This window comes from Dipteris shenzhenensis, chromosome 2 (assembly GCF_047967505.1).
Source record: "Dipteris shenzhenensis isolate YYH24624 ecotype China chromosome 2, Dip_SZ_1.0, whole genome shotgun sequence".
Classification (NCBI taxonomy): domain Eukaryota; kingdom Viridiplantae; phylum Streptophyta; class Polypodiopsida; order Gleicheniales; family Dipteridaceae; genus Dipteris; species Dipteris shenzhenensis.
In genome coordinates, this window is record NC_141597.1 from 49,343,346 (window position 1) to 49,415,434 (window position 72,089).

A 72,089-nucleotide genomic window follows, 5' to 3' on the forward strand; every position below is an offset into this window, starting at 1 on the left:
CTCCTTCTCCAACATAAGCATACATGAAATAATTTCAAATGAAGGCAACATCTCTACTAACCATTTTAGTCACAAACTAATTCTAATCTTTTCCTCATCCATTGAAAGCAATCTTGATTAGCCTTGTAGGCAATGCATCTCTACTAACCATTGTAGTCACAAACTAATCCTAATCTTTTCCTCATCCATTGAGAGCAATCTTGATTAGCCTTTTTGACTTGATGTCTTAATCTGTCTTTCAATCTAACCTGGTAGTTGGGTTGTGTCTCATTTTGAAACTTTGGTGCATCATTCAATTGATTGAACGATCTTAGACAATTTTGGATTGGAATGGATCTCATGAGTTTCATTTATGGTAGATGTTTGACCTATGAGAAATTGGGCCATAACTCTTGCAGCATTGAGATTAAAAATATTCCATGCTAAGCTATGTCTTCTCATCCTTATCTATCTATTGCTTTGCTAATTCCTAAAGCTAATCAAGAGTGAGTGGAGTAGATAAAGACATTGTCAAAGCCATAGGTCTCTCCTCTTTCTATTTTAATCCCCCATAACTTTGTTAACAAAAATATATTCACCATCTTGAATTACTAGTTCCTAAAAATATTGTCATCTAGCTTGCTATTTTAATCTAGAAAGATAATATCATCATGTCGCTTTGCCATGATGAACCAACTATGTGTAAAAGATCGAACCTATATAAGAAATTAGCAAATAACATGTCAAGGTAATGTATGTAAATGCAAGGACCAATGCCAAAATAGTGCTAGTGACTTTATATGGATAGCATGTGAGTGGAAATAAGCACAATTATCTTAAAATCAAGGATTAAACTACCATGCTAGTCACAAAACTATGATGTTACTTGCTGCCAAAGTATTGTTATGAAGTTAGATATGTGAATATGAAAATTGATGATAGATCTAAGTGGATTGACTCCATAGGAATTATATGAGTATTTAAGAAAGGGCTTGATTAGATTTGTGGGGCTCCTTCTCCTCCTAAGATGTGCTCCTCCTAAGACGTGCTAGTTATAGCTAGACTACATAATCATACGAGAAATGCAATTTTTTTTTCCTTTTTTCTTTTTTCCTTTTATGTGTTGGTTTGGAGAGGCTGCAAATGAATCAAGAGGGATTTAGATCACAAAGTTATGTGAATCTACACTATGTGAATGTCAACACTAAAAAATGAAATGACAACTATGTAGAGCATTAGGTGGTAAGCTTTTTCCTTTTTGTAGCTCCTCAAAATTCTTTAAGAATCAAAGCTATGGCAGTTTTGAGAATTGCCAACTATTGTCCAAAAAAATTTTTCAAGAGGTGATGGTGTGGTAAAATCTATGCATATGTTATAGAAAGAGAGTGCCTATGTAGCACAGTGTGCTGATATGGCATTGTGAAGTGGTAGTTGATGACATGGAAATGATGTAGATTTGCTTGTGCTATAAGCATGATGTGACAATTACTAGTAGTGGATTTCTTGATAATGTGATAGTGTTTGTATGGATGATGATGTAGCATGTCATGTGTACTATTGACCACAATCTACAAAGTTGGCTGCACTGGCTATCTATTTAGCTGGTTGTGAGATTGCACTATTTAATTGTTAATGTTGACTATCCATCTATCTATAAGTCATAGTAATTATGTTGGCTAGAGAGCTGGTTATCTCTACCAGTGGATAGCCTACTTGGACTATTTGCTAGTGGGCTATCCCTCTATGTTTGACAAAAAGCAAGTGGACAAAAGTTCCACATACATATAGTAAAGAGACTTAGGGGCTTGGCAATGGGAAGTAGACTATGCCATGGGGTAGCATGACACAAGGATGGTAGTGGGCATGAGACATGGGATGTAGGGGTAAGACAATGGTGCATGGGATATAGCAGAGATGGCAATGCTTGATGATAAGGTGATGTGGGCTTGAGCTATCTATCTAGATTAAGTATGGTTGGCAAAGATCAAGGCATGCATAGTGGCTAAGGACATGCCATCAATAGCATAATGACATAGAGGAGACTAATGGGAAATGAGTGTCGAGGGAGTCAGGTGGCTAGGGATCTTGTGGAATAGTCAGCCAATAGAGGGAATAGGGGCTAGCATAGCATTTTGGGAAACTATGTAGCTAGCTATAGAGGTCAAATAGATGTCTTGATGGGATGATAGAACCACCCTTAAAGGCATTGGAATCTTGTTATACAAATCAATGTGAAGCATGAGGCAATAGGAAATGTGGTTAGGGAAATAGCTCATGGTAATTCACTTGTTAGAAAGGGGATCTGGGTGTAGGGTCATTTGTGGGGAAAAGCTAAGTTAAAGTAATGGCCATCCATAAGTAGGGAGTTTGCTCTCAATAATATAGAAAAGGAAGTTTGCTCTCAATAATACAGACAAGGAATTAGTCTGTCAACGGTTGAGTCTATGGGAAAGGGAAGACAAACAGATGGGAGGCTCCCAACACATTTTCTATAGAGATCTGGGTAGGTAGCAAATCCCTTCTCCCTTACCCACACACAAAGAGGATGCTACTAATAGGATTAGAACCATTATTGTGAGATGATCTAGATCAAACTCCATGTTCTCCTTGTATAGTCAATTGAAACATATGTCTCAAAGGCATTCAAAATGAAATGCACATCTTATGTGGCTCATCTTACACAAAGTTATGTGGCTAGATCTAGAATCCTAAGGATAGGCAAGTCAGATGGGACATGCAAGAGATTCTAGGGGTTAATAAAAGATGTCTTCTACCAATTCGTTATTTTCCCAAGTCTAGCTTGGAAGAAATTCACTTGCTTATGGGAGAGCCACTTAACTAGAGGGCTATCATCCTTGGCAATGCTTGAGAAACTAGGAAATAACTGTGGAAAAAAGTAAGATCATATCAGCTATTGCCCTTGTGGAAAGCCAAAAAATTCCTTTTAATGATGCTACTATCAATCCTACAATATCCTTTCGGCTTTGGTTTAATAGGACTACACAAGATATATAGAAGACACCAATTTTTAGCACATGCAATTAAAACTCGAAGAAAGAGAATGGGAGTTGCTACCATCCCTAATGCCATACCTAGAGTAACAAAGCTATTGCCACTGTCCCTATTGCTATTCCTAGAGCTACTAGTACTATTCCTATGATGTTGTTGTGAAGATAGTGGGAGAGAGGGAACGAGTCTCACTTGCGGCTTTCTCACATGCACAATGGGGGAATACACACAAAGGTGGAGGCTGAAAACAGTTTTGCTCTTCTTAGTTGTGAAAGCCAAAAGAACTCTGGTACAAAGAAATAGAAGAACCCTATATGTGGGTCTCAAACCAAACTCAACTAACTAAGGTGGCATACTAACTGAGCCATGAACTAGTGTAGATAAGGATAGCTGTCATCCAGCTATTATTTGTGGGCGGTGTACCAACCGCATCTCCAGCTAACAAGTCGGTGACATAAATGCACAACAGTCACCCTGGCATATCGCGAGTGGAGCTCGATATCTCAACACTCCCCCTCGAGCACACCAAGCAGGTCTCTAAACTTGCGCAGCTTCTCTGCGCCCAATGCTTTCATGAATATGTCAGCTACCTGATCCTCTGTGCTGACATAAACTAGATCAATAAGACCTAGTAAAACCTTCTCCCACACATAGTGATAATGCACCTCAATCCCAAATCCTGCACACCAAGCAGGTCTCTAAACTTGCGCAGCTTCTCTGCACCCAATGCTTTCATGAATATGTCAGCTACCTGATCCTCTGTGCTGACATAAACTAGATCAATAAGACCTAGTAAAACCTTCTCCCACACATAGTGATAATGCACCTCAATGTGCTTTGTTCTAGCATGAAAGACTGGGTTCTTTGCCAAGTGTATGCTGCTCATGTTGTCACAATAAATGACAACTGGCCCATCTGTAGACTGATGCATATCATAGAGTAGCTTATGCAACCAAGCTACCTCACATGCAGCCATTGCTGCACCCCTGTACTCAACCTCTGTGCTCGACAAGGCAACTGTAGGCTGTTTCTTACTGCTCCAAGTGACTGAAGCACTCCCAAAAGAGAACACATATCCACTGGTAGATCGTCTATCAGAAATGCTACAAGCCCAATCAGCATCAGTGTATCCATGCAACTGTATCTGAACCCCAGCCTCATAAAATAGTCCATACTGCAATGTGGACTTCACATACCTGAGTATGCGTCTAGCCGCATCCAAATGCGGTTTCCTTGGAGCCTGCATAAACTGACTTACCAACCCAATAGCATAGCTCAAATCTGGCCTGGTAATAGTCATGTAAATCAAACTTCCTACTATGCGTCTGTACATAGTAGGGTCTTCCAGAAGCTCACCTGCATCTGTGCTCAGCTTCACATTCTGCTCCAAAGGAACTGAAATAGGCTTACAGCCTATCATCCCATATTTGGACAGCATGTCCAATCCATACTGCCTCTGCAAGAGCTGTATCCCACTTGGTGATCTAATCACCTCATTGCCCAAGAAATAACGTAGCTCTCCCAAATCCTTCATCTCAAACTTCTACCTCAATAGCATTTTCACATGAAGGATATCTTCATCACTATCACCTGTGATGATCAAATCATCAACATAAATGACCAGCAGCATAATCCCTTTCTCTGTTTTTCTCACATAGAGTGAGAAATCTGCCTTGGAAATCTGAAAGCCAATAGTGACAAGATACTGTCCTATCTTGTCAGACCATGCTCTAGGTGCTTGCTTCAAGCCATACAAGGCTTTCTTCCTACAAACAAACTCAGGATGAGTAGCATGAACATAACCTGCTGGCTGCTCCATAAAGACCTCTTCTTGCAAATCACCATGCAAGAAGGCATTCTTTACATCCATCTGATGTAAAGACCATCCCTTTGATGCAGCCATAGCAATGGCTACTCTTACGGTTGCCATCCTTGCAACCGGGCTGAAAGTTTCTTCATAATCAATGCCATATGTCTGTGCATACCCCTTGACAACTAATCTTGCCTTGTATCTATTCACAGAACCATCTGCATTGTGCTTGATCTTATAAACCCATTTACAGCCAATTGCATTCTTGCCTTTAGGCAAAGGCACCAATTCCCATGTAGCATTAGCATCCAAGGCATCCATTTCTTCATCCATGGCTTTCTCCCATTTTTCATTTCCCATGGCTTGCTCAAAAGAAGTGGGTTCTAGTTCTTGTATCACTTTGACCATATAGGCATAGTGAATGGCTGTAAATCCATCATATTTCAGCCTATCCACAGGATACCTAACCCTGGTAGACCTGCGCAAAATAGGCTCACTTCCAGGTGCTCTCAAAACATCCTTGGTCTTCCTTACTCCAGGTGTAACAACAGAAGGAATACCCAACTCATCATCAATGCTCTGTTCTGAGCCACTGGATTCACCATCCACATAAGAGTGACCTGCATTCACATCAAACATGGGCTGATCTACCTTCTCTTTTCCTTTTCGTGATACCTGCGTACCACTATCTGCATTGCTTTGAGGAGATTCTCCTGATCTCAATCTACCTGTCCATGGCAAAGTATGTGAACCACTGCTAGAGGACACTATAGGTCCACTGATATTTTGTGATTGCTGCTGTGAATTCTGTGCAGCAATACCATTTTGTGCATCTACATCAATCATCACATTTACTGGTTTATACCAGCTACTCATCTCATCAAAAACAACATCTCTGCTCACTGTAAACTTACGAGTAGAAGGGTTATAGCATCTATACCCTTTCTGCTGCAAAGAATAACCAATAAAGATGCACTTCTCAGCTTTTGGATCCAACTTGGACCTCAACTCATCTGGCACATGGACATAGGCAATGCAACCAAAAATTTTCAAATGAGAAATATCTGGTTTCCTACCAGTATACATCTCCTCTGGCGTCATGCCATGTATTGCTGCAGTGGGAGTCTTGTTCATTATATAGACTGCTGTAGCAACTGCTTCAGCCCAATAATAATCTGGTAGATCTTTTTCATTTAGCATAGCCCGAGATACCTCTCCAATATGCCTGTTTTTTCTTTCTGCAATTCCATTTTGTTGTGGGGTATGACTGCATGAATATTGCTGCTTTATACCATGCTCCTGCAAGAACCTTGCAAACTCATTTGAGAGGTACTCTCCCCCTCCATCTGATCTTAGGCATTTTATTTGCAGGCCTGTTTCTTTTTCAACCATAGCTTTGAAAGCTTTGAAGTGCCCAAACACTTCACTTTTCTTTTTCATAAAATACACCCACAGTTTTCTGCTGAAGTCATCAATAAATGTGACAAAATAGTGACAGCCTCCAATAGATGCAGCTTTTGTAGTCCACACATCAGAGTGGATTAATTCCAATGGCTTTTTACTCTCTTGAACATGCCTAGGAAAAGGTTTCCTTGCCTGTTTCCCAAATTGACAGGCTTCACAAACCTTGTGCATTTCTACAACCTTGAATTTAGGCAATCCTGCAACAATATTTTGGGCTTGCATTGATTTAAGTCGTTATATATTAACATGACCAATGCGTTTGTGCCAGATATCAATATCTGCAACTACACCGGTCCCATGTGCAAACATTACTGCACTCAATTCAGGCATGTCTGCATCCAATGTAAACATCCTGCCCTTCTTCTTTCCTTTTGCTATCAAGCGACCATTATTTTTCATATCCTCAACAAAGCATCCATGAGGATTAAATCTGACCTGCAAGCCCTGCTCAACCATTTGACCAATAGAAACCAGGTTCTTGGTGATGTTCGTGACATGAAATACATCAGACAAGTATTTCTTTTTCCCATCCTGCATAGACAAAGGAATTTTTCCAATCTGCACAATAGGATGTGCAGTATCATCACCAGTCTCCACAAATCCTGGCTTTTCCATTTTCTTTGCATCTTGCATCCATTCTGCATGACCTATCATGTGGTTTGATGCACCCGAGTCAACATACCACACATCATTTTGTTCTTCTGCACTTGTCACAGAATTGGTCATATGCTGCACCATAAATAGATGCTCATTTCTGTCATCACCCTGCCTGCTAGAAGATGCATAATTGCCTTGCTGCAATTTTCCATTCATAATGTCATTCTGCTTTTTGTGGCAGTCCTTAGCCATATGACCCATTTTGCCACAATAGTAGCATTCAACATTGTTGTTTGCATTTTGGCTTCTCTGCCATCCACCACGGCCTCTTTGGCTCCCCTTGCCTCTAGAGTTACCACGTCCTCCTGCATATGACTGGTTTTCTTGCGTTTGCTGCATATTCTGATTTCTACCACGGCCTGCAGATCGGCCTCCTCTACCTCTGCCTCTACCTCTGCCAGCATTTGAGTAGAAGACAGTTTCTTTTGAAGTTCCTGCTGAAGAAGATGCACCCCCATTTCTCTGCTCTTTAGAAATTAGAAGAGCAATCAACTCCTGAAAATCTAGAAATTTTTCATGGACGGCAATGGATGTCCGGAATTGTGCATAATCCTTTCCTAGACCATTCAAGGTCACAGAAACCAAATCATCATCATCCACTGGCAACCCAATGGAAGCAAGTGCATCTGCAATTTTCTTCACTTTCATGTGGTAGTCATTTATGCTCAAATTTTCTCTCTGCACATTGTGCAACTCCTGTTTGAGTTGCATTTTCCTGGCTTGCGTATTTGTGCTATATATTTTTGCCAAAGTATCCCATGCCTCCTTTGGCGTATTTGCATCTTGAATATGCACAATCATGGAGTCTGAAATATTGATAGACAGCCAGTACATAACTTTCCTGGCTCTCTCATGCCATCCTTTGAATGCCTGCATTTCCTGTTGACTGGGAACATTAGGAAGAACAGGTTCTTCTTCATTTCCTGTAATGAATTCCCAAAGCCTTTTCCCATCAAGAAATTCGTCATTCTAAACTTCCATGCCTGGAAGTTGTTCTTGTCAAGCTTTTTAGTGACAATCTGTGAAAGAGAATCAGATGCCATTATAGAACACTGCAAAATATTCTGTCACTGCAAAAAACATAGCTTTTGCCTCACACGGGCAGAACTGCAAAACTGACGAAAGTGGTATTTCACCACACAGTCACTCCCTAGTGATGATTTTGCATCAACAGGCAATAGGCATGAATCTGCAACTCCCAATATCTCTGCACACAGGCATACGATGCAATTTCTGTGGCACCTTTCCACCGACTAGCTGCGTAGTGGTCGCACAGCAAAAAATAGGGCCTTTTTTTGAGTGCCTGCGAAGAACTTCCGCCTTCAAAACGGGCCCCGAAACGGCCTCAAATCCGAAAAATAAAGTCACTGAGGGCCTAGCCCATCTCCCGCAGCATATACTGTGCTCTCACCACACCGCGAAGGGTGTCTCAATCTGAGACAGTGCACTCTTGCACTTCTGGCTGTGCTACCTGCAGAGATTTGCTCCCAAACTCGAAATAGGAAAGCAACACTGGTCCTCTTACCAGGACACCACGAACTTGGCTTGCTTTCTTGAGCTCCTTACCACGAACAAGGCTCCGATACCATGTGAAGATAGTGGGAGAGAGGGAAGGAGTCTCACTTGCGGCTTTCTCACATGCACAATGGGGGAATACACACAAAGGTGGAGGCTGAAAACAGTTTTCCTCTTCTTAGTTGTGAAAGCCAAAAGAACTCTGGTACAAAGAAATAGAAGAACCCTATATGTGGGTCTCAAACCAAACTCAACTAACTAAGGTGGCATACTAACTGAGCCACGAACTAGTGTAGATAAGGATAGCTGTCATCCAGCTATTATTCATGGGCGGTGTACCAACCGCATCTCCAGCTAACAAGTCGGTGACATAAATGCACAACAGTCACCCTGGCATATCGCGAGTGGTGGAGCTCGATATCTCAACAGTTGTTGCTATCTCTAGAGCTACTGCTACTACTATTGCTATTGCCCCTACTAGTGCTACTATTGACTTGGACATTTTGGAGCATCATACATTGGGTTTTTGGATGTCTAGCAACTCCTTGTTGGCCTATCTACACAAGGGATTTTAGCCACATATTGGAGCCTACTAGATACTATTATTTTCTCCCTATAGAGTCCTTGATCTCTTATTGGCAAGGACTTGTGCACCTATGGTTATTGATGTTAAAGATTCAAATATTTCTTAGCAAGTCTAACTGTAGTCTTGATGATATCAGGTAAAACTTTTTCTTTAGAATATACAAACACCAAAAAACGGACAGCCACCCTTTTTCTTGCCTTATGCTCAAGAGGGAATCCATAAGAACTATCCTATGTATAAAAATGGTGGCCATAAGAGCTACGTTATGGGCTACCCTAGTTCTTGCCTTATGTCCAAAAGAGGGACCATGGGTTGCCTTATTTATTATCTTACATCCAAAAGAGAAGCCAAATGTCTTTTATGTATGTTTGAACGATGTAGAGATTCCATATAATTTAAAGTTATTATAAAAGTAGATAGAGAAGATAGCATGAAAATCATAAGATCATCATTAAATGCAAACAATAATCCAAGGATATGAAGTGATAAGTTTGCATTATCAAGTTTTTGTCAAATATCATCTTTTATCATCAGTTTTTTAACCTTTTAAGCTCTAGCAAGAATGAAGACATTACAAAATTAGTAGGTATAATTGAAAATATTAATGCATTATGAGTCTTTAAGGATCCTTATTTGATTGACTTTTGTGGGCATCAATGTGATGGGGCATACTCCATGCTGCACATTGCAAATTCAGCACAAATATCACCAACTCAGTGAGTAGGGGAAAATGGCTTATTGCTTTAAAATGTAGTGACATAGCTTCATTTGCATGTACAATTACATGTAATAGATCAAGATCTTACCTTCTCCACATATTCAGATATGCATTGATAGCAAAACAAACATCCAGAAGGAACACATAATGCTGATGTCATTCTTGGTTTATCACATAGGGGACAATTTTGACTTCTTTTTGGAAACGTGATGCCTTCTTTTGGAAATGTGATCCCTTCTTTTGAACCCTACAATGTCTCATAGCAAAAACATAGAATAAGTGTGCAAGAATATGATGATGAACATATTTTCCAATCTAAGATAATGCCTTTTGTTTGAATAAGATAGCTATTTGCCCAAGTAAAATTGGTAGCTAGCTCTTTGGGAGTTGTTAACTTATTGTGTTTCAATTAGATCTTATTTTAGTTGTTTTTAAAATTCCATAGCTGCTACTCTTAATTGTTTAAAAACATGAGCAAAGTGTCATGCTAAGATATTGTCTTATAAGAACAGATGTCATGCCATTACGATAAAACAAGGCATTAAACCTTATTTATGAAACATGTATCTCTCACTTGACATGGTGTTTGTGAATGCCACTATTATGTAGACCACACTAGTTCAAGAAATTTCCTTTCCAATCATATGCTATGCTCATCTAATGATAACTATCTATCACAAGAAAGCAATGGATCTAGTTCCTTGCCTATTCCTTATTGGATATTAAATAAGTGAGCTTCCTCTAGCTATTGTTCTTTTTCATTCCAAGCTACTCCACAAACTAAAGGATCCCTCTTCCTTGTATTTTTGTATACAGTAAGAAATTCTATCTTGATTGTTCACTATAAACTTGTTGTTAGATACATTAGGATAATGAATTGGGTATAAAGTTTTTTGAAATCGGGCTAGAATGCTTTGATCTATGGTAGGCTCATTGGAACTAGTAGATTTAACTCGTAGAGAAGCGAATGGTTGAGCATGGATTTTGTGTTGAAGCTCCACATGATGAAGTCTAAATGGCATCCAAGAGAAAATTTGCCAAATATATACAATCTCTCCAAATCCATTGTTGAAATGAAATTCATGTATGATGTTCTAGTGATCATATGAAAATTTGATACGGAGATGCTATAAACTCCATAAGACAATAGATGTAAAAATGCAAAAAATTGTAGAGCTTAAACCATTCGATAAAATCTTAGAAGTAGACTTTAATAAGGTAGAAAGAGTGAACTCAAGACAATGCACTGTAAGTGTTTTGCTAGTTGATGTGTAGTATGTTGTGGTATATTTGACTCAAGTGAGTCTCATCTCTATATGTTCTGGCATATTTGATTGAAGTGAATCTCATGTTTATATGTTGTGGTATATTTGATTGAAGTGAGTCTCATGTCTATATCTTGAAGCCATTACAACCCTTATTATATAGATAATCCAAATCACATTGGAATCATAAGTTCAATTTGGACTTTACTTTAGGCGAGTTCACAATTATGATTGCATAAATACATCTTAAGAGGACGTGATGATGTACCTTAGGTGGAGGTGGTGGAAGAGGTGGCTGGTACCAATAACCATGTAAAGTCCTCCTTTTGATTTTGCATTTTTCTTCATACCACCAATGCCACCATTTTTCAACCTATTGATAGAGCAAGGATCAAAACTTCATTCACCTAAAGCTAAAATATTTTAGCTCTTCTTCCTTATTTTAAAAGTCTCATAAAATTTAATAATTGATACTAAAACTTGCTAAAGTGTTACAAAACTATGAGGTTTTACGAGAAGACCATAAATATTGCAAGATACTAAGTAAATGTCATCATCATAATCATTATCATCTTGAGCTTCCGTATTTTGGATAACTTCATATGCCATGAAAGTGAGTATGTGTGGCTTACTTCTTTGAAAAAAAGGGCAGCGAGATGGCCAACAAGTACATAGTCCAACATGGTATGAATAGTTTGAAGTAATGATCTCTACAAAAGTGCAAATACAAAAAAGTTAGTGCCCTAACTGTAAATAATTTGAAAAGTTTAATTATACATGGGACTCAATATCCATGCTAAGTATATTTATAGTGTTTATGAGGGAGCAAATGAGCTTACTAAATACATGTTGTGAGTGCATATACAATGCATGTAGTGTAGGTGTGTACTAAGTTTTGAAGCCTTGCTTTTCTACCTTAGCACACACCAACAAGCTAACATTTCTTGTGCTTATGCTTCTTGGTCTATGCTAAGTTTTGAAGCCTTCCCTTTCTAACTCCAAGAAGAAGCTAAATTACCCTTTTTCTCACCTTGACCTATAGTTATTGATTCAAAATTTTGCAACTAAAGAAATGAAGAATGAGTCTTCAAGATAAGGTGGATGTTTCTAAGTCATCAAGGATAAGCGACCAAGATAAGGTGGAGGTTACCAATATATTTATCATGAGTGGCTAAAGCTTTTCAGCCTTTGATTATGCAAGTACATGGGATAATATCAAATGGAAGCATTTCGTGACCATCCATTGGGACAAGCCTACAATAGTGTAAGTGCATGCATCCCTATGGCAAAAAACAGATATAATGATATGTTGAAGTTGAAATTGACTCAAGATTTAAAACTCTTCCCCTGTCCATTAAATGATCAGAGACTTGTGACCACATGTGCAAATGGATGCATGCACACATGCCCCTCCCATGCACATGCGTGTGTATGCACATACACTCATGCATGTAAGAAAATAGTACGCAGCGGAAGATAACAACAAAACGCAAGTACACGATGGAAAGCTGGAGAGAATACAAAAATTCTGATATACCAAACTGCTGATACAACTGATGGTTGGCTGTCCACCCGTGCGCTCTACAGACAGAGCTTCGATGGTGATCTAGACAGATGCTGGATGGAGGACTATGAGCGTGAAGAACTGGTGATCTGATGATAGGGGGTGGCCACTTATATAGTGTAAGTGGTTGACGGTCGGCTTTGTAATAGGCAATCGGCCTAATAGACAGTCGGCCTGGAAGACCACCCGACCCTTCAGAAAACATGCCGACGGGCAGATGAAGGATCGCGCATAGGTCATACCGTCGGGCCTGGGGCTACCGGCAGCCCCCGGACCCTGCCGCTGGGGGCTTTGCCCCAGACCCCCACCGGGGGCCTGCACCCCCTGGACCCCCTGCTATCGGGGGGGCTATCGCCCCCCCGAACCCCCCCTTTGTGCAGACGGGTATCTACTCTTGGCTCCTAAGCCGTCTCATAACCATCTGGTCTACTCTAAGACCCCTTCCAGTGTCTAAACTAGGGATCCCTCCCAATATCTGATGCCCATCATGGCTTCTCCTCATATGGGGGCCTTACAACATTGGGTACACAGAATATTGGTGGGTTACATGAGAGGTGGACATTTGAGCTAACTCTAACAATGCATGCATGTGTGTGTGCATGCACGCATGTGCATGGGCACTCTCTCTCTCTCTCTCTCTCTCTCTCTCTCTCTCTCTCTCTCATGCATGCATGCATGCTTGAGAGTGGGAACACTATTATATGAGAAATATATCAATGAGGCAAGATTAAATAGATATTAAAGTTCAAATCAATCAATGACAACAATGATTATAGGATTTCTAAAAGAAAAAGTCGCTAAGGATAGACATGAATATATGAAAATAGATTATTGTTAATGCTTAGTTTCATTAGTGAGGACTATAGTTAACCAAATTATTTCCCTTATAAATATTCTTTATTAGGCTAAGTATTATGTTACAAAGACTTGCGATGTAAATATCCTTGATCTATATCTACCTAATTTATCAATAACACTCAACATATTAACAATACCCATCAAAAGGCCTTTTTTCTAAACATTAATTTGAGCACTTGCAAAAAGATAAATTGATTTAAAGGGCATAATACACAGTGAAACTTGATACATGGACATATATTTCAACCAAAAGTTGAGAATAAAGTTATTGCTAGATAAGGAGCTGCAAACAAGTGATATTTGAGCCCTTTCCTGAGCCCTTTCCTTGGCTTTTCTTCCTCTCTAGCTGCTCATACCTTCAACTCTCCTTTACTCCTTGTCTCTCTTGTTTCATTGTGGAGGACTATAGTTATCCAAATTATTTCCCTAATAAATTTTCTTTATTAGGCTAAGTATTATGTTACATAGACTTGCGATGTAAATATCCTTGATCTATATCTGCCTAATTTGTCAATAACACTCAACATATTAACAATACCCATCAAAAGGCCTTTTTTCTAAACATTAATTTGAGCACTTGCAAAAAGATAAATTGATTTAAAGGGCATAATAAAAAGTGAAACTTGATACATGGACATATATTTCAACCAATAGTTGAGAATAAAGTTATTGCTAGATAAGGAGCTACAAACAAGTGATATTTGAGCCCTTTCCTTGGCTTTTCTTCCTCTCTAGCTGCTCATACCTTCAACTCTCCTTTACTCCTTGTTTCTCTTTTATAAAATTTAAGTACATGAATCCCAATTTAATTTTCCAAGTGCATGATATAATAATAACCCAAGAAATCAACCTAAGCCAAAAAATGAGACCCTATGGTCTAGCTATGGTTTTCTTGCATTTCTCATGTTATTTTACCATAATTTCTATGATCCTTCCACATGCATCCCCTAGAAGCTTTTCTAGGGGGATAATTTGGGCTACTACAAAGAACGAAGCTTTTACAATTAAAAAATTAAAGTCAATCTTTTTTTAGATTGCCTATCTTACATAGGTTGTTGTATGATATATGTATTTTCATCCTTTAAGGCCTTTTTAATTGGTGAATTGGGCTAGATGTAGTGATTAGCCTAGTATCCCTTGAATTTTCATCTTTCTAAAGCTTTGTTAAATAAGCATAGCAAGCTTTTAGCTTGTTTTTCATCAATACTACATGATCGCTCTTTTACTCTCTTATTTGCTTTCATCTTCTCATCTCATCTCATAATTCTTTCAATCTTTATGATTATAAAATACCCCCCCTCCTTACTATTGGAATTTTCCTCTCATGGCATCCTCCACTTTTCACCTATTTAGACTCCTCTTGGTTGAGCCATCTAAGAGATTCCTAGTCAAATTGTACATCGTGTAACTTATATGGGTAGAGTATTGGTGATTAGGAAAACTACAAATAGACCCTTTTGATGTCCATTAATTTTTTTGTAGGTAGCCTTTTTGTTGTATGTGGAGTCTGATCCTATTTTTAGAGCTTGTTTTAAGTCACTTTTTGGACCCAGGCATGCTTATATGTTGGCCCTAGGGTTTGGACAACATACAAGCCTTACCAACACAAGCACAAGAGCGGATGGTGCTTGTGATTGGCGATTAGGTAACGTACTTCATTGACTAAATTTCAACTAGCAAGCATCAACAACAACAACAACAATAGAAAGCGGTGACCCCAAGTTTGAGGAAGTCTAGGCAACTTGAAGCAAAGGGTGGTAGACACATGGCGTGCAAGGGTCTAGTGTTATGAATGTGCTAGCAAAAGAAGTCAGTTTTGTTAGTCTACTTATGAAGAAGCATTGTGATAGGGAGCAAAAGAGATGAGTGACATTGTGGTTCACGATCTCTTTCTCACCTGGCTTACTAGGTAGGAGCTTGATACTACTAAGTGCTTGATACTACTGAGTGTTTAAAACCAAGGTGGCTTGGTTTTAAACAGACTCCTTTGATATATTGTGGCTTTTACTTCAAGCTATTCATAAGTTATCTCTCTATTTGCTAAACTATTAAAAAACTTGATACCCCATCATAATATAGTTTCCCCGTTCAATAGCAACCTTGACCTTTGAGTTATTTTTTTGGCATCTACTTTCATCACACCCAAGCATGCATGTACATAGCTCACTAAGGATTGAAAGAGTGAGCATCTTCATGTGACCACTACATGGGTTGGTTTAACACTTCATGAGCATTGAACACTGAGCATTAGTAAGTTAACCATTGGGAGAGCAAACTAGAGCATTAACATTTGGTGATCCTACTGGGGAAGGGTCAATTGAATTTGTGAGTTGATGTGCTATCAATTAGTGGAATCAATTGAATTGAGTGTAGCAAGCCTAGGATTGGAGTGAACAATCATTGCGAGAGAGAGGTTCATGTTGACGAGTGATGAGTTGAAGCAAATTCTAGGTGTCATGAGCGACTACAAGACATACCTACGAGTAACCACAAATGAGTGGCATGGTCTACTAATGTGCTTGATGACTAGAATGTGGAATAAAGAAAGAATTACATAGCCAATCTTCTATTTCATGTCTTAGCCAATGTTTGATACATAGTTGAAAGAGGATAAAGTATGCGACTAGGCACAAAGAGTTCCTAAGTTAAAGAAATTGGCTACATCTAACCACGAGAACTGGTATGGTCTTGGAGCCAGAATTGGGTTCGCAAAGGAGGTAGGTAGAAGCATCAACAATCCAAAACGAGTGTAGAGCATGAGGAGAGAGACTCAGCCTTGCTATCCCAGAGGTGGAAGTTGATTATTATTCACTATCTCTTCCCCCCCACCACTGATCACTCATGTCTGACTTTCAGCATGTTGGTCTCCATGCCAACCACAAGACAAGGTCCACCAGCCTCTACACAAGTCTAGATGTACTTTGACCATGCCATTGATGCAGTATACAAGAGTCACATATCGCATGAGCTACCAAACTGCCTTGGGGATATGCAAACCCATGCCACCTCATGCATTCTAGTATCAATGGTTTAGGATGCCACACTTAGATCAGAAGGACGAACCACTGGTAATTGACTAAGGCATTCCAAAAGACCAATAGACAAGGGTCCATTATTGCAAATGGAGTCTGAGCACTCATCCATGGAGAGCTTGGACGTAGAACGATTAGCCATTTCCTCTATTGATCCTCAACATGAGCATGAGGATTATGACAATGAAAGAAGAGAATCACTTCTTCGATACTCAATTGCTCTTCCAAAGGGACATCATCAAGAAAGGCATGATCAAGGAAGACTAGCTACCATGGATGGTCAAAGAACCAAAAAATTTTATGAATGGCATGCTTTTGATGGACATAGATGCCACTGAGAACCTAAAGGGGTGAACATAAAGAAAATAAGGCAATTTGCATGATAAGGAGGTGTACCAGCCAATCAACCTTTGGCAGACCTAAGGCATACAACAATTCCTATGGAAAAACTTAGAATCAATCACCAATTCCTATGGATCAACTTAGAACGATCATCAATGACTCGATACACACAAAGGTGGGTATTAAAATGGAGATTTGGAGGCCCTATTCTTCTGAATGGACATCATGTGCACCCAATTTATGGAGCTAACCACGTGGAAGATTCAAGAGAGTGAATAGGGAATTATAAGGCCCTATCAAATATTAAAGTAAAATTCTATAACTTCAAAGGTACTGTTGATGAATACCTATATAGCCATCTTCAAAGTTTCTTGCAGGTGTGTCATATAAATGGTGCCACAATAGATTTAAAAAAATGGACCAGTTTTAATGTACTTTGATAGAAAATGCATAGAGATGGTTCAACCAATTTTCAATTGGGTATTTCCCTAATTGTTGGTAAGCTATGTTTGAAACGTTTCTACATCAATTTAGATAGGAAATAAATGAATAAAATGTTTGCATCAAGATGAGTGAACTAAAACAAAATAAGGGTGAATTTGTCCAAGATTTTCTGCTTCAAATGTGAGCACTTATCAAACCACTTGACTAATGTGCCTAACGACAAGTCTATGAGAGCCTATTTGATTATGGGATGCACCCAAGTGGACTTGTGCAAGTAGAAATAGCAAATTCAACTAAAACATATGACCAAAATAGAAAATTGACTAGCTCTTGCTATGCCAAACGACAAGTCTATGAGAGCTTGGTTGATATATGGGATACACCCAAGTGGACTTACACAAGCCAAAAATAGTAAATTTGACTAAGACATATGAGAGACTAGTTGATTACGGGATGCACCTAGGTGGACTTGCACAAGCTAGAAATAGTAAAAGTGACTAAGGCATATGAGGAATTTGTTGATTGAGTTGTAGTTCTAGAAAAGAGTGAAGGCCTTAAAGGCAAGACAAAGAAGAAAGATGTAGAAAATGACACTAAAGAAACACCACTAGCAAAGAAAGATAAGCTCAAGTCTATGCTAAAAAAGGCACTGAAGGAATTGGGCATTTGAGGGAAGGCAAGTAGTAATGAGAAATAGTACAATAAGTGTTCTTAGGAATGGCCACCTAGAAGAAGATTGCAAAACCAAGTATTGCAACACTTGCACTAAGTTTGGGCATGATGAATCTAATTATTGGTTCAATGGCAAAAGTCACAAAGTATCTACCAACCAAGTGACAATTGATATTGGGACTACAAGTGACCAACCGCCAAGTCCCAAGAAAAATAAGGAGAAAGGTAAAAATAGAAAGGAGAAGAATATATATCCTGTAAAGGTCCAATGGTTTTGTTGTGGAGAGAACCATCTTTGTTCTGACTATCAAACTTGGCCACACATCCAAAGTTCCTTAAAACTAATATGAGACAAAAGGAAGTGGATCCAAAGTGCTAAGCAATCGTAGCCAAGTTACCAAGCACATTGGAAGCCCAAGTGGTCGCTCGACTGAAGGGTCCAGTTGCAACCTCTATAGACAGTGGTGCATCAGATAAAGATGTTAATTGGAAATCCCAAAGGAGGTAGCTACTAAAATTGCCAGGGAATTAAAGGCTAGGGAACTATTAGTTGAAATGCCATCTGAGTAGTTTTAGCCACTTTCAACTAAACCAGGCGAGTCCTCAAAGTCTAAAGAACAAAATGTGGAACAAGAACCGAGCACTTAATCCAATTCTAGTGCAGAGCTAGCCCAAGCATGGGAAATATTCAAGAGAATGAAAATCAGCCTTACATTTGCTAAATTGATGCAAATAGCTTCATATTGCCATGAATATTTTTTGAGTAAATCAAGGAATCTGAAGAGCAATCGAAAGAGGTCGATTGTTTGGTTACTATTCCTATTGCATCGACACACCTATGGTGGCTGAAGAAGTACCAATTAGTACTTTAATAAGGAAAAAACTAGGCTATACCAGGTGATTGTAGATGGTGGTTCAAGGGTGAACATTATTTATGGATATATTACAAAATGGTTGAAGTTTAGGACATTCAAGCCATTTCCTTTCTGAGTGTGAATGGAAAATCAATGACGATTGACCCCAAAGGTATGCTACAGGATGTTGTTATTTTGTAGGAGGAATTTATTAGATAATTAGTTTTATTATAATTTATATGGAGAAGAATGCCTATCCTATCCTATTAGGATGTCCTTGGCTTAAGAGTGCAAATTGACTGCATGATTGGGGATCATAGGAAATGATCATCAAAGCTGATGGCAAAAATATGTGCATTCTAACCAACCCTCAGAGGGTATCGGATAGTTTGTACCCTAAAGATTTGGAAGTTGTAGACCCATTTTCCAAACATGTGGAGTTACACTTGATAGATTTATAGATCCTTGCTATTGGAGAAACTGATATTATTCAAGTGGATACTCATATAGCAAAAGTTGAAGGCCAAGAAAATTGCAAAATAGAAAGATCTATTTTTTGAGGAACTTAACTGAAGATATTGAAGGGAAGACAAAGTGGTAAAGACACAACTTACTATTACATGCATTGGAATTGAATAGTTAGTTCCAAAGCTAGGCATAGAAGACAAGCCTACAACAGTGGTGGTAAGTGCCAATCTCTTTTATGGGAAACTCCAAATTGTCAAAGAAATTTTCACCAGCTAAAAAGATGTTTTTGCCTGGAATTATGCTGATCTTCAAGAAGTTCCACCTAAGTTAGAATTTCTTTGGTATGGGATGCCAACCCAATCTAACAACAAAGATATAGAATGAATCCAAACTATGATAAGCAAGTCAAAGCTGAATTAGATCACATCCCCAAGGGTGTGGATAGAGCCAATATTCATTAGTGGCAAACAACCTTCTAGATGCAATCTAGTGTCTTAACCAAAAGCTTGTGCTTGCACCTCTAGTAATTGCTCCCAAGTCTCATTCACAACATGTTGATAATCACACATGTTCAAGAATGCACCATCTTTGTTGTAACATTTTCCAATTCTAGGAGTAGATGTTCAGGCATGCTAGCTCTCCAAGCCTCTTGTGATTATTCTTGGATGTCAAGAATGCTCATGGTAGAATGGGATGGATCTTTAGGGTAATGTAAATGACTTGGATGTCAAGAATGCTCATGATAGAATGGGATGGATCTTTAGGGTAATGTAAGCGAAAATTGATTTACTTTATGACGTTGATCGACGACTATAGTAGAAGAATATGGATATACTTCTTGAAGACTAAAGATGAGTCTTTTAGTAAGCTCAAAGAATGACATGTAATGGTTGAGAAAGAAACAGGGAGGAAGGTGAAGAAGTTGAGATCAGACAGAGGTGGAGAGTTCACATCAAGTGAATTCAAAAGTTACTGCAAAAGTCACGGGATCAAGAGGTAGAAACCCTTGCCACATACATCACAGCAAAATGGAGTAGTAGAGTGCAAGATGCACATCATCTACAAAATGGGTAGGAGTATGATGAAAGGGAAAGATTTGCCAAAGACTTTCTGGGCTGAAGCATGTAACACGGCAGTTTACATTCTGAATCATAGCTACACGAAGGCTGTGAATAGGATGACTCCACTGCAAGCCTTTTCTAGTAAGAAACCTTCAGCTGCACATTTCAGAGTTTTTGGATGTGACTGTTTTGTGCATGTCCCTGATGCTAACAGGACCAAATGGGAACCAAAGAGCCGGAAATGTATTTTCTTGGGCTACAGTGAAAGAGGCGAAGGGTTACCGTCTCTATAATCCTGTTATCAAGAAGGTAATAGTAAGTTGCGATGTGGTCTTCTTAGAACAACCGCATCAATTGGAGGAGGATGCTTCCTTCCCAGACAACCAGGACTAGGATATCCATCCATTACAATCATCAACAATAGACCAAACTCCCCCAACAGTGCTTGGGAGGACTCAAGATAAATAAGAGGAAGAAGAGCCTGTAGAACCACAATGGCAACGGCCATTCCTGAAGTGGGTAAAGAAGCTTTTGGATAACAAAGAACCTCTAGACATTGAGGAGGAACCATCTGAACACCGCTGGTCGAAGACATTAGAGGAGTAAAGAAGGGTGCAGGAACACTTGGTCAACTATGCTTTGATGATAGAGGTGATTTGTGCTAAAGAACCCAAGTGTCTTGAAGAGGCACAGGGTGATGATAGGTGGATGGAGGCTATGTAGTCAGAGTATGGCTCCATAATGAAGAACAACACTTGGGACCTTGTGGATCGACCACCAAAACACAAGGTAATCAGCACCAAGTGGGTGTACAAGACCAAGTACAAATCCGACAGCATGTTGGAAAAGTACAAGGCTCGGCTCATGGAAAAAGGCTTTGCACAAGTACATGGTTTTAATTATCAGGATAATTTTGCTCCCACATCTTGACTAACCACAATTCGTAGTGTTTTGGCTTTAGCAGCACAGGAAAGCTGGCCCGTGTTTTAGATGGATGTAAATCCACCTTTTTGAATGGAGATCTCAAGGAGGAGGTATACGTCCGAACAACCACTAGGTTTTGTGATCCCTAGTTCAGAAGGTAAAGTCTATAAATTGAACAAGGCACTTTACAGGCAAAAACAAGCCCCATGAGCATGGTGGATTGATGCCTACTTTCTACAAAACAGGTTCACTTGTCATAATAGGGAATCATGAAGAGAAGATCTCGCAGACAAAGCATTTGCTAGGAAGAGAGTTTGAAATGACATACCTTTGACTTATGCATTTCTCTTTGGGGATTGAAGTTTGGCAAGAGCCAAAACAGATCTTCATTTCACAGCTGAAGTATGCTGGAGAGATACTAAAGGCATTTGGCATGGCTGAGTGCAAGACAGTTGGCACTCCTATGGAGGTTGATGTGAAGCTCTCGAATGAGGAATCATCACTATTCGTGGACGAAGCAAAGTATAGAAGGCTTTTGGGCAGCTTGATTTACTTGTGCAACACATGGCCGGATATCAGTTCTACGACTAGTGCACTAAGCACGTTTTCCAATAAGCCCCGAGAGAACCATTGGAGGGCAAGGATGTGGGTGCTGAAATGTGGGGGTTAAAGGTCACTGTGCCTTAACCCCAGTTATGTACAATACTCAAACACATATATAAATGAATGAAAAAGAAGATTAGGGTGGTTCTACACCCACCAAACTTGTGTGGCTCTCTGTCTCTCTCTCTCGCTCTCTCTCCCTCTTCCGTTCTTGCTTCCGTTGAGAGCACTCTCAACTGGTATCAGAGCCCGGGTGATCTAGCTGAGCGTGCGTGAATGCTTGAAGCTCAGCAGCTCTGTGGGAGGAAGGAGAAGCTCTGTGGGAAGCTTTGTGGGTGACTTTACTTGCATCCGAGTGTGCAGAGACCTTGGAGGAACCTTTGGAAAAGTCACTTTGGCTTTGCGAAGTGGTTTTGAGAGCCTGTTAAGAGCTTTCAAAGAAAAAGTCGTTTTTTGAGCTTTTCCCTGTTCCGTTCGATGACAGAGACTCCGTATTGACTTGTAGAGGCAACTATTGCTTGCTTTTGGTGTCCACATTACTTCAGGAGCTTGGAAACACCTTTATTCTTGAATCTGGGATCATTTCAGTGGATTTCTGACTCAGTGTATCAGTTCCTGCGTTTTTTGCCCTGGTGTTGGAACTCAAGTTTAAAGCAACCATTTGCAGATCTGTCAGTTCCGGTGGACTCAGGGGGTCCTAAAACTTCTATGTTGCTCATCATTCGCACTCCGGTGGAGTTTACAGATAGCTCTGTTTCCAAAAACGTTTTTCAGTCCGTGTGTTGGACCCAGTGATTGAGAGCACGGTTTCCAAAACCGCCGTCTGTCCCATTGCATTCCGGACGCCCAAAAACCCCTACCTATCAGTTCTTGTGTGATTCGGTGAAGGATTTTCAGAGTTATAAATCTCTGTGTATTCGATTTCGTCTCTCTGTTATGCATTTTTCATACTAAGGTTTTGAAACCTTAGATTTATGCCACATGGCAGTGGATAAGTGTTGACTCCCATTTCTCATTCATCGGTTGGGATTTTGGAGTTCTGGCAGAAGAGAGATATTTGCAGATTTTCTTGCTGAGTCCGATTATGCAATGGCGCCCATGTTTTGAAGCATCTCAGGTTCTATTTTCAGTAGCGCTCATTACCGTGGGACTATGATTTCTTGAGCATACCTTATGCAGATCACTCTGGTTGCAGTTTGAGCAGTGTGCGCTCATTCGTGGTGTGCATTGGGTTGCAGTGGATGATTTATAGGCCATTTGGATGCATTGCGGTCCTTGTTGGATGCGCTGATAGGCCCAAATTGCCTTGTGGGATGCTATTTTTATGGACGCTTTGCACATGGATGCTATTTTATGCTGAGGGACAGCTTTGACACATTGCAGGTGATGCACTGATAGTGCTATGCTCTCTTGGATGAGACATTATTGATGCATATGCTAGTGGACGGTGTTTATGCTTGAGTCATTTGGCACTTATTGGCATTTTCTTTTGGGCTAGATTTGCTCATATGGATGCATAGTATATGCACATGAGTCCGATGCATCTTTTGATGCTTTGAGCTTTGAGCTTTGGTGATATTTCAGTCTATTGTGGCATACACATTTGGGTGCACCTAGTATTTGGTGTGATTCTCTCTTGCAGGCACTAGCATTTGGGATTTTGTTTCATTTGCATCATGGCATCCTCTTCCACGTCTGAAAAGGAGTTTTTCAGCATTAAAAAGTTTGATGGGACAAACTTTTCTTTGTGGAAAGAACAGATAAGGGATGTGCTTATTCAAAAGAAGCAGATTAAACCCTTGGCAGGGATTGAAGCTAAGCCTGCAAATATGTCTGAGGATGATTGGAATGAGTTGGATGCATTAGCAAAGTCTACTATTAGACTTCATCTTGCAGAGTCAGTTTATTTCACAGTAGTAAATGAGCAGACTACGGAAGATTTGTGGAAGAAACTGTGTGCCACTTATGAGAAGGAAACTGCCTCTAATAAAGTTTACCTCATGAAGAGGTTGTTTGAGCTGCAGATGAAGGAAGGGGTCTCCATTGCTTCTCACTTGAATGAATTCAATATTATTTTCAGCCAGCTTCAGGCTCAGAAAATGAATTTTGATGCGGAGACTAAGGCAATATTTCTCTTATGTTCATTGCCATCCTCATGGGATACCTTCCGTACAGCTGTCAGTAACTCTGCACCTGGTGGAGTACTGAAATTTGATGATGTTGTGGGTAGCTTGTTGGCCGAGGAGATTAGACGGAAGTCTATGGATGGCAATAAGCAGGATGCAGCCTTAAATGTGCAAAGGGGCAGATCACAGTTCAGGGGGAAGTCCCAAGAAAGAGTGAAGTCACGTAGCAAATCCAGGGCACGGAACATTGAGTGTTACCATTGTGGCAAGAAGGGCCATATGAAAAAGGATTGCTACAAGCTGAAAAGAGAGCAAAAGGATAAGAAAAAGAATGCAAATTGGGGTGCAAATCAAAAGGAAGAGAGTCCAAGGGAGGACAAAGGAAAAGTGAAGATCGAGGAGATCAATGCAGTCACACGTGATAGTGACAATGATGTTCTCTTCATGTCTAGTTTATCTGCAGAGTTGCTTACCACTTCAGATGATGCATATTCCCAGGATTGGATTTTGGATTCTGGTGCTTCATTCCATGTTACTCCCCATAGGGAATGGTTCTCCTTCTTATGATAGTGGAAAGACAGGTTGTGTGCATCTTGGAAATGACTATGCATGTGACATAGTGGGAGCAGGTGACATAAAGTTTTCTTTTGCAAATGGGTCTGCATTTGTTTTGAAACATGTGAGACATGTGCCTAAGTTGACCAAGAGTCTTATTTCAGTGGGTTAGCTAGATGATGTTGGTTTTCACACCACTTTTGGCTTTCAAAGTTGGAAAATTCAAAAGGGCTCTATGCTTTTGGCCAGGGGTGCCAAGTGTGGGACTTTATATCCCTTACATGTATCATGGGTATTTGATCATGTTGTTGCAATAAACGAGCAGCCAAGCACTTCTTTGTGGCATTGCAGGTTGGGGCACATGAGCCAGAATGGAATGAAACTCTTATGCCGTTTGGGTTATGTACCGCATTTGAGTTTCTCTGATTTTGAATTTTGTGAGCATTGTCTCTATGGGAAGCAGACTAAATCAGCCCATAAAAGAAGGGGAAAGAAAGAGTTTGAAATGCTTGATTTGGTGCATTCAGACGTATGTGGTCCCATGCCTACACGGTCATTAGGTGGGGCTGAATACTATGTGACATTCATTGATGATGCAACTAGGAAAGTGTGGGCTTATGCTATAGCTCGGAAGAGTGATGTGTTCCAGGTATTTCAGAAATGGCTGGCCTTGGTTGAGAATCAGTCAGGTAGAACGCTTAAATGCCTATGGACTGACAATGGTGGAGAGTATCTCTCTCATGACTTTCAGCATTTCTGTGATACACGTGGGATTAAGAGGGAGCTCACATCCCCTCGTACTCCAGAGCAAAATCCAGTTGCAAAAAAGATGAACCGTACCATTCAAGAAAGGTTGCAATGCATGCTTTCCAATGCAAGTCTTTCTGGTGGTTTTTGGGCTGAGGCAATGAAGACTACAGTGCATGTGATCAATAGATCACCTAGTAAGAGTTTGGATGGTGGTATTCCTAAAGAGGCATGGAGTGGCAAGAAGCCCTCTTACTCTCATTTGCGTATATTTGGGTGTGAGGCATATGCACATGTGCCAAAAGAGCTTCGAAAGAAGCTAGATCCTAAGTCTAGGAAATGCATTTTTCTGGGTTATGGTGAAAGTGGAGAGATGGGCTATCGTCTCTGGGATCCAGAAGCAAAGAAGATCATACGCAGCCATGATGTGGTCTTCAATGAGAAGAAGATGCATAAGGCACCCATGAGGGATGTGGAAATGAGGAGAATCACTTTCCAGGATGTGAATCCACCTGCCTATGTTGATAGACAGCAAGCTGTCCATGCACCAAATGTGCAAGAAATGGTACCACCAAGTACTCCCACAGGTATACAATCAAGGGTAGATGATGGATCATCTATTGGTGGAAATGATGAGCCAAATGTGGCTGATATGCAAGTGGGACAGCAAGCTGAAATGCCATTGAGAAGATCATCTAGAGTGTCTAGACCGCCTGATAGGTTTGTTCCAGGGGTAGACTATGTGATGCTTACTGATTGCGGGGAGCCTTCTTGCTATAGAGAGGCTATGATGCGTGAGGATCAATGCAAGTGGGAGTATGCTATGCAATCAGAGATGAGTTCACTTATGAAGAATAAGACTTGGGACTTGGTTTCTTTGCCACATGGAAAGAAAGCATTGCCATGTAAATGGGTCTACAAAATGAAGGTCACAGGTGATGATGTGCCTAGGTACAAGGCCCGTTTGGTTGCTAAAGGGTTCAAGCAAGAGAAGGGTGTGGACTTTGATGAGATATTCTCTCGGTTGTGAAGATGACCACACTTAGATGCATGCTTGGACTAGTGGCATCAGAGGATATGGAGCTTATGCAAATGGATGTCAAGACAGCTTTCTTGCATGGGGATTTGCATGAGGAAATTTACATGGTGCAGCCGGAAGGCTTTGAAGAAAAGGGCAAAGAGCATTTAGTTTGCAAGCTGAAAAAGAGTCTCTATGGTCTTAAGCAAGCACCTAGAGAATGGTATCAGAAGTTTGATGCTTTCATTCGGTCCCAGGGTTTTAGAAGGAGTGAAATTGATCACTGCCTCTACACTAAAAGGGCTAAGGATAATAGCCTGATAATCTTGGCACTATATGTGGATGATATGCTATTGGCTAGCAAGAATACTTATGAGCTAGATGCATTAAAGGCCAAGTTGCATGAGGCCTTTGATATGAAGGATTTGGGATTTGCAGGTCATATTCTTGGTATGCGCATCACGCATGATCGGAGTAGGAAACTCCTTTGGCTTTCACAAAAAGAGTATGTTACAAAAGTATTACAGCGTTTCAATATGGAGGGGGGGAAGGCAGTGAGTACTCCATTGCCTCCATATGTGAAACTGAGTCATACAGATAGTCCCAAATCAGATGAGGAAAGGGCCATGATGGCCAAGGTTCCTTACGCATCAGCAGTTGGGAGTCTTATGTATGCTATGATAGCTACTAGACCAGACATTGCATTTGCAGCGGGAGTTGTTAGCCGGTATATGGCTAATCCAGGAAAGAGGCATTGGGAGGCAGTTAAGTGCATCATGAGGTACATGAAGGGTACCAAGGAGATGTGCATTTGCTTTGGTAAAGGAGACATGCGTGTACTTGGGTACACAGATTCAGACTATGCAGGGCATGTGGATAGTAGGAGATCCACTTCTGGTTATGTGTTCACCTTTGCAGGTGGTGCAGTGTCATGGATGTCTCGTGGACAGAAGTGCGTGGCTTTGTCTACCACAGAGGCTGAGTATGTTGCAGCCACAGAGGGTTGCAAGGAGGCTATATGGCTTGATCGGCTAGTGGGAGATTTGGGGATTCATACAGGTGTACCGACATTGCATAGTGATTCAATGAGTGCTATTCAGCTAGCACGGAATCCGGTCTTTCATGCAAAGACCAAACACATTGAGGTCAAGTACCATTTCATCAGGGAGGTACTTGAGGACAAGCGCATAGAGCTTGTCAAGGTTCATACAGATGATAACCCTGCAGATATGCTGACGAAGAGTCTACCTAGTCAGCGGTTTGAGTATTGTCGTGTATTGATGGGCATTGGATAGTATGCTCACTGGTTGTTCTCCCTTAAAGGCACATTGTCCTTTAAGTGGGAGGTTGTGGGGGTTAAAGGTCACTGTGCCTTAACCCCAGTTATGTACAATACTCAAACACATATATAAATGAATGAAAAAGAAGATTAGGGTGGTTCTGCACCCACCAAACTTGTGTGGCTCTCTGTCTCTCTCTCTCGCTCTCTCTCCCTCTTCCGTTCTTACTTCCGTTGAGAGCACTCTCATGAAATACATCAAAGGCACACTTGATTATGGCATCACCTATACCAAGGGCAACACCTTGATCAGATTCTATGACTCAGATTGGGCAAGAGATGTGGACAGCAGGAGATCACTGACAGGTCACTGTTTCTCACTTGGATCTGGAGCTGTGTCATGGGTCAGCAAGAAGCAAGCCATAGTTGCTCTTTTTTCTACCGAGGCTGAGTACAAATCAGCATGTTTTGCCTCTTGTGTGGCAATGTGGTTGAGGAGGATTTTAGGGACATGGGTGCAGTGCAAAACAAGCCTATGCAATTATCATGTGACAATCAGAGTTGCATGGCAATTGCAAAGAACCCTATGTTCCATGCTTGCATAAAACACATTGAGATTCAATATCACTTTGTATGTGAGCTCATCATGGATGGAGAGGTCGACTTGGTGTACTGTTCAACTATAGAGAATGCTACGGACATCTTTAGAAGGCTCTTGGAAGAGACTTGCTAGAGAGGCATCTTCATCGACTTGGCATTGGGCCGAAAAAGTAAGTTTACTTGTGGGCAGACATTGAGGGGGGGTGTTAGATATCAATGCTCCACTCTCATGTAACTACGCAGGAACCAACTAACTATACTTGTAAGCCCCCCATATGAGGAGAAGGCATTTGAGTAGCTTGGTTATCCGGTAGGTCCCGGTTTGGATACCAGATGGGGGCCATGTGTGGCCTGATGGCTGGACGGCTTCGGATAGAGTTGGCACATTGCCAACTAGGCTACATGCAAGTGCAAGAAGGCATCCCATGATTGACCGCACTGAGGGTAGATGGAGCATTTCCGAGGCAGCCCACTCTTGGGATGTGGGGCCCGTTTGGAGCCCCAAACAGGCCGAATGGTAACCATAGGTTAGTTGCTCTATTCTGCACCACGGTTCTAATGTGTGGTCGATGGCCTATTTCGAGACTAACCTCCAGTCAGTTGTTTTGTGGGGTCGGGGTCTCCCGATTGGGTCTAACCGAGTACGACTGGTGGCTATATAAGATCAAGCTCGTGAAGCCCATCATCATCACTGGCTACAGTAACCCTGATTCCTTAGCATCCAGCCTCTGTCCTCTACTATTTCCAGCACACCATCGAAGCTTCTCACACAAGAGCGCATGGCTGGGAGGCAGCGCCATCTATTGTATCAATTTTATAGTAATCAAATTTTTGATTCTCCATACTATCTGCTTTTCTCACTTGCATACGAGATCCTGTTATCTATTGAGCACAGACGTTGTATTGTTTTCTTACAATATTATCATCCATGGATTGCTCTAGCTTTGATACTAAAAAGATTATATTGTAGCAAGACCTCATATAGGCACTCAGATGCCTTGCTAACAAGCACTTGCTCATGAGTAAGAGCCTATTGAGGGTCTAGAATCACCCTTCAAAGGAGTTGTTAATGATTAGGATCCTATTGAGGATTTGGAAGCACTATTATATAGTAATATTCCAAACTAGTCCACAATGTAAAGTAATAGAGGGCATATTGAGAGATAGATTGCTTTATCATACACAACTATAAGATTCAAAGGAGGAGATGCTAGAAACTCCATGTATATTGGGTAGTCATAGTGGGACAATGAAGGACCTCACAGTATTCCATGAGACTCCTCAAACTCTCACACTAGAGAATAATATGTCAATTTGGATATTTTATTTCTATTCATATCCTTGGAGGCTGGATAAAAATGATGAACTCCCTTGCTCATATACATAGGGAAATTCTCATGAACTAGGCTTCCTTTAAGAGCAAAAGAAAATTCTTGCAACCACTCCTATATCTATTCTTCAACTGTTATTGAGATAGAGGGTTAGGATGGCAGGCATTAAAAGAGGATTGGGGTATTGTTGACTTGAACCTAGCTATCTTGAGTCACCAAAAGAGTCACACTTCTATTTTAGATGCATCAATCATGAGAATAGGCCATACACACATTAGTAATCATGGTAGTTCTCATAGAGTAGTGCTACCTAAAGAGAGAGAAAATTATTACCATCATCCCCTATTCTTTAAGATAGTGAATGGAAATGCACACTCTGGCTAGAGCCTCGCCTTTAATGGTAATTCTAGAAATTGACTCTTCTTTTGAGGTGATACATAGCTAAAGTATGAAAATGTCAATGTAAGAGCTAGGATATTGAACCAAGCCTAGGTAGCCTCAATTATCACCAAAGAGGCACAAAGGTGGAGATCCTAATTATAAGAGGTAGGTTATTGAACCAAACCTAGCTAGCCTTCATCACTAGCCACTATGGAGACCTTGATTATAAGATGATACCTTGATTATAAGAGGAGACCTTGATATAAATAGAGACCTTAATTATAAGTGGAGACCCTATTTATAATAGGAGACCTTGATTATAAGTGGATACCCTAATTATAATAATATTTCCCATACTAGGATGTACAATGGGATCCTAGAGAGTGGCTTGGCTAAGTAAGCCCCATAGCTTGAGTTGTCATCCTTCACTTCTTGCACTACCTACATTGTAGACTACGATATTTATAAGAAGAATTCCCATTCTAGGATGTACAATGGTACCCCAGAGAGTCATTTGGTTAAATAAGACCCATAGATAGAGTTATCATCCTTCATTTCTTACATTACCTACATTGTAGGCAAATCTATCTATCATGCTCACCTTGGAGACTCTTGTTTGAGAGACTCTACCTATCTTCATGGGTAGATGTCTTTAGCTAGTTTGCTCCCCTTGTAGAATTTTTGTTGAAAGACATGCTTCAATGATATAAATGTCACACTTGACTTAGTTCTATTCATCGGAGCCACAAAAGATGTCCTATTTCTTCTAGTTGGTTGCACATGGGAACTCCACCATCCACCATCAATGGCTACAATAGAAGGGGAGATTAGTACATGCCAGTGCTACGTAAGAAGGACCCATGGCTCTATAAAATATTGCATATGGTGATGCTTGATATCCTAAGAAAAATGCAGCTGCACTTAGGATGATAGCAAAACTATGGAAATCACCAATGGGTTAAGCGTTCATATGGGATATGATTGCTCATTGAGGGCATTCAAGTGGGAGGTTTTGTAGTATATATGGTTAGTGGGAATTAGGATAAAGTAAGTTGTTATGCTTAATGACTAGAAGGAAAACACTCAAATAATGAAACTTGAAATGTCCAAACCTTTATCTTCATGCATTCACAACTCCTTTGTCTAGAAATTTGTGAGGTCAAGTTTATCTGCAAGTCATATAAAAGCCCACAAATAATTATAGTAAGCTATCTATAAACCTTAGCCATCAATAGGCCACAACATTTTGGGCAATCATGTGTTCTTACAAATAAATCTCATGATTTTGTTACCATGATATCCTATATTGAATCAAAAGATCTGTCAAGTCATATACAAAAATCAATTTATCATATCACATTGTTTGATATAATCTCAAGGAATGTACCATTTCTTGAGTAGAAGGATGTGTTATATGTATCTTCATGATGTGTAGGGCTGGTGAAAAGTACTTTGTAGCCTTCAAAAGGTACAAAAATTGGTACATAAAAGCTACACCTACATATAATAAGATCAAATAAAGATTAATGTTTAGTTCTTGCCATGCTTTAAAGGTCAAAGAGAAATTTTAGACACTTCCATGTCATTCATATTGAATGCCACTCACCAAACCCTTTTATCTTCTAAAAATAAGCTTAGAAAATAGAAAGTAGGTAGTAAAAAAACTTACCAAAATGTGAAATTTCAACAAAAGTGAGGGAAGGGAGGCTTTTGCATCAAATATGTTGAGTCTAGGGTACATCCCAAAAAGATCATCCCCTATAATCCTTGTTTCCCATGGCAGCCCTTTTGGAGCCTCTTTTTAGCCTTGCTAACTTCCTACTTCTTGCCCTCTACCCCCATAATATTTTATATTCCCTTTCTCTCTTTTCATATCCTCTCTCCTTACTACCCCCCCCCCTCTCTCTCTCTCTCTCTCTCTCTCTCTATCTCTCTCTCTCTCTCATCAATAGGCAAGTGATGCAAGAAAGGATAGTTAACAAAAAAAACAGTTGGAAAATTGAGGAGACATTCAAAATTGTACAAATAGGAACGCATGTAGTGATCCCATGTAAAATGTAGCTATATATTATGCAAAATCATAATTCACAAAGATTGTAAATGATCTCATTACAAGCCCTATCAAACATTGGAAAAGACTAGAAGAAGTTGGAAAGAAGTCCAACCCTTTTAGAAATAGAAAGTGAGGGCGCCTTGCTTTCATAGACATTAGAGGAAATCAGGGATCTCAAAAGCTCCCTTTATTAGTCACTCACAATTTTTTGGATTAGTCATCTGAGTGAATGCTAAAAGAACTTTAATCAATTAGGTTACTCTAGTCCAATCTCTTGGTGGGTGATCATGTCCCTAAGCCATTCCTTGTGTATTAAGTTTTTCACTTGAGAGCCTTTATAGCCAATGAAAAATGAACAAGGATATATCCTAAGTCTTGGGCTCAAGAAAGTTATAATGATAAAAAGTTATAGTTTGATGATCCAACTACTTGAATAACTCCCCTATTGAAGAGAGTTTTTATAAAGGAACTATAATGAAGAGGGAACTTTTCACTTACTTCACCTAAACATTAGATGTGCTTGAAGTCTAAAAGGAATTATCCAAAGAGGGTATACCTCAAATCCATCAATGGCCTAAGAGAAGAGCCATAAAGTATAGGCATGTTTATAAACCTATGCCTAAATTTGAGCCTTATGAACTTGTCAATTCTCCTTGTGTCGATATCTATGCTACAAGCAGATGCTATCACCAAATAGTTCACATAGTCTAGTTCTTTTAGAGGGGTGAGGCAATCACCCAAAGCTTCAGGTTTTCTTGGATTATTATTTTATGATTTTGATGATTCTTAATAGATTTGTCCCTAAATTATATGCAATAAATGTGATGCATTTTGAACTACACATCTAAGGAGTCTAAGGTATCCCAAAAGTATTCAAATTGAAACCCGCTTAGAGCCTTGAATCCTCATAATTCGTCTAGAATTCTTATCTAGAGAAATTATACATGTTTTTATTGGACCTATATGGACTTAAAGGGTGTGCACATTCACTAGTTGTACATGAGATTGACTAACAACCATGCTATAGGTTGGCTAATCGACTCTAGGAAGTTTTCTATACTCATATTGTCTTGTCAAATATTCTCCTATTTTTCTAGCTACTATAGATCAAGATTATCTATGCTGATTATTGGGAATTGAACAAGTGTACAGTTTTAGAATCTTACCCCTTTCCATTTTTCAATTACAACTTTTATTCCATAGCTGAAAAAGAGCTCTATAGCTTCATGGCCTACTTTGTATGTTACAACTAGATAGAAATGGTGATTGTATGAAAGTAGATAGAAATAATACTTTGTAGGTTACAACTAGAATATAAAAATAGTGGAATATGATAAACTTGTGTGATCTTCAGAAATGACTCATGTGTCATGGGATCCGACCAATATGTTGATGAAATTGTCTCTCTAAATGACACTAAGTGAAGAGTAATGCATGAAATGTCATCCACTAGTGTCACTCTAGTGACTCTTATCTTGTTGCAACAATCATTAATCCATAAGAGAAGAGAAGAGGAGGAAGGAGGAAGAGGAAAGTGGAGGGAAGGGAGAGGGAATGTAAGGGGAAGAGAAAGGGGGAAGGGGACAAGGCATTCATGAGAAGCATGCAAGGGAGACAAGAACACACTTCAAGAAGGAAGAGAGCTTGTATTCCATTGAGAGTAAACAATAAATGAAGACCAAAGTCAAACATTTGGCCTTTATTTATGTCACCTTTTGAACAGAGGGCCAATCCAATACTCTCTTCCTACACTATTAGTCTCCTCCTTTTAGTTTTAGATGTCAAACATTTGGCCTTTATGCATGTCACCTTTTGAATCGAGGGCCAATACAATACTCTCTTCCTACATTATTAGTCTCCTCCTTTTAGTTTTACAATCTTTCTGGGCCTATTTGGATTTTGGGAAATTTTCAACAAAATCCTAATGCTTGAGAATACAAAGGAAGGTACAAGATGTTGTAGTGTCAACCATTGTGGTTAACATGCCCCCCTTCCTATAGGTGATCCACCCAAATCTGAGCCAAAAAGCTAAAAGATTGCATGGCTTGGATTACATCATGCTAGTCCAATAGTCGTTGAGAAATGTGGCAACATTAGATAATACAGTTCCCAAAATTTGGTGCCATGCATGTCCTTGAATGTTCAAATATGATGAGTGTGGAAGTTTTAAACGTGGAGGTACATGCACATCATTTGCTTTAAGAACAAGCCATGGTTGGGATAAAAAAAACCCTGCTCTTTGCATAGATTAAGCTAACAGTTGAGCCTTGTTCAAGTATGCCCCACTACAATATGATTATGAGCTAGGAAAAATGGCTAAAAAATGGATAGATGCCACAATGGAGGGGTCGGGAACCTCTGCATATATCTCATTGAATTCTTCAAGATGGTACATGAGCGCATATGAGGTAGCAACTATCAAGAACTTGAAGCAAGAAAAATTGTATAAAACATTATGGTCACTCGATTGCAATTCCCAAAAGATGCTTCATTTTCATCATCATGGTAGAGACATATATGTGGGATAGATTTGGTGATCACAGCTAGCATTGCAATACATGGTCCAAAATTGGGGCTACTTAAAAAATAGGATCCTCTAAGTGGGCTATAATCCTACATTTGTATCTATGATGGGAAATCTTGCATGATCTAGAGGTTGGTACCTACCTCGGGTTTCATGTGGGTGGGCTGCTCTCCATGGGTGGAAGGTTCTTTCAATGAAAGCGTTAAAGACTACACTTCCATAATATCAAAATGGTGGAGTTTGCCCTTCCATTGGCTGAGGTTTGTAACAAAAGTGCAAAAGGTGTGGTAATGTATTGATTTGTTTTGGTTTATGGTTACCCCCCTAGGTAGGAAAGGTGTCAAGCTCATCCAATGTTAACATGGGTGGTAGGGGCCCCTCAAAGAATATGCCGGTTGTAAGATATTCTAGACGCACTTGGAAGTGATGTCTGTTGGTGGCTAATCTAGATAAGATTTAAGGGATGAAGATTTGGGCAATGATGCTACGAGAGGAGTCAAAAACTTTGAGAGTTGGAGGATTGGTTGATACAAAAATGACCTATTTGGTGCTAGCCTCTACAACACTAAGGTTAATAGAGTAGGCTACATGGTTAGTTTCAAGCCAACTGAAGCCATTGTCAAGGATTGTGAACATAGCACAGCTAGAAACCTATTATACAAGATTATGATGTGGGTGGGATGGTATTAGGCCACGTTATTTTGGATGAAATAGTTTCTTATATGTGCAGCTTCTTGACGAGTGCACATTCCTACAAACAAGCAAGGCCTTTGGCTAAGGAATGTGAGTTGCAAGGCCACGACTACAAGCCAACTAGCTTTGTGAGCTCAAAAAAATCTTCCTCAGTGGAGAGTTTGGATATTTTTTGGGGGATTCAACACCACGCTTCGAAATTCAAGAGAATTGGATGGAGTAAGAGCATCTAGAAGTTGGAATCCTATTAAAAAAGAATGTCTCCATTGAAAAATACCATGGCCATAGTGGGATGTGGATAGTTAGAATGATGTCAAAGAAGAGTGACGATGTACTTTGGTGAGAGGGGGCCAGTGAGATCAAGGTGGTATTTATAGAGGAAATAGTGAGGATACTAATGTGACAGTGGACTGTCTATTCTATTGTGCATGGTCGTAGTGCTTGGTTGGCTAAATCTCAAGACAATCCCAGGAACCTATCAAGTTCCTCTTGCAACATTGTATTCAAAAAAATTGGACTTGTATAAAGTCCAATTCCAAACTCGACTAAATACAAGTCTAAAATTTTTAAATATTATAGTCCCATGGTTTTTTTTCCATATACTTCAAAACAAATATTGCAATATGGACTTTACACACCCACTTATATAGAGTAACCATTGGTAGTTTTTCTAGCAAACTTTGAAAGCCCAAATTTAGTCAAATTACCAAATACTAGATAAGGTTATAAAAATACCTTCTATGATTAACCAAATAATTACACTTTGGTTAATACCACATAGTTTTGAACCAAATTCCTAATTATATCAAGATGACTTGTTCTCTTGGGGAGAAGGTGTACATATACAACTTCTTGGTGTAAAAACACATCATTTAAGAAGCATTTAAGTGCATGCCATTTTCAATTACAATTGGATGCCTGCTTGTTTTGACCAACTTTATGATAAAGGGTGGGGCTTGTCCCCCTATATTCTCACTGGGGAATCCAAGTGGAAGCAAAAAATGCATGTAGAGGAGAGAACTTTTTGTTTTATATATATATATATACACACACACACACACACAATTTGATATCTATTATAAAAATTTCCAAAAAGCAACTCAAAAAATGCAAAATTTTTCAAAGATTCCAATTTTAAAAAATTCCCCAAATTTTAATTCTCAAAAACATTTTCCTGAAAGTTTTTTTTTAATGATTTTTAAAAATCAACATAAGTTTTGCAAATGAAAAAATTTAGTAAAGAGCAAAATTTTGATATATATTATAAATTTATTTCAAAGATAACCAAAATTTTTGAAAACTTCCAAAAGTTTTTTATTTTTTAAAAAGTTTTCCCAAAATTTTGATTTTTTAATTAACATTTCTTAAAAAAGAAATTTCCCCCAATATATATATATATAATGTTTGTTTTGAAAATTAACAAAGTTTTGCAAACTAAACAATTTATCTAAAAAATAACTCTCACATGTGGCATGCCCCACATGTGGGGGGAGAGCGAGGGGAGAGTAGGAGAGGGAGGCAGACAAGGGAGAGGGAAAGTGAGGGAGGGGGGAGTTGGAAGAGAGAGAGAGAGAGAGAGAGAGAGAGAGAGAGAGAGAAGCCCCCCCACCCCCCCAATCATGTGGCATAAGCCAACTGTGCCCCCCCCCCCCCCCCCCCCCCCCCGCAAACATGTGGCTTGAGCCATATGTGCCCCCTTACCCCCAAATATGTGGCTCACACCACATGTCCCCCCCCCCTCCCCCATGTGAACATGTGGCGTGAGTGACATGTGCCCCCCCACTCGCCCCTCCCACAACATGTGGCTTGAGTGAGCCACATGTGCCCCCCCCCGTCCAAACATTTGGCTTGAGCCATATGTGCCCCCCCACTCCCAAACATGTGGTGCGAGCCACATGTGGCCCCCCACCCCACACACACATATGGCTTGAGCCACATGTGCCCTCCCCCCCTCTCCCCCCAAACATGTGGCTTGAGCTTTATGTGCCCCCCTCTCCCCCAAAACATGTGGCTTGAGCCATATGCACCCCTCCCCCCCCAAACATGTTGCTTGATCCATATGTGCCATGCCCCCCCCTTCCCCCCAAACATGTGGCTTGATCCATATGTCCCCGCCCCCACCCCCAAACATGTGGCTTGAGCCACGTGTCCCCCACTAAAAAAAACAAAAACATGTGGCATGAGTCGCACATGTGCCACCCCTGCACCCGCCCAAAAGAAATGTGGCTTGATGATGTAGATTTCAAAAAAAAATCAAAAATTTTCATGCCATTCCCCACTTCCCTAATTTGAAATTTGAAAAAGATTTCCCGCCATCCCTCTTCTTGACATTTCAAAAAATTCCCCTGCCATCTCTCTCCTTGACTCCCCTTCCCTCTCTCCTCAGTCCCCCCTTCCCTCCTCTCTCTCAATTCACCCCTCCCCTCAGCCCCTCCTCTCTCTCATTTCACTCACCTCTCCCCTCCGTTGATAGCAACAGCTCTTGGATTATCATATACATGTTATCTAATTTATTTACTATTCAATTTATAAATAATAACAAATTAATTAGTAAATGATCAAGAAATAATTTGATAAATAATTAAGGAGGTATTTAGAAAGTAAAATTATATAACAACTAGTTTGATGATTAATTAACAATTCATTATATTTTTAAAGAGAAATTAATTAGTAAATATTGTTAATTAGCAAATTAAAAAACAATTAATTAAAAAAGAATTAGAAGATAAAATTGATTGGAAACTATGCTTGTCTCTTTGAGCTTATGTACTTTGTGAATTTTGGTTGTACAGTAGTAATAACCCCTAATTTTTTACCTCCCCTTGTTTCCATCATAACTTTCACTAGAAATTCAAGAATGTAGTCTATGTTTGTTGTCAAAACGATTGGAAAAGGGACAATGAGTTCATTTACGACATCAAATGTGCAAAATACTATACTAAAAAGGAAATTTCCTTCCTCTCACATTCTCTTCCCCATGCACTATACTTCTACTCTTGCTTTGTAGGCCATAGCTCTGTGCACGTGAATATATGTAGTGCTTAAAAAATACCCATTTTTGAGTGTACTAGGTGAATATGATGTAGAGGAGACCTATTTGGAAAAAAAGTCCAAAATAAGAGAAAAAGTCCAATTTGGAATACAGTGTTTTGCCTTTTGTTGTCCATCACTACTTTGACTTGAGGCACATAGTGTGCTTGTTGTAGCTATCGTTGGAAACAGAGGGCAAGTGCATGGCTTGCCACCATTTAGGTATGCATGGCTTTTTAAAAAAATTAAGCTGGCCTTGCTCAATGGTGTGGTGATAAGTACTAAAACTATGATTTTGGTACAACATCATTCTATGGTGTCCACATGAGCCATTTTAGAGGCAAGTTTGGCCCCTACTTGAGCAAGCCACTCTCTAAATCGATGGCGGTGGCTTGGTCAGCTTGGGTTCTCTATGCCAATTTATCACTGACCACTTGTAGAGAGATCCTTTGTGCCCTTTCGACATGCAAGTCTCACACAAGCTAAGTATGCTGGAGTTAGTGAGGATGAGGTTAGTGCAGGTGATAATCTGGGTCTCTTGGCATATTTTGAAGGTATTCAAGGTAGTTTATGTAAATCCCATTAGGAATTCCATGAATTGAAGTAGAGTTGAAAGTGGGTAACTCCGTATAAAAGTTAAATGAGGGGTTAGATTCCATGGATTCAAGATTTTGGAAGAGGTTACTGAGTGATTCCAAAGAATCTAAGGACATATGGGCCATGCTGCCGAGGATTTCGTGAGCTAGGGAGAAGATAAAGCTAGATGCTGGCAAAATCCTAGATTAATTTTGTCATAGTAGTTTTATCCCATTTTGTTAATTCAACATTTTGGACCAAGAGGGCTTGTTTTTATATATTTTGGCATAGTGCAGTGAATTAGCCTACAATACGACATGTTGAATCACCAAATTGGTGTGCTAAATTAGGTCTTATCCCATGTGCATTGAATTATATACATTTTGACGTGTTGAAGTTCACCCTATGCCAACATGCACTGAATTACATACATCCTTGCATGCATTGAATTAGTAATTCAGTGCTACATTGAACTATAGATAATTTAGCATTTTGTTAGACTTGAGTAGTGGTAACATGTTCCACATAGTGCTTGTTAGTGCTTGTTATTGCCATGACACACTATTTAGCTCCACCTACTACTTGTTACTGCTAGTTACTTCTTCTTAGTATGAGTTAATATTGCTTGTATATTTCCATTTACTACTAGTCATTGCTTCTTAGGGCTTGTTGATATTGCTTATTATGGCTTGTTAGTGCTAGTTATGCTTCTTATGCTAGTTGTTATTGCTTTATATTGCTTGTTAGTGCATCTTAGTTTCATTTAGTGCTTGATAGTGCTATTTCTTGTTAGTTCTTGGTAATTCTTCTTAAAGTTAGTGCTTCTTAGTGCCACTTGATATTGCTTATGCCTCTTAGTGATTGTTTGTGCTAGTTAGTGCTTCTTAGTGCTACATATGGAAGGTGCATGCTATCTTACCGCCACCTCCTTAAGGTCCTTGGTGCAGCATTCCAATTCAGGATGGAAAAGGTGGGACCACATGGGATGGCCAATGACAAAGCAGAGGCCATCCTTACAGTAGGCTCTTGTGTTGCTACTGTAATTAAGTTTGATAACTAGACGATCATTTGCTTTGCATTCCTGGGTCACCATTCGTATTGTTTTATGGGCATATTAGTTTGTGATCATCATTTTAACACAGGGCAAGCGAGGACTTGTTGGAAGCCATAGTCATTGGTTGCCTTCACAATATGCTTAGGTCATAATAAGGCTTTCAAAAACAATGTGTCTGACATTGTTGAGTGGTTCGTGCTTTGGTCCTAGGATGGAACCACGTAGAAGAAAAATTATGTGGATGTACCATACTATTTTATAAATCTAGTATTTGTGTGCCCTACATGTGGTCATTTATCCTTATATCAACTTGGTGCCTAGTCGACTTTGTTGAGGTTAAAATTTCAATGAAATAGGATTTGTGGGATTTCTTGGAACAATTGGGGGATGGATGGCAAGGCAATGGGTTTAGTAGTAGGATTCAATATTTCCCTCTTGAGCTCCTACTAAAGAGAGATTATAGTAGTACAACCACTAGTTGTTAAGATTGCCATTCTCTTCCACTAGTTGATTTGTTAGTTTATAGCATAACACCATGACCTGCCTAATATAACCTATTCTTCACTTGTTTTGATAGACATGATAAAGAATTTAGCATCATTTATATGAATATTTATAGATATTATCAGATTAAGATAACCCATAACCTACATAGTCTAACCATTGATAGCCCTAATAATGGTAGGATAAGGTGTAAGGGTACCTTAGAAAGACATTCCCATACCTCTTGTGGAAGGAAATGGTGACTATCCTATGGGTCCACCAATGTGTGAGTTGTGGTGACTGATGGAGTAGAGCCCTACAACTGAACAAGCAAGTTGGCAAGGTCTACCATTAATTCATCAGGAGTGTTATCACCTTCATGTTTTGACTTATAGATTGTTAGGGGTGTCTATTTACAAAGCTTGGAATTTAAAACCTTAGCCTATTCTTGTGCTCATTTATTTCAAAGCACAATCTCCTTCTTGCTCATTCCCTTGATGGATAGCATGTTAAATTACACGACATAGTGGAACAGAAACTGAACAAGAATAGAGAGTACACATCAAACTAGAGACGAACAAAATTTTCCTTCAATACTGATGTAGTATAGATGATGGCTCCATCCACCCGTGCACTCCCACAGTGGAGCTTAGATGGCGATCTAAACAGATACTAGGTGAAGAGCTACTAGCTGGAAGATCTGATCTAATCTGATCTGAACTGATATGATACAATGTACTGGGGAGGTCACCTCTCTATAGCTATGAGGGCGGTAGTCAGATCAACATAGTCGGTGGAGTTGATCAGTCGACCTAGTCGGTGGAGCTGACCAGTCAAGCTAGTTGGTGGAACCGACTAGTCATCCATGGAATATTCAAGGAATATTTCCTATACCGTTTCTTTGGGGGCTCTCGCCCCCAAACCCCCACCATGGGGGCTAGCAGCCCCCCTTGGACCCCCCAGTTGGGGGCCAATTAACCCCCAGGCCCCAACAAGAATAAGCGGCTTCCACACAATCACCTGTCTACCATCAATGATCTCATTTTGATAGACCTCATCTGACATGCAAGTTAGGATCCATCCAGTGTCCCGGGCTCACACATGGCTTCTCCTCATATGGGGGCCTTACAACTTGAGCACTTTGGACCACTGGTGGTTACCAGGAGGGTGGGGCATTGAGCATATCTAACGCCCCCCCTCAATGTCCACCCATAGGTGAACTACCTTCTTGGCCCAATGCCGAGTCTCTGAAGATGACCCTGAAGTTGATCCTTCCTGAGTGCCTTGGTGAAGATATTTGCTCCATTTTGCTATGTTGGATAGTAGACCAATTCCACCATCCCATCCTTGATCAAATCACGCACATAGTGATATTGAATCTCTATATGTTTTGTGCGTGCATGAAATACTAGATTTTTAGCAATGGCCATGCAACTTTGATTGTCACACCTCAGCACAGTTGCCTCATCCTCTTGCACTCCCATGTGCCATAAGATCCTCCTCAACCACACTGCTTCACATGCAGCAAAACATGCTGCCTTGTACTCAGCCTCTGTAGAAGACAATGCCACTGTTGGTTGTCTCTTACTGATCCAAGAGAAGATACCTCAACCTAAAGAGAAACAATATCTAGAGTGGTGCCATGGACCCCCTTCCTAGTGCTTACACGAAGATCCTCATGGCTTCATATGAAAGAACTATCTATGTTAAAGGAGGGTTTACAGGTTGGGGAGACATCACCTGATACATGGGTTGTCCCGATGGGGGGCTCCAAAAATATGACAACCAGACAAAAGTAGGGTTTGTTGAATCCAACTCAACATTGGGCCACAAGGTTGGAGAAGCCTCATAAGTTGCATCAACAATGCCCTAGGAAGTGGCATATTTATATCTAGCAGAGGTCTATATGGAGCAAATGATAGTTATGGAGCCCCTTCTAGGCCTCTTTCCCAATTTGGATATGGTGGAGAATGGGACACCAAAAAATATGGATAGTGTACCCTCCCTTGGCTCATTCTAATCATTCAGTTGTGTCCCTAGATTTTGTGGCCAGCTGATCCTTGACAATCTAGGATCAAAGGCATCATTGTATGAGGGTACTCCCTCAAAGAAGCAGACATGGAGTGTCTATCACTTATTACTAATGTGGATGAAATTGGTGCAGTCCACATGTCTTCTATCATAGATGGTTGTGCTGGGGCCTGCAACTCCACTAGCACTATGTTTTGCTCAGCAAATGGATTTTTTATATCCACTAGTTCAAACAGACCAAACTTCCTAGACGTTGTGGTGGAAGGAGTGGGGATTGGAATAGAACTGGGGTAGAATTAGGGGACAACAAGGCTATGACATCAGGCTCTCACCCATCTCTTTGTTGAAGCTCTTGGAGTTTTTGGAACTTGATGTGTTAGTTTGGGATAGTTCGTGTACTGAATGTGAATATATAACTAAGTTTTTGGATTGGATTGAGGCAATAAATCTGGGCAATAGCTAGACATTATATTATTAGAAGCACAATCTTTTGGTTTAGGATCAGCTACAAGCACCCTGCCATGCCAAACCTTAGGTGCATGTAGGTATGAAAGTATGAATGAGCACCCTAACAGGCACTGGTAGTCAAAGTAAGAGCCAATGGTAGTCAACAAGCTAATATAGTATAGTATTGAATTAGCTATAACCTAGCTACTAAATTAGCAATTTATTGCACTGAATTACTTTAACCCAGCTACTACTGAATTAGCAATTTAGCCCACATTTTAGCCCTTCGAAAAAGGGGAAGCATAGGAAGTCCCTGCCAAGATAAAGCACCACTTAGCACAATGTGCTGAATTTCACCTTAATTCAACATGCTTATGAGCTAAACCTAACTTAGTGTGATGTACACTTGCCTCTTTTTGATGTTGCAATTGGATATTTTCGAAATTTTGATGTTTACACTATGAATATTCTAATCCTAGCAGTTTTTAGAAGCACTTTGACTGCACAAAATCTTCTCAATTTCTACAATGCAACCTTCACTCCCTTTTGACATTTTTGGATACCAGTTTTAGGGTTTTAGGGAATAAACACCCAAGTAAAAATTGGCTAACTAATGGTCAAGATGTTAGTAATAGTTCAAATATTACCCTATCCCTATTGACCAACTAACCCAATGTGAGATTAAATTAGTGCTGATGTAGAATTTGACAACTTTAAGCATTGAAATGTCCCTAACCCTTTGTGGTGCTAGCCCGGCATGCTGAAATACCTCTAACTCTACACAAGTTATAATAACGGGCTATGCGGTACTAACTCGACGTGCTAAAATGACTCTAACATTATGCTAACTTGGCAGAGACTGAGATGGCACATTAAATGTGCCAACTAGTAGTCAGGTCAAAATGTCAAGAGTTAGTTGTGTTAGAGCTACTTTAGTGTAGTGGATTAGCTAATTTAGTGTACATTGAATTGGAATCTATTCTAACATCCCGTTTTTCACATAGCTCATCAACTAGTTTTTTGTGATTTCTAGAGTTTTGTTGAGTTTTGTGCAATGTTTCCTAGCCTAGGGGAATGCTAAACTACTACTCTACCTAGGTAAGCAAAGAAAAAAAAAACCAACTCATTTACAAGCATTCTAGGTGGGTGTTTCCAAGATTTAACACCTTTGTCACCTTAGACTACTTCAAAATTCACACACCATACCATTTTTTGTTGTTTTTTAATAGGTAACACCCAAGCTTTAGTAATCATCTAAACTACCTTTTCCTATGATTTGACAACCAAAAATGCTTGAAAACCACTTCAACTCACTCAAAAAACTTAAACCCTCCTCTTTTCACTCACACCTTTCCTACACTCCAAAACCAATTGCTTTTGTTACTCTAGCATTAGACAATGGGAATATGATGAGAGAGACAAGGCAAGCGAAAGGGTTGTTGAGAGTTGTGGTGCCATGAGCACATGTAGAGCAAAGGTATGATTAAAGGGAAAGCTACCACATGGCATGGAGGAGATATCCCAAATGTGAGCAAGCAAATGGATGTAAGTACCCTCACCTATAAAAGGGAGGTTCATTTGAAGTAATATTAAAAATCAAGCACTTTGCACTATCTCAAGATTCTCTGGCCTTCAATGCATGAACGAACACAGAAACCCTCAGCACCTTACATGCATAAATCTTGTCCCTTTCAAAGGAAACAACAAGAATATTGCACATGTTGACTGTTCCTTTCATGCCTGTGCCCACAGCTGCACTAGGCGTGAATCAAATGTCTCATCGCTGAAGCAGTATGGGCCGCATGGGTCTTGGCACTTCTACATGATCATGCAAGCCATGTGATGTGCGTGGTGATTGTGCAAGCGAGAATGAAGGAGATGGGAATGCATCTACTTGTGTAGATAGATTGTGCATTTATGGTGCAGGCAAAAATACGGGAGATGAAAACTGGTATGCGGATGCGGTAGGAGGCACAAAAGATGTGGTGAAATGTGATCGTGCATGTGGTGGGAGATGTGAAAAAGGAGGAGGAACTACTAGGTATGAAAGATCTTGGAAAAAAGGGATACGGGGTTCGACATGTTATGGTGGATGCACTGGTGCATACGCGTGGCATGGCTGTAGTGCACTCCATCCAAGCCAACATTTAACTCCTAAGCAGCTATGAGCTCCTCAGCCAAACTCTACAAATGCACCTCGGCTGCATATAGCTAGCAAAGCATATCCCTTCAGGCGGCTGAATCTCCAACAATGCCTCCAAATGATGTTGATCTTGAGGGAAGGTGTTGAGAGATCACGATCAACATCATGTGATCATATGTGCATATCACTAACCCAATAGAGTGCTATAAAGGAAAGGGTTAGATGCCTTAGCCCTAACCCTAAATGGGTTTGTATATATTCTATATTTTTAACTAAATCTAGTGTACAGTTAGTCATTTGTGGTGTGCTCTCTAGCTGTGCCCTCTCTTCTCATGTCCACTCTTCTCCTCTCCCCTCTTCATATTTTGTCAGGGTTAATCTAACAAGAGGAGGAGAGGTGTGCAAAAGTATGCAAGGAGAAAACTTGAAGTAAAATCCTAATCATTTAAGGACATAGGCTATTTAGATGAATCGCAATTTGCAAACAAGTAAGGTAGTAATTTGAATCTATGAAAGTAGGTGAGAGAGCCAAGCATGGTGCACACAACAACGAGCTCCAGTGCCTTAAGCCCTTCTCAAAGGCCAGAGAGCCTGGAAGCACTTCACACATCCCACGACTCCACAACTCTTCCATTTGCTACAAATGCTTGAGACAACATCATCGCCTTGCTCTCCCTAGCCTCCAATCTCCTAAGCAAGTTACTCTCAAAGCTTCTGAGCTAGTCGCTAGTCAATAGTTCCTCCTCGAGCAGCCACCATGGGTTTCATATCTAAGATGGGCTTTCTCAACACATAGCCCTTCTGTAGCTCTAAGCTTCAGGACCAGCTCCCTATGAACAATGCGCGTCACAAGGTGATGCCTCTGCTTCATCGACGACTCCACCTCATTGAGCGCAGAGCACCTCTTCAATGAGGGACTTCCAATAGCCGCCTATCAACCACCTTCGCAAGCCACAACTCCACTTCTCCAAATGAGACGATGGCTCTATGATCCTCCATTGTTGTCCGCGTCGTCGGCATTGAGAGAAGCTTCAAATCTTTTCTCTATTTTCTCCCTAAGGTTGGACCTTAGGAAAATGACACGTGGCACATTTGGAACCAAACTTGCCTTAGCTGCCATGTCACCTAACCACAGGGTGTAGCCTAGGCCAAGAAATAGCCATCTGGCACATAGATTTGAGCTCTAGTTAAGTTACAACCATGGTTAGGTTTAAGGTTAGTTATGACACATCATAGTGCCACCTAAGCAACGGTAGCCCTTGCTAAGCACAGTATGGAATTCTGCATGTGAATCCCTGTGCCACATTAGCAAAGGCCTCTTTTTCGCAAAAAACTTCGACAAGCCATGAGCCAAATGGTGACATCAATGGAATGTATTGAGAAAAAAAAACCCTTACCAACCTTGCCTATATTTTGTAAATTAAACCTAACCACCTGAGAGTAGCTATGTAGCACCCAGGGGAGGATTTGATCTTGTAACTCACATCTGACCACCTTGCAGTAGCCAAAGGATCATGGCACCAAGGGGAGGTGTTGAGAGTTGTGGTACCATGAGCACATGTAGAGAAAAGGTATGAGTAAAGGGAAAACTGCCACATGGCATGGAGGAGATATCCCACATGTGAGCAAGCAAATGGATGTAAGTACCCTCACCTATAAAAGGGAGGTTCATTTGAATTAATATTAAAAATCAAGCACTTTGCACTATCTCAAGATTCTCTTTATGAGTCCAAGCTAATCTATCTTGGAACCTAATTGACTTGAGGTACATGTCATGAGCACTCTCTTCATCATGTTTCCACATAGGTTCCATCCACCTTAGAGTGCTCCATAGATCCTGAGGCACACATGTTTTGTCAAGGTTACCTAGAACCTCGCTAGAAATGATGCTAAAAATTTGTGGTGGCTCACATGGTGTGACCAATGAGATAATCCCTCCAAACAATTGTGGGTGAATAGCAATTCATGCAAATGTCATCCGCTAGTGTCACTCGAGCAACTCTCAACATGTTGCAATCGTGAATCCATACAAGACAAGGAGAGGAGGAAGGGGCAAGGGGAAAGTAGAGGGAAGGGAGAGAGAATGCAAGGGGAAGAGAAAGGGGGAAGGGGACATGTAATTTATGAAAGGCATGGAAGGGAAACAAGAACACAGTATCGGAAAGAAGAGAGCTTGTATTCCATTGAGAAAAAACAACAAGTGAAGATTAAGGTCAACCATTTGTCATTTCACCTTTTGAAGGGAGGGAGAACCCTCTCTTCCTACACTATGTCTCCTCCTAGTTTTTACAATCTTCTTGCATTATCTAGGTGCAAGGCAAATTTATGCATGTCACCTTTTGAAGGGAGGGACAACCCTATACTCTCTTCCTACCCTATGTCTTATCCTAGTTTTAACAATCCTATTGTGCTTGTCTAGCTACAACAAAAATCTAACAAAATCCTAATGTTTGAGAATACAAAGGAAGGTACAAGATATGGCAGTGTCAACCAATTTGGCTAGCACAACTTGAACTTTTAAGTTTGCATTTTATGACTTTTGGTCTACTAAATACACTTGTTATGCATCAAAGGCTCTTGGATGATTGATTTAGTAACTTGTTATCAAAAGATCTTAAAATTTTCATGGATGATTTGGATGGGGGGGATACTAGTCCCTATTTTTTTATGAATATGTGAACTATGGTATTTGGAAATGGTTGGTCTTACTCATTCGGTTTGAATCCTTAGAAATGAATGTTCCAGGTACCCTATATAACACTAGTTAGTCACATGTTTAATTATCAAGGGATACGATGGAACAAAGAAAGTTTTGTATATATGAGAGCATGTAGATCCTACCAAATGTGCCTCTATTGCATAGTTTTTTGGGAGGAGTAGGGTACTATGATCTATGATTTATAGAGGAGTAGGGTACTCTCTATGATTTAAAAAATAGTATGCTATTCAAACAATACTTTTCAAAAGTTTCTACAAAAATGATGCTCTATATACATGGGCTCAAGGATACAATGGGAATTTGATAAGGGATTTAATGAACTAAAATAAATATTTGGTTTGTAATGGACAATCTTCTGTTTGGAGTTTTTTTGGGAGGAGTAGGGTACTATCTATGATTTATAAAATAGTATGCTATTCAAACACTCCTTTTAAAAAGTGTCTTAAAAAATGATGCTCTATATACATGGGCTCAAGAATACAGTGGGAATTGGATAAGGTATTTAATGAGCTAAAGTAGATACTTGGTTATAATGAAGTAACACCATTCTCTATGTGGACAATCAAGAAGTATTTGAAATCATATTCAATTAGTGGTACGTCAACATCCCTCTAGTTGTAGTCACCTTTGTTCCAAGTACCAAACCCCTCATGCCTTTCTAGTTTCTCAACACCTCTCTAGTCCTAGTCTCCTTCATTATAAGCACCACACCTTCCATGCTATCCCTTCCCCATGCCATAGTCAAGGATCCTATGCACAATGTAGTTTTAGCCACCTTCATTACAAGTACCAAACCTCATGTCATGCATTAGTAAAGGCTCATATGTACAACATCATTCTCACCAATAGACTTCAAGCCCATGGCTTCTAGGCCTCCATATCTAGGCTATGGTCATCATCTCATCAATTGTCCCGATCCAAGTCATTTCATTTATAGTGGCTACAAATTATCTTTTTATTATGCCATATAATAGCTCTTTTGAAAGAAAGATTTCCTCCTTAAGTCTTGTGACCTATAGTACCTTCTTCAACCATTGTCTAAGATCTAAAACCATGAGAATTTAGCTCTAGTTAAGGTCAAATAACTAAGCTCATGAATCTTACAAGCATGCAAGAAGCTAGCATGATCACCTAATGTCATGACATCAAGATTATGCATCCCATAGACCTTCAAAATCCTCTAATACTCAAGTCCTATTGCCTTGTGTTGTGCTCAATAGAGCTCATAGACTATGCACGTTGTGACCCTATGGTAGACAAGGCAAAGAAAGAATGCCACATGGTGCCTTTGCCTTAGCCCTATCCTAGCTCACCACTAGGAAAACACCTTAAACCACCATGTGGCCAGATAAGATAAGTGGTCAAATAAGGACACATGCTAGACTACTTGGTTATAACGAACTAACACCATTCTCTATGTGGACAATCAAGAAGTATTTGAAATCATATTCAATTAGTGGTACGTCAACATCCCCCTAGTTGTATTCACCTTTGTTCCAAGTACCAAACCTCTCATGCCTTTCTAGTTTCTCAACACCTCTCTAGTCCTAGTCTCCTTCATTATAAGCACCACACCTTATTTGATATCCCTTCCCCATGCCATAGTCAAGGATCCTATGCATAATGTAGTTCTAGCCACCTTCATTACAAGTACCAAACCTCACATGTCATGCATTAGTAAAGGCTCATATGTACAACATCATTCTCACCACTAGACTTCAAGCCCATGGCTTCTAGGCCTCCATATCTAGGCTATGCTCATCATCTCATCAATTGTCCCGATCCAAGTCATTTCATTTATAGTGACTACAAATTATCTTTTTATTATCCCATATAATAGCTCTTTTGAAAGAAAGATTTTCTCCTTAAGTGTTGTGACCTATAGTACCTTCTTCAACCATTGTCTAAGATCTAAAACCATGAGAATTTAGCTCTAGTTAAGGTCAAATAACTAAGCTCATGAACCTTACAAGCATGCAAGAAGCTAGCATGATCACCTAGTGTCATGACATCAAGATTATGCATCCCATAGAGCTTCAAAATCCTCTAATACTCAAGTCCTATTGCCTTGTGTTGTGCTCAATAGAGCTCATAGACTATGCACATTGTGACCCTATGGTAGACAAGGCAAAGAAAGAATACCACATGGTGCCTTTGCCTTAGCCCTATCCTAGTTCACCACTAGGAAAACACCTTAAACCACCATGTGGCCAGATAAGATAAGTGGTCAAATAAGGACACATGCTAGACTATAGACTTGGTTATAACAAACTAACACCATTCTCTATGTGGACAATCAAGAAGTATTTGAAATCATATTCAATTAGTGGTATGTCAACATCCCTCTAGTTGTAGTCACCTTTGTTCCAAGTACCAAACCTCTCATGCCTTTCTAGTTTCTCAACACCTCTCTAGTCCTAGTCTCCTTCATTACAAGCACCACACCTTACATGCTATCCCTTCCCCATGCCATAGTCAAGGATCCTATGCAGAGTCCATCTGATGCAAATTTGTATATCTACAGAGAAGGAGGCAGGTGTATGGTCAAGGTCCTTTATGTGGGTAGTTCTAGCCACCTTCATTACAAGTACCAAACCTCACATGTCATGCATTAGTAAAGGCGCATATGTATAACATCATTCTCACCAATAGACTTCAAGCCCATGGCTTCTAGGCCTCCATATCTAGGCTATGCTCATCATCTCATTAATTGTCCCGATCCAAGTCATTTCATTTATAGTGGCTACAAATTATGTTTTTATTATCCCATATAATAGTCTTTTGAAAGAAAGATTTCCTCCTTAAGTGTTGTGACCTATAGTACCTATACCTTCTTCAACCATTATCTAAAACCATGAGAATTTAGCTCTAGTTAAGGTCAAATAACTAAGCTCATGAACCTTTCAAGCATGCAAGAAGCTAGCACGATCACCTAGTGTCATGACATCAAGATTATACATCCCATAGAGCTTCAAAATCCTCCAATACTCAAGTCCTATTACCTTGTGTTGTGCTCAATAGAGCTCATAGACTATGCACGTTGTGACCCTATGGTAGACAAGGCAAAGAAAGAATGCCACATGGTGCCTTTGCCTTAGCCCTATCCTAGTTCACCACTAGGAAAACACCTTAAACCACCATGTGGCTAGATAAGATAAATGGTCAAATAAGGACACATGCTAGACTACAATCCATGCAATTACTCAACACATAGTAGATAATGGATTGTCCAAAAATTGACATATGGGAATGCTATCCACGTGGCATCTGTCATACAATGGGCATTTAGTCTAATAAGCTCACAAAGGACACATCTATGTTAGATGTGGCTTAAATTTTCTAAGCGTCTGACCAAACTCAAAGGACCAAATGCAACAAAACCTAAACTGCCATGTGTGAGCTCGAGACACTGGATGGATCCTGACTTGCATGTTAGATGAGGTCTATCAATGAGACCGTTGATGGTAGAAAGGTGATTGTGTGGGAGCTCCTTATTCTTGTTGGGGCCTGGGGGCCAGCGGTCCCCCTGGTGGGGTTTCAGGGGCGAGAGGCCTTGAAGCAACAGTATAGGAAATATTCCTTGAATATTCCATGGACGACTAGTCGGTTCCATCGACTAGGTTGATTGGTCAGCTTCACCGACTAGGTTGACTGGTCGGTTCCACCGACTATGTTGATCTGACTATTGCCCTCATAGCTATAAAGAGGCGACCTCCCCAGTCCATTATACCAGATCAGATCTTCCAGCTAGTAGCTCTTCACTTAGTATCTGTCTAGATCGCCATCTAAGCTCCACTGTGGGAGCACACGGGTGGAAGGAGCCAACATTTGTACTACATCAGTATTGAAGGAAAATTTTGGTCATCTCTAGTTTGCTGTTACTCTCTATTCTTTGTTCAATTTCTATTCCGCTGCGTCGTGTGATTTAACATGGTATCAAAGCCCAAGTGGCTCTAAGGATCGAAGAATAGAAGAGAGGCGAGGGCTTGAATAGCATAGGGAGTGATGGCAATTGGAAGCGGCTCACTAGGAAGCAGCTCGAGTTCAGCAGCTACTGCTGCACCAACAATTCAGGCATTGATGATTCGCCCACCAGCCTTCACTGAAGGCAAGCTAGATGGTACGAACTACACTCTGTGGAAGTTTAAAATTACTGCTATTCTAGATTCATATGATCTTTTGGAGATAGTACTGGGGACCCAGAACCACAAAGAACCCCCGACCTAGCAAATCCGAGAAGTACGATACCTCCTAATGCCGACCTTCTACAAGCTTGGAAATGCAGGAATGTAGATGCTCTATGTGCCCTGGTTACAAGTACTACTGATAGTGTTTTGACCTTGATTCAGCATACATCTAAGGCAACTGTGGCATGGAACATATTGAAGAGTCAGTATGAGATGCGGAATCAGACAAGGATCCACAACCTGGAGAATCAGCTCGCAACAGCAACTGAGAAGTTTAATGAAGGAGAGACAGCGGAGGCATTCATAACCCAAATCAAAAACCTGTGTGAGTAGATGGTTGGTGCTAGGATACAAAAGACTAGTGAAGAGCTAGCTCGGCGGTGTCTTCAAATATGTCCACCAAGGTCTGATGGACTGGTAACAACACTTAACACCTAGGTTGATTGGTCAGCTTCACCGACTAGGTTGACTGGTTGGTTCCACTGACTACGTTGATCCAACTACTGTCCTCATAGCTATAAAGAGGTGACCTCCCTAGTCTATTGTACCAGATCAGATCTTCCAGCTAGTAGCTCTTCACTTAGTAGCTCTTCACCTAGTATCTGTCTAGATCGCCATCTAAGCTTCAATGTGGGAGCACACAGGTGGACAGAGCCATCATCTGTACTACATCAGTATTGAAGGAAGATTTTGTTCATCTCTAGTTTGCTATGTACTCTCTATTCTTTATTCAGTTTCTGTTCTGCTATGCCATGTAACTTAACAACTCATTCATTATCCATGATCTCCATGTTACAAATTAGGTTACCCATTTGTTGATAGTTGTAAAAAATAATATCATGTCTCATCCAGCCAAAATTTATGGAAAACATAATTTTTCTAGATATTTTGCTTATTCCTTTCTCTTTCAAAGACTTGGATATTTTACTTGCTCCTTGTGGCTATTAATTTGGTTCCATTAATTCAACAACAATTCTGTTTCATTCTCACGAGAGAATAATATATGAATTAGAAGAGGAAGAGGATAGGACATAAATGTGCAATCTATCAAGTATATTTGTTTTTAATTTTTCTTGGTAACGAGGTTAGGACCTCAAGGACAAGAAATTAAATCATCAACATCAACATCAAGCAAGAGAATAATTATGACCAAACTCTTCCAAACGTACAAAGTTATGAGTTTAGTCATCAAGAATGGGGGATAAACTTTAGTAAATATTTTCATCAAGAATGGGGGATACGTTAGTAAATATTTTCATTACTAGATATGAATTGATGGGTATAGTAGAAGATAACTTATGGATAAAAGTACAAGTATCAAGAAAAAGTAATACTAAAATAATGAGCTCCTCTGGACATACCTTGTGTCATAGTGTTGATCCATGGATATAGTTGTAAAACCCTGTGCCTGGCTTTCTCAATGAATCGTTCTTTGGTATGTTGCTTTTCTAACGCTAGGCTCTGCAATCCATTGGTGATTTCTCTATGATAAGCTTTGTATGCTTGTTGGAGTTTTAAGTTCACATAGGGTAGTACAACCTGCAATGCTGAGGTTAGCATAGTAGCTCCATAAGCTAAAGGGAACAAGAAAGTACAAATGCTAATGGGACTCCTTATGGTTTATACATGTAGTAAAAGAGAGAGCTTCCTAATATAAATTTAACATGTGAAAGAGTAAACTAAGCCATTTACGTCTTTCTAAGGAGGGAGGGCTATATAACTTGTAAATGAATCACCGTGACATTGATAGTATTTTACCATAGCCATAACTTTCCAATTGGTGCAATTTTATTCGTTACTTGAGGCACATGCTTTTTATTATTATTACTATTATTTGCGTAGTTAATGAAATATGACTTCTTCAATGTTTTTCACATTCACATGTTGATTGTTCTTCATCATCCATGTCCCTTCATGAGCTTCACCTTGGGTTGCTTCAAGTCTTAACATGTCAAATGAATCTGTTTTTGTAGAGTTCACATCAACAGGCAGTCCATGAAAGGCACGCACCAGAAATACTAAGGAGAGTCTTCTCTGATTTCTGGTTAAGAGTGGCTGGCCTCTACCACCTAAGGATTTGTCCACCGGTCGCCTTCTCAGACCATGCAACCTTTCAGCAAACGACGCATCTGCATAAATGCATCAAGATTCAACAACCCGTTCAATGGTTTAATCAATTGTTCCACCGTTTTGGGCAATTTAATGCATGTGAGGACAGTGGCTTACCGTTGGTTTCGAGACTTCGGCCTTCTACCAACAGCATGAGCAGAGCAAAGACTTCGTCACCATTCTCCTTTAATAAATGTAGACCTGGACATCTCTTCGCCAGTACCTACAGGCAATGCATAAAATTACCTCCGCCTGTGCTTTTCATCGTCCCTATGTCGTTAATTCAGCATCTCGTTTTCAAAATGACGTTAATGCAAAGCTGATACTCAATTGTGATACGTATTAGAATGGTCCGCAGCATTTTCACCATTTCAAAACAAAAATACGTTACAGGAAGACGACAACCGTGGACACTTTCTGATGGGAAAGAAAGTACAACAACTCAAGAAGCTTTCCACTACAGCTCGGATAAGGGTACTGTACCTCCAAAGTCCATCGCAAGGTAAGGGGTACTTGCTGCACTGCCTTCATTTCTCCTAGTGACGCCATGTCTCATGAGATCAATCTGCAGATCTCTAGAGGGAAGCCAAATCTCTGCTCTTCGATGATCCTAACTTCTCTAAGAGAGGCCCATGTGTTTCTAATTCCTACACGTATATGTAAACGTCGAAAATAAATCTTCAGCCTTCAAGCAATACTTCTTACAAATCAGTTCTGCTAATGGCCAGAGCAAACAGATCGAAGAAGCGTCTTGGGCAAAGGAGTGAAGGCAATCGAAAGTGGGCTGGTGTAAGGCGATGGCGTAATGATGGGTGATAGCCATGGTTGTAAGCAAAACGGCAATGGCATCGCGTTGAGGGGTGGGCATCCAAGATGCTGCGTTAGGGACACCTTTTGTCGTGAACTTACTCCAAGAAAAATTTGTGATGTGGAAAATACTCCACACTATGATCCCTTACAGGGAAAAGCTTAGACGGAGTGCTTCCACATCATTCTTCGGCATTATCGGGCATTTGTCAAAAGTCGTTCCCATGCATGAACTGCAATGTTCCAATTGGCCAGGAAAACTTGCATAACGTGCATGGACATTGGCTACAGCGAGTGGGCCTTAATAACAAGTAGCAATTACGCCCAACTTGCCCTGAGTGAGAATGGGTTGGCAATTAAACCCAGCTAGCATTTACGCCCAACTAGCCTCGAGCAAGAATGGGCTCTAAGTTAGTGGAGACTTTTGAAGCTACTTTAGGAAAATTCCACCTATTTTTTCTTTCTTATAAAAAGGTTTCTTTGAGAAAGAGCTAATTCAAGAGGCAAATTAGGCCTAAGGCTTTGCCCTGTATTATTTTCTTTATGGTTTTGCTATAAATCAATGTGGGCATTGCCCATTGCTCCTGCCTTTACTTTGTTAACGGAACCCTTGAACTCTATTGCTTTGTGCAAAACAAAGCTTCCCTCCTTTGCTTGCTTTGTACCTTCCTTATGCTCCTTGGATGAGCTCGATCTTAGATTTCCTCACATAAGTAAAACGAGTCTATGAAAATTTACTTCAGCCCCGTATCTCATATTAAAAGCATGACCATGCTTACCATTGTAGAGGCTTCAACCTTGAGCCTATGAGAGACCTACTATATCTGTTTTTGTAGTATTTGTATCTATATTATATGTCTCTATAATTGTGTCTGTAACTATGTTCAAAATTTTTGGACTTTCTCTCTTGGTTTGGACTTTTTTTTGGAGCATATCCTCTCCACTCAACTTCACTTAGTGAGCTAAAAAATTGGGTTTTTTAGAGCACTAAATGGGTCACTTATATACAAATATGGCCTTATTTAAAAGCTAAAAAGTCAAGTGGTAACCTCTAATTTAAAAAAAAATGGCTCAGTCAAGCTATAATTCCCAAACTCGTGCATGGTGCCCCCATCCAATAACTATAATAATAATAGTAGTAGTCTCCTAACTCTAGTTCAATTTGAACACTATGAAGTGAATATATGACACCATATGAAAAGAGTTTGTTAAATTCAACATATAAGTGGTGTATAGATATACCATTTTTTTGAAAAAAAAGAGTTTGTTGAATTCAATATATAAGTGGTGTATAGATACACACTTTTTTTAAAAAACAAACCATACAATAAATTATATACACCATTTGTATGGAAAAAAGCATACAAAACATTATCTTATGCATCTGAATCTCGTTCAAAGTCATCAGATTCATGTAATGTATTTGCGCTTGATGGGTCAAGTCTTGCCAAATGATGTTTAATATGGACACGACTTGGATCAGGGATTGTGATACATTTTTCAACATTGTATCCATGCTTCTTTTTAAAACTTCGTGTCCTCGATTTCCAGCAATGAATAATGCTACTAACTTCCACCTCTCTTAATCCCTCATTATTTGGAACCCATTCACGTTTCTTTTGCAAGCATCCCTCATAGAGTTGTTTTATTGTATATCTTCTCGGGAGATTTTTCAATTGCTTTGGTTCATACCATAAAGCTGTAAATGTTATAGGAGTCCCCTTGTCATCCCTTTCTATCTTAGCAACCTTTGCAACCCAAATTAGGCCACCTTGGTCATCCAACTCTGAACCTAGATCAGATGCCCAAATTGCAACAAATAGACCCTCTTCAATCTTATTAGATGGTATAAACTCTAGTAAGGGTTTGTCTCCCTTCCTGCCACAATATTTTCGAGGTAAAAGGCATTCCTCTGCTTCCTCCATATCTACTAACATATTTATATCCAAAGGAAAACTTGATGACCTAGCTTGTTTCGGCCAAAAGGATTCACAGTATTCAATGCTCATTAAGTTTTCTTGTCTTTCTAAAGATTTAATAAGTGCTTCAATTGATTTAATTGTCTCCAAATTCTTAGTTGATTGCTCAAGATATTTTTGCATCATACTTTGAAGATGTTTAATGAAAGCTTTCAAGCCTTTCATTTCATCTATGTCAAGTGATTTGTTTTTTGCAAGAACAAATCTAGTTTCCTCCAATGGAATTATTCATTGTAATAAAGAATATGACTCACTTCATAAATGATCTCCATCTACTGAGTAGTGCTTCCATTGCATCACTTGAATATTGTTATGCATGTGAAACCAAAAGTAGTGTGGATTTGTGTGTCCTATTAGGGCATCATCTCCTGTTTGTAAATGTGGCTCTATGAAGGCTCTCCAATCTACCATCCTCTCTAAGATAGCCACTTCTGATTCTTCCTAATTTTTTTCCCAATTCGAAATAGCATATCCTCCATTGTCAAAACATCCATTGCCTTTAACTCACTAGAGATAACACTGAAGATTTGATCTATTTCTTCATGTGTATGGCCGATAAGAAGAAAGCCAACTTCCACTTCTTCAAATATTCAAACCAACCAACATAGAGCATAAAGCAAATATATATTTATTCTTGTTCTCTCTCCAACAATTATCAGCTTGTATTCGCAATGTGTTAGGTAAACATCCATGAACATCTCTGACCTTTCTTATTGCTTTCATGATTGATGTAACAACCTGGTTACTATCATGGTCATGCAAACTATCAATCCATACATCATAAAAGATTCGGTATCCATGTACTAATACTCCGTTTTTAGTGCATGTTTGCCCTCCAATGCCGGTGGGATATGTCTATATCATGGCAAAGTGGCTGTATTCTGGTCCATGCCATCAATGGTGATGCACATGGACTTATCGACATGTGAAATAGCTTCCTCTCTCCAAGAAGCATACAACTTTCGAGCATCCTACACATGACGTAAATGGATTGATCACCATTTAATATATCTTCCTCGCTGCTGCTCACATTTACTATGTTCAATGGCATTCTTTAATTCATCACATGTCTTACATTTTGACATCCTTTGCTTTGATGGTATCTTGACATGGCAAAAATCTCTACGCCAAATTTTGTAGAAGGTTGATCATGAAATCATGTTCTCGTCTCTATCTTGTAAAGTTTTATTGACAGTTTCTAGGACGACCTTCTTTGTCATTCCCAAAGGAAGATGTTGTTGGCATTCGACACATCCATCTAGCATTGTTTGTTGAAGATGAGGCTGCGGTAATGCATGGTCTTTGAGAACTTGCTTTAATGTTGCGGTTGCATTTATAGTGCTTCCATGGGGCATTTAAGCTTGTAGGTATTTCCATGAATTGTATGAACAACTTTTTCTTTCACCTCTGCCCAGATGGTCCAGTATGTGCCATGTGATAGTCCAATTAACCATTGATATCCTCGATTGCAAATGGGTCTCCCATTAACCATGGGTTTCAATCTAGGTTTACAGTGTCTTGTTCTCAAATCTTGATTAGTGCCTTGATGAAGAAAGCATGAAAACTCTTGAAGAAGATGGTTATGTCTATTAGGTGCTGTCTTACTCCAAATACCAAGGCGTATGGCTGCACAATCATCTTTCCCAACTTTTCTAATGCAAAGTATCTTGCAACAAACTCGCATAAGCATCCTTTCCATATTCTCCTCGGATAGCATTACATGTCTCTTTTGTTTTTTGAATTGATGCCATGATTCTTCGCCTCTTCACACTCACATACTTTCTTTTTGTAGATAGTGTCTTGCGTTTTCTAGTTGTAAGACCATCAAACCTCGGATCCATTTCCCTTGAATCTTCATCTTTATAATCAAATGCTATGTAGGCCAGATGGTAATCTTGGAAATGGCAATCTGGTAGACATGTTCATTGATGTCAATTTGTTGCCAATGCCTCTTGAATTTTGTGGTTGAGCTGTTTCTCCTTCGTAACTCAAGATACCTTATAATCTAGAAATGGCAATCTGGTACCATTTGAATCCATTTGATACCTTATAATATCTTGGAAATGGCAATCTGGGAGACATGTTCATTGACGTCAATTTGTTGCCAATGCCTCTTGAATTTTGTGGTTGAATTGTTTCTCCTTCGTAACTCAATATTCTCCCATCTATATTCTCTGGCATGCTAGCAACAATATTGCGAACAACATGACAAGTCTCAGATTCTCTGCCCCTTTTGCCTTGTGTTCGAGGGGTAACATCATGATCATTGTCACTAATATCATTAATTCCTATTTTTGCATCACTTATCCCATCGATCTTTGCATGTATTTTTCTTTGTGGTCCCATCTTATTATCCTCAACACAAGACAAGTCTTCTATATCAGTAAGCATGTTTGAGTCAGTTGCAACACAAGACAAGTCTTCTATACCAGTGAGCCTGTTCGAGTCACTTGCAACACAGGACAAGTCTTCTATACTAGTGAGCCTATTCGACTCACTTGCAACACATGACAAGTCTTCTATACTAGTGAGCCTATTCGAGTCACTTGCAACACAAGACAAGTCTTCTATACTAGTGAGTATATTTGAGTCACTTGCAACACAAGAAACCTTTTCTACATCAACATCTGTTACTATAATGTCCTCAATACCTGTGAGTATGCCACTATGATGCTCTTGATTGCTACTATAGTTTCTTATCAATTTGGATCCCATTTGTGTTATAGTCTTTTTCTTTTGATAATATTCTATTGTGTCTTCCATGACATTGAAGGAAACTGTCTTGGGCAAACTTGATTTCAAGAAAGCTAACCCCCATTTACAAGTACTATGAACTTGTAGTTGAGACGTAGTATTATGGACGTCTAAATGTGAAGTACTATCCATTGCATTTTGAATGACACCTGCACTAGTCAACTTAATTATCTCCACTATACAGAGAAAACTCTGAGCATAGCCCTTAAAGTTGCCAATTGCTAAAACTTCTTCAGAGCAAGATAACATCTCTACTTTTTCCCCCTCAAAATAAGTTTTCTTGATATCTTGAAAGTATGTCTTTGGAACGTTTCAAAGTCTCCATGTGGATATTTTAAATATACTTCAAGATTTATAACATTGGTGATTATCACTACACATCTTCTCTCACCACAACGTTGGAAATGACACACATTCATAGGATCAAGAGTATGAATTCGTCCAAAAGCCACCACTTTATTCTTCTTATGTAACACCACATCCATACCCTCTGTTAGGGTGAATACCTGTTTTATGTACAAAAATAGATTAGCAACTCAAAATGAACATAATAAATAATCATTGAGCTTATTATTACTTAATAACTTCTATATCAAAACTAGGAGAGAAGGCATAAACCCTACATCCTAAACTTTAAATAATTAATACCAAAACATCTTAACGATCGTAAATCCTAAACTTTAAACATTTAATTCCTAAACCCTAAACCCTAAATCCTAAACTCTTAAATAATAAATCCTAAACCTTAAACCCTAAACTCTAAATCCTAGACCCTAAATCTTAAATCCTAAACCCTAAACCCTAAAATACAACCAAAATTTAATGAATTTTTTTAATTTATGCAACAGATTGGATATATCCCCCAACCTGTTGCTTAAGCAAATAGTTGGGGGATATATCCAACCTGTTGCACAAATCAAGAATTTTTCTTATTTGTGCAACAATTTGATATACAGTTGGGAAATATATCCAACCTGTTGCGCAACTCAAGAATTTTCTTGATTTGTGCAAGGTTGGATATAGCCCCCAACCTGTTGCTCAAGCAACAAGTTGGGGGGTATATCCAACCTCTTGCACAAGTCAAGAATTTTCTTGACTTGTCCAACAAGTTGGATATACCCCCCAACCTGTTGCTCGAGCAATGCACAAGTTGGATATACTCCCCAACTTGTTGCTCGAGCAACAGGTTGGGGTCACCCCAACCGAGGGCTATTGTTGGATATATCCCCCAACCTATTGCTTGAGCAACAGATTGGGGGGTATATCCAATCTATTGCACAAATCAAGAAAATTCTCGATTTGTGCAACAGGTTGGATATACCCCCCCAACCTGTTGCTTGAGCAATAGGTTGGGGGGGTATATCCAACCTTGTGCAAGCAACAGGTTGGGAGGTATATCCAGGGAGGTATATCCAACCTATTGCACAAATCAAGAAAATTCCTTGATTTTTGCAATAGGTTGAGTGCACCATTAACCTATTCCACTTGCAATAGTTTGGGGGATATATTAAACCTATTGCACAAATTGAAAAAAATCATTAAATTTTGATTGTATTTTAGGGTTAGGGTTTAGGGTTAAGGATTTAGGGCTTAGGATTTTAGATTTAGTGTTTAGGGTTTTGTGTTTATGATTATGTTTTTAGGGTTTAGGGTTTAGGATTTAGGGTTTAAAATCTAGGGTTTAGGGATTAAGATTTAGCATTTAGGGTTTATAATTATTGTTTTAGGGTTTAGGATCTGGGATTTAGGTTTTAGGTTTTAGGGATTAGGGTTTAGTATATAAGATCATGAGCTTAGAGTCTAAAATCTAGGGTTTAGAATTAAAATTTAGGTTTTAGAATTTAAGTTATAGGGGTTAGGGTTTAAGGTTTATGGATTATAACTGTTATATAAGTTTAAGAGCTTAGATTGTATAACCTAAGATTTAGGGAACTTTAGGATTTAAGATTTAGAGTGTAAGATTTAAGGTATATAGACTATATAAAATATGCATTCCAAAGTATTTAGTTTAGATATATATAGACTATATGTTAAATGCTTTCCAAAGTGTTATAGGTACGATCCTTTGCAAAGGATAAGTCTACCTAGTCAAAGTATCCTACTTTAAGCAAGTATAAGTCTACCTAGTCAAAGTATCCTACTGATTAGGGACAAGCACATAGGCTAAAAGCACACCGATTCATATTTTCTTACATTCATACTGCATGGTGTATCAGAAGGTACAATCCTTTGCAAAGGCTTTACTTTAAATAATTATAAGTCTACCTAGTCGAAGTATCCTACTCATGATTAGGGACAAGTACATAGGCTAAAAGCATTTTCAAGCACACCGATTCATATTTTCTTACATTCATGCTGCATGGTGTATTAGAAGGTACGATCCTTTGCAAAGGCTTTACTTTAAGTAATTATAAGTCTACCTAGTCAAAGTATCCTACTGATTAGAGACAAGTACATAGGCTAAAAGCACACCGATTCATATTTTCTTATATACATGGATACCATGGATATCTCGTGGTTGCTAAAGTTAAAAAATGATATGGATGTAATGATACTATAGTTTTGTGCAAAGCCTTAAACTTTGTTTAAGGTTTTTGCAAAGTATTACACATAGTAATAAAGATAAGTAAGTATGCTAAACCTCTTCTAGATTCTATGGTTTTAAATACCTACCTTACAAATACATTATCTAATTTTTCATTCTTCGACTAACTAACAAGTATTATACACATGGAAGAAAAGCATACATGCTAAAAGTAAGTATGTAAATTTTAATATTTTCTTATTTTTTAAATTAATTCAATTCTTTAATTGACTACTTTTTAAAATTGAAAGGTTATTAGTATATAATCTACATAATTTTAAATGTTATTAATGTATAATATTAATAATTTATATATTTATTTAAATTTATATAATAATTAATTTATATTTATATTAGTTTTTAAAATAATAATGTATAGAATAGCAATATATTCACTAATTCTTCATTGTTTTAAGAATAAGTATTATATAAAGCACATATGCTAGAAGACCTCGCTTTCAAGTTATATTTTTTTAATTAATGTATTTATATATTTATTTATATAATATTTATATTAATTTATAGATTAATAATATATTTTTTTAGCAAAATTATATTTTAATATTAGTTAATAAAAATTTATTATATTATGGAGTAAAAATATTATAAATGGATTTCTTATATTAATAAAGTGTCGTGAGAAGAGTTTTTTGGAAAATAAAGTGTCATGAGAAGAGTTTTTTGGAGAGATTCATGATTAAATTTTGTTTTGAAGTTGTTGCGTACGCAATAGGTAGGGAGGTTTGAGTGGTTCTGAGGTTGAGAGAGAAATGTGTAATAGATTTTTTTTTTTAAAGGAGTTTTTTGGAGAGATTTATGATTAAATTTTGTTTTGAAGTTGTTGCATACGCAATAGGTAGGGAAGTTTAAGTGGTTTTGAGGTTGAGAGAGAAATTTATAATAAATTTTTTTTTTTTATTGAGGAGTTTGTTTGAGAGATTTATGATTAAATTTTGTTTTGAAGTTGTTGCGTACGCAATAGGTAGGGTTTGAGTGGTTTTGAGGTCGAGAGAGAAATTTGTAATAGATTGTTTTTTTTTTGTTGAGGAGTTTTTTGGAGAGATTTATGATTAAATTTTGTTTTGAAGTTGTTGCGTACGCAATAGGTAGGGAGATTTGAGTGGTTTGAGGTTGAGAGAGAAATTTGTAATAGATTTTTTTTTTTTTGAAAAATTGTTACGTGCCCAATAGGCTAGGAGAGAAATTTCTGAAAATAGGTTGTGAGAGTCTGAGATAAAGAGGAAAATTTGTGGGAAAAAAGATTTAATGCAAAAATGGTTTTTTGAAGTTGTTGCATACACACAAGTTTTTGAGAAAAGAATCGGATTTGAAAAAAAAATCTAATTTACAAAAACTTGATTCTTAGAAGTTCTTGCATACGCAATAGGTTAGAAATGAACTCACCTCTTGCAATAAAGTGTTGTGAGAAGAGTTTTTTGGAGAGATTTATGATTAAATTTTGTTTTGAAGTTGTTGTGTACGCAATAGGCAGGGAGGTTTGAGTGGTTTTGAGGTTGAGAGAGAAATGTGTAATAGATTCTTTTTTAAAGGAGTTTTTTGGAGAGATTTATGATTAAATTTTGTTTTGAAATTGTTGCGTATGCAATAGGTAGGGAGATTTAAGTGGTTTTGAGGTTGAGAGAGAAATTTGTAATAGATTGTTTTTTTTTTTAAGGAGTTATTTGGAGAGATTTATGATTAAATTTTGTTTTAAAGTTGTTGCACACGCAATAGGTGGGGTTTCAGTGGTTTTAAGGTTGAGAGAGAAATTCGTAATAGATTGTTTTTTTTTTGTTGAGGAGTTTTTTGGAGAGATTTATGATTAAATTTTAATTTGAAGTTATTGTGTATGCAATAGGTAGGGAGGTTGGAGTGGTTTTGAGGTTAAGAGAGAAATTTATAATAGATTTTTTTTTTTTGAAAAATTGTTGCGTGCCCAATAGGCTAGGAGAGAAATTTCTGAAAATAGGTTGTGAGAGTTTGAGGTAAAGAGGAAAATCTATGGGAAAAAAGATTTTATGCAAAAATGGTTTTTTGAAGTTGTTGCATACACACAAGTTTTTTAGAAAAGAATCGAATTTGAAGAAAAAATCAAATTTACAAAAACTTAATTCTTAGAAGTTCTTGCGTACGCAATAGGTTAGAAATGAACTCACCTGTTGCAACATTTTGAAAATTTTTGAGAATCCTGCAACAAGTTGATGAGAGGAGAGAAGCGTGGAGTGTAAAAGAATAATCTTTGAATGAAAGAGAGAATGAAGAATGTTCTACGTATAGTGAACCTAAAAGAACTAAAAAAACCTTTAAAACTAAAAAAAGCTGATGACCTAAAAGCTACCCATTTCCTATAAAACTCTACTTCTCCTCATTCTCTCTCACAACTTTCCTCGAGCTCCACCACCTCTCTACCCAGGTACTCCCTCCCTCCCTCTCGTCCCTCCCCTCCTACTTCCCATCCCCTCTCCTCCCGCTTCCTCTCTCCCCTCCCTTCCCCTGTCCTCCCTCCCCTCCCTTGCCCTCCCCTCCCCCTCCCTTCCCCTCTCCTCCCCCTTCTTCTCCCGCTTCCTCTCTCCCCCTCCCTTCCCCTCTCCTCCTGCTTCTCCCCTCCCTCCTCCGGCTTCCTCTCCTCCCCTCCCCCTCCCTTCCCCTCTCCTCCCCCTTCCCCTTCCCCTCTCCTCCCTGCCCTCCCTTCCCCTCCACTTCCTCGCCTTCCCCTCCCTGCCGGCCCCTCCCTTCCCCTCCTCTCCCTCCCCCTCCCCCTCCCCGTCAGCCCTTCCCCCTCCCTACCCCTCCTCTCCCTCCCCCTCCCTGTGGGCCCCTCCCTCCCCGCCGTCCCTTCCTTCCTGTCCCCCTCCCCTTCCCCGCCATCCCTCCCTTCCCCTCCCCCTCCCCGCCGGCAAAGGGGAAGGGGGAGGGGGAGGGGGAGGGAGAGGGAGAGGAGGAGGGACGCAGGGAAGGGGAAGGGGGAGGGGCACGGGGGAGGGGAAGGGGGAGGGGGAGGGCGCGGGGAGGGGAGGCGGGGAGGGGGAGGGTGCGGGGAGGGGGAGGGTGGGGGGGAATGTTGGGTGCGGGGAGGGGAAGGGGGAGGGGCGCGTGGAAGGGGCGGGGGCGGGGGAGGGGAAGGGGGAGGGGCATAGGGAAGGGGCGAGGGAGGGGCGCGAGGAAGGGGGAGGGGGAGGGGAGGCATGGGAGGGGGAGGGGGAGGGTGCAAGGAGGGGAGGGGAGGCAGGGAGGGGGAGGGGACGGGGAGGGGTGGCGGGGAGGGGGAGGGCGCGGGGAGGGGGGGTTAACCCCCCCACCTATTGCACATGCAACAGGTGGGGGGCATTCCCCCCCCCACCTCTTGTGCACGCAACAAGTGGGTGGGGGGGTGCGCAACAGGTGGGTGGGGGGGGATTTTGCCCCTCCCACCTGTTGTGCACTAGTGGGGTGGGGGGAGCGAGGCAAGGAAGGGGGAGGGGAGGCGAGAGAGCAGGGGGAGGGGGGATGAGAGGAGGGAGAGGGAGGGTTAAATCCCCCCATGGGGTAATAATACCCCCACCCCACTTGTTGTGCATGCAACAGGTGGAGGCAGGTGGGGAGGTGGGAGAGAGGAGGGAGAGGAGGCAGGCAAGGAGGCGAGAGGGTGGGGGGGACGCAAACGGGAGGGGAAGGCGGGAGGGAGGGGAGGGGGTCGACGGGAGGGCGCAAACGGGCGAGGAGGCAACGAAAGAAGAAGGGAGAGGCGGGATGGGGGGAGGCAAGAGGAGAGGAGCGGTTAACCCCCAACCTATTGCGCACGCAACAAGTTGGGGGTTAGTCCCTCCCCTACCTTAAGCCCCCAAAGGGCTTTAAATTTTTATTTTATTTTTAAAAACAAAAAAATTAATTTAATTTAATTTAAAAAAGGAAAAAAAAGATGAAAAAAATTAATTAACTTAATTTATTTTTAAAAAATAAAAAAGTTAAAATAAATAAAACTTAAAAAATGTTTAAAAAATTAAATTAAATTTCAAATATAAAAATAAATTAATTAATTAAAATAAAATAATTAAAAAAAAGATGAAAAAAATAAATTATTTTATTTTATTTTAAAAATTAAAAATAAATAAAACTTAAAATAATATTTAATTAGAAATTTATTTAATATTTTGAGTTTGAAAATCATTGTAATTCTCATTTTTTATTTTTGATTGTTTTTCAGAAAACTATGGCTTCCAGTTTTGGTTCCAAGGTGTCTTTCAAATACCTTGAACATGCTTGGTATTTTATGGAGTACAAATCAAAGTATTTTTTGGTGATCACTGCAGACAATGTATTAAGCATGAAATATTCTCCAGAGGCAGTAAGAAATAGTGGCATGGTCTCAAACATCAACATTAAAGAAAACAATTTGATAGAAGTTGTGTGCAAAGGAAAGAATGATGAGGTGGTTTACAAGTTATGAGTTACACACAAGCACTTCTTGAAGCCCTTACCAGATTCAATTGAGGGATCCCAAGAATTACTTAGTGCCTTAGAAGCATTGAAGAAAATGTGGGATGCATTTCCAAGTGGTGGTGTTATACCTTCAGTAGTAGTAAGTGCAACAGTAAGTACGCCATCTATAACATGTAACCTTCAAGTACCACTAATATCTGTGGCGATAACTATGGTAACTCCAACAAAAGTAACTATAGTATCTGCGGCAGTAACTACAGTATCTCCAACTGTACCTACACCATCGACTACTGCAACTACAGGAACAAGAAGGAGTGATCGTGGAGCAGATTCAAGTTCTATAGCTATTCCCAGAAAGAGAGCAAAAATAACGCTTACTCCACATGCAGATCGTTCAAGTGTAGGTTATTTAAAACCAGGCAAAAAATTGGATAGCGATGAACATGAGGATCCGCAAGAAGAAGATACAAGTCTCGAAGACTTTTCTGTAAGTGTGGCAGACTTACATCCTCTAGAGGATGAGGGGTTACATTTGGGGATTTTAACAATTTAGCGTGGCCACAATGCTTTTGATCGAGCTTCATTGTTCACAAATCAAAGAAAGCTAGATAAGACATTTGCAAGCAAATTGTATGAAGATACAAGGAAAACAAGAACTCTAGTTGCCACTAATATCACTCTTTGTCCTATGGCGTTTAAGAGACTTTAAGAAGATGATCCTACATTGCCTGATGTCACATTTCAAAAGCGCTTGGACTTTCTTGATGCTTTTAAGAACTTTAGAAGGAGTGACTTTGTTCGTGAAGAGGCTTTGTACCAGAGCCAATATGGGACTGACATCGAGAAGAGATACATGCTGGCAAAGAATAGATTCTTGGAAAGATGCAAGTTTGAGCCCATTGATGGGCAACACTTTTGTGAAGCTTGTAGGATCACCCTTGATGAGGAAAGAAAAGGAAACTTGCCATAGATTGAGTGGATGGAAAAGTTTCAATGAGTCATTTGTCATATATGCATATTTAACGATGACTCGAAGTACATTCTAGAATCAAAAAGGCTGAATTCTGCTCCATTTAGGTTGAAAAAAAGCTCTTCTCTTTTTGAGATCTTGATAAAGGCAAGGGAGTTATGGATGGGCTGTGGAAAGCCACAAACAGTGAAGGATAGGAGACCTACATCTGAGTACATGGCAAAGAGGACTCGGTTCTATCGATGCTTGAAAGGTGTTGTAAGCAATACGTAAGGCATACCAAGTAATAAGGTTGAGGCAAAGGATTTGAACACCACCGTTGCAAGATACAGGGATGTTACTTGCATTGTCTTCCACGAGGACTCAGTTTTTTAGAGCATGGTGGATATTTGCCAAGCATATGAAATAGGGAAGATATCCTTTGAGGCACCAGAGCACACTACAACTCAGAGGAAAGAAATAAAGAAACTGATGTCTATTGTTTGGTGGAGAGCATTAAGGTTTGTTCCAGATGCAATAACAGAAGAAGTATGCAAGAAGATCCTAAATGGTGACTGCTTCTTTGGAAAGAAGAGCAAGCATAGCAACTTGGATGAAGTGGTCACCCGAATGATTTAAAGTGAGGCTGCTCTCTTGGCACTATTATTTTTATTGAAATCTGATGATGAGTTAGCTGGCGAGTCAATTGATGTGGATAAGAAGAAAGCACTTAGCCTAGGTCAACTCCTTGATAGGACATGGGCTAGAAAGTGGTTGGCTTCAATGGATGCAGATGCCACACCAACAAAGGATCTAAGAGCTAAAATGCCAAAGGTTGTTGAGACAGAATATATGGACATCAAGAAAAAGGCCTTGCAGTCCACTGCCCAAGGTAGAGCAATTGGTGGTTTAGATGATGGTTCTCCATTCAGCTTCTCCTATGATATCCTACTATCAGAGAATGATACAAAATTTGCACACATCAATGGCATTGATACAGAGCATTTCATAACAATGAGCGGTCATGCTTGGGAGAAGCCATGTGTATTTTTCATAGATGAATTGCAAGACCTTGCAATGTCACGGATAGTTGAACTTGTGCAGTTTATCGTAGAAGGTCCTATGGCAGATAAGAAAAGATCAACGTTGGCCTTGTTCGTGACAGAATCACAAAGGGATGCCTTGTATGCGAGTTTGACATCTGCATTTGGGTATTTACTTTCAAAAGTATACCATGGTATAGTCCTACGTAATCATATGACTGTCTTGGAAGGCACTGCCATTCAAGTCTTGTAGCCTTTCTTAATGTGCTTCTTATCTAGGGGTGGTGGCAATCTAATCAAAATTCTTTTAAGGACTCTCGAGTTTCATTACTTTGAGGACAATAAGGTTAAGCTTGATGCAGCAATGGTGGATTATAGAAAGCTGATGGATCCTGATGTGATACTAGAGATGACAAAGAATTTACTGAATGATGGGTGGGAAGTAGCATTGTATCAAATGGGTTTTGCTATTGAGAAATTGCTACGCCAAGGTAGAAATGTAAATGTCATTGATACCCCCCATCAAATTGAGTTCTTTGACACATATTACAGTCGCACTACCTTCTTTGAAGAGGAAAATGTCAAAGTAGAGGGTAGTGAGAAAAATGTCGAAGACGAGGGTAGTGAGTCTAAGGGTGATGATTCTAGCTCAAGTCATGATGAGGATGAAAGCTCTGCATCCGATGACTTATGCCAAGAAGAAATCCACACAAAGAATAAGGGTGATCAATTGTCAACTAGAGTCAAGGAGGTTCCACTCATCATATGGGAAGGCTCGCAGCAGCAAGAAGTAGTAGTACAGCATGTCACAGGAAAAGGAAAGGCTAAAGAGGTGGAAGCACTTCCCTTGAAATTAAAAGTGAGGAAGGCACCCTTGATCTTGGGTGAAGGACATGCAAGTGGATGAAGCAAGGAAGCCTTACTCAAAGAAGGTATGGACGATGCAAAGCATGACCAGGAGGTGTTACCAGGAGGCATAGATGGTTCTTCAACCATGACCTTATAGACTCCAGAGCAGCCTACTAGTCAGGAACCTAGTAGCTAGGTCCCTACTCAGCAAGAACTTGGTCATGAGACTCTAGAGCAGCCTACTAGTCAGGTGCTTGGAACTGAAGAGCAAAGTACTAAGGACCTTGCTACTGAGACTCCAGTCTTAGAGTAGCCTATTAGTCACGACCCTGGTAGTCAAGGGCTTGGCATTGAGGACATTGGTATTGAGTAACATGACGGCTGACGGCTTTGTAATCACAAGTTTTGAACTTCTATGTAAAGAAAATATCTAATAAAAAGTTTACTACTTTTTTTATTTCTTTACTCTCATTATTGTGTATAAAGATTGTTTATGAGGTCCATTTTATACTTAATGGTGTATTTTAAACTTTATGTCAAATGTATTTTTATAGTTAAGGGTGTTTTTTAATACCAAGTGAGGTGTATATGTACACCACTTACACATAAAAGGATTTATCTACACTACCTTTCTAAGGAGTTTATGTACACCACCTTTCTAAAAGATATGGTCATAAAGGTGTGTGCACACCACTTATACATAAAGGTGTTTATTTACACCACTTTTCTAAGAGAATTGGTCATCTATTGATGTTCTTAGGTGATAGTAGCTCAATTCACAAGAAGTTATGAAGATGTTTATGTAGACCACCTTTGTAAGAGATTTTTATGAAGTTATGAAGATGTTTATGTAGACCACCTTTGTAAGGGATTTGGTTATGCATTGATGTTCTTAGTACTTAATCATCAAATCTTTTGTTTTGAGTTGTCAAATCTAGTTCAAAAAACAACATTACTAGTATATTCAAAAATTTTGGATTGTTTTTTAGTCCGTTTCTCAAATTGGACTCTACACAAGTCCAAAAATTTTGAATAGTGTCTTATCTGTATTTTTTTTCCAGTATTAGGATTCATTTTATTTTTTGCGAAATGTCGTCAATGTGGCAAGAACCCCACATTGAGACTTCTTGCCAAAAGGTGTTTTGGGACCAAGGAGCACTTCCATTCGAAGTATGGCTTGAGCTTTGTGGGCCTAAACCCATGCCAACTCATGGAAATTGATGTTTTGGACAAGTATTGATTGACTATTTTTGTCCAACTCAAGTAGGGGAAAGATAAAATAAAGTGCCGGCATGTCAGGCCCTAGGTTTACCCCCAACTATTAGAACTCCCTTTGAAGGTTTATCAAGAACCTCCAATCAACATGGAGTTGTCCCTCTTGTTTACGAGAGGATTTTCTTTTGAGGCATTTGTTATGATGGTAATAGCCAAAGGTTGCCAACCCCAAGCACTGAAGATGACAGGTCCAAGAATTTAACATCCGTAGCACTATTGCAAGATACACAAGAGAAGCTAGCTGTGTCGAGGGACAAATACGACAAGGCAACGGTGTCGCTTGAAAAGGCAAAATGCTAGTTGCATGAAACTTGAGGCATGAGCGTAGCAATCCAAAAGGTGAAGATGGACATGGCTAGGGCCATGGAGGCATATGAGACTACAATTGATGAATCAGAAAAACAGAAGCTGCATGTCAAAATAAAAACTTTGAGATCCATGCTTTTCTACATGGAGGATGATAGTGCCGACAATGTTTATGTTGTCATGGATGTTGTAGAGGTATGTCTCCCTCTTGATGAGCAGGTGGGGGGACTGGTGCAACCACATCTACGCTTGTAGTAATATCACTTGCCTGTAACTGAGAATGGTCCGAGGTGCCTCATAGAGGTGGCGGAGTGTCAACAACCCTCACAGGCATCCAACGGGGTACTAATCGTACTATGCACACTGAAGAAGAGGGTCCGGGTCTAGGGGCTGCTGGTCCCGAAGGTCTTAGGTGAGAAGGGGGGGCTCTGGTAGCGCATGTAGAAGAAGTAGGACGAGAAGGCAGAATAAACCATTTGGGCCTTTTCTTCTTCCTTGGGCAATCCCTGGCAAAGTGCCCAAGGGTCCTGCAAATCTTGCACTAATTCTGTCTCCCAGCAGCCTCGACTCTCTATCAAAAAATGGTGATGCAGAAGTAGGGGCAGAAGGAAAGGGCGGGGGAGGGGAAGGGAGCCAGGGTAGGAGGAGCGGGGGTAGAGGGAGAAGGGGGAGAGGAAGGAGGGGCAATATGGGGTAGAGAGAGGGCAGTAGGGGGTTGGGAGAGGAGGGGAGAGGGTAGGGGGGTAGGAGGTAGAGGCGGGTAGGGGGTAAGGAGGAAAAGGCAGCAGGGGGTAGGGAGAGGCGAGGTGAGCAGCAAGGGAGAGGGGTAGGGAGGGAGAGGTAGTGGGAAAGTGAGGGGGAGCTAGTGGGGTAGGGAGGGAGAGGTAGCAGAGAAGGGAGGGGGATCTAGGGGTGTAGGGAGAGAGGGAGAGGTGGCAGGGTTAGGGAGGGGGAGGTAGCGAGGGTAGGGAGGGAGGGAGGGAGGGAGGGTAGCAGGAGAGGCAGCAAGGGGGGATAGAAGAGGAAGAGGGAGGGAAGGGAGTGGGAGAGGGAAGAGAGAGGGAGAGGGAGAGGCAGCAGCAGGAGGAGGGGGCAGCAGCCCGGGAGGAGGGGCTAGTAGGGAGAGGAGGAGGGAGGGGAAGGGAAGTGCTAGGAGGGAGGGGAGATGGGTGCAGGATGGAGGGCAGCAAGGAGAAGCAGGACAGGGAGCTCA

At 40.0% G+C, this 72,089-nt stretch overlaps 1 protein-coding gene across 1 annotated transcript; it reads right to left on the bottom strand.

Annotated features, from left to right (window-relative positions):
• Positions 1-9,577: 9,577 nt before the first annotated feature.
• Positions 9,578-54,656, bottom strand: LOC147904901 (peroxisome biogenesis protein 12-like). Its single transcript, XM_087384963.1, has 10 exons — positions 54,395-54,656; positions 54,029-54,134; positions 53,813-53,931; positions 53,164-53,341; positions 31,250-31,359; positions 30,975-31,031; positions 11,636-11,713; positions 11,272-11,376; positions 9,827-9,985; positions 9,578-9,698 (listed from the first exon to the last, which is right to left on the bottom strand). The coding sequence occupies exons 1-10, from the start codon at positions 54,458-54,460 to the stop codon at positions 9,630-9,632; spliced, it is 1,047 nt and encodes a 348-aa protein (XP_087241089.1). The 5' UTR covers positions 54,461-54,656; the 3' UTR covers positions 9,578-9,629.
• Between the last annotated feature and the right edge of the window lie 17,433 nt (positions 54,657-72,089).

Excerpts from the sequence above, each read along its gene's own strand:
- LOC147904901 (XM_087384963.1), bottom strand. The coding sequence starts at position 54,460 with ATGGCGTCACTAGGAGAAATGAAGGCAGTGCAGCAAGTACCCCTTACC. Across the intron at positions 31,032-31,249 it reads ATCCTTCTACTCAAGAAATG|ATAAACTTGACCTCACAAAT; the intron begins GTACATTCCTTG and ends TATGACTTGCAG. Across the intron at positions 9,699-9,826 it reads TATCTGAATATGTGGAGAAG|CATGGAGTATGCCCCATCAC; the intron begins GTAAGATCTTGA and ends TGCAATGTGCAG.